The sequence below is a fragment of the Mobula hypostoma genome, chromosome 5, assembly GCF_963921235.1.
Source record: "Mobula hypostoma chromosome 5, sMobHyp1.1, whole genome shotgun sequence".
NCBI lineage: Eukaryota > Metazoa > Chordata > Chondrichthyes > Myliobatiformes > Myliobatidae > Mobula > Mobula hypostoma.
The window spans coordinates 141,962,699-142,034,787 of NC_086101.1; the positions used below are offsets into that span (position 1 = coordinate 141,962,699).

Sequence of the window (72,089 nt, forward strand, 5' to 3'; positions counted from 1 at the left end):
CCCGACCACAGTCCGACTCTGAGTCTGTTTGAAAACTTCGAGCCTCCGACCAGTCCTCCGACACCGAGCACCATCTCTGCCTAGCGTTTCCACCCTAGCCCCAGCAACAGGCAATAGGCAAAGCTGAGGATTTGGGGCCTTCCCCTCTGGAGATTCTCTATCGCACAGTAGCAGTGGCAGCGAAGCAGGCATTTCAGAAGTTTCTCCAGATGCTCTTCCATGCTTCTTCACGTCTGTCTCCATCAAATCAGGATTGTGCACAGCCCCTATTTGACAAATACGATATCATTCGGAGCGGCTGTGTGCGCTGCGTCGCGCCGCCATCTTCTCCTCCCCTTCTCCTAATAAAGATTCATTATACATTTGCTAATGAATCTTGAGGGAACCCAGCAATCTGATCCTAGAGTCACAAATCTGGCTACGTAAATTGCAAACGTTTCCATGAACAAGCGCTGTCTATTGGCTAAGGTTCCTATCCCTTTCTTTTTCTGCATTCTCTATTTTGATCTTTGAGGGAAGACATTTTCTTTGAGGCAGTGTATCTCTCGATGGATGCCAAGATCAAATGGTGACCAGCTCTCGTCGGCTTGTGAGGTCTTTGTCAGTTTTCTTGAGATACGCCTTCAGTTTGTCTTTTTACAATTTCCTTTGACAACCAGGGGATCTCTGGCAGGAGCTGAACTGGGAATATAACTTATACTTTGAGAGTTAAGAGTCAAGTATCCCTACATAGCTTACAGCCTAGCATTGAAGTTTAAGATTTATTGTCTTCAAGAATTTACCAGAAGGAGATAGTTGAGCATTTCTTTACCTATGTAGTAACCTTTTTTTCTAACAGTGTACAGGATCCATTGTTTTCTTTGGAGAACTGCATTGTCACATTCTCATGAACTCAGAGTGATCTCAGACCCTAGGGACATACACACCTGTGTTCAGCTGTGCTTTTTATTTTTTAAATTCACTTTGAGAATGTGGATCTGGCAATAGTTATTTCCTATCAACATTTTTGCTTGTAAAGTTGCTTGTGAGCTACCTTCTTAAACAACTGCAGTTCTTCTGGTGAAGGTACTCCTACAGGGCCTTCAGGTGTGGAGTTCCAGGGTTTAAATCCAGTGTTGATGAAAGACTCATAAGATTCAAGATTGTACGAGCCTTGGAGAGAAATCTGTGGGTGGCAGAATTCTCACGCATCCGCAGTTGCCCTTGCCCTTCTTGGAGGTAGAGCTTGTTGGATTGGAAGATGCTGTTGAAATAACTTGAATGAGTGACTGAAATGTGTGCTTAGATAGAACAGATCAATGCAGGCATTGTGCACCAGTGGTGGGGGAATAAATGTTTAAAGTTGATTGATGAAGTACTAATGAATTGAATTGCATTGTATTGACTATATTACTGACATCCTTCATATACATGAGGAATCAAAATCTTTACGTTACATCTCCGTCTAAATGTGGCAATGTGCAATTTATAGTAATTTATAATAAATAATATGTACAATGGGATAGACAATATAACATAGAAATACAGTTGTGTCAGCGTGAGTTAGGCAGTCTGATGGCCTGGTGGAAGAAGTTGTCCCGGAGCCTGTTGGTCCTGGCTTTTATGCTGCGGTACTGTTTCCTGGAGAGTAAAGGAGGGTTCTTAGTACACAGCCCTGAGGGGCAACTGTGTTGAGGGTCAGAGAGGCAGAGGTGAGGGATCCCACTCTTACCACCTGGCGTTGATCTGACAGGAAGTCCAGGATCCAGCTACATGAGGCAGGGTGAAGGCCAAGGTCTCTGAGCTTCTTGTCGAGCCTGGAGGGAATTGTGGTGTTGAATGCTGAACTGAAGTCCAAGAACAGCACTCTCACATAAGCATCCCTCTTCTCCAGATCTGTAAAGGTGGTGTGAAGAGCTGTGGCTATTGCATCATCTGTTGATCGGTTGTGTCAGTAGGCAAATTGTAGGGGGATGATTGGGATGTTTAAGCAGTGATAGTGCAGAGTATTGCTTCATACCTTTGCTTTGTGCCTCAGAGATGGTGGAAAGTTCTTGGGTATTAGGGGATGAATCATTTGCTGCAGAATACCCAACTTTGATTGTATTAACATTTTTATTCCCGTGAAGGTCAACGTCAGGGTTATTACTTGTTGATTATGGGTAGGCATGAGCTGGTTGTATTCTGTAACTGTGTTGGCCACTTTACTCTGTGATGGATTGACGGATAAATTGATGCAATGGATAGGGCAGGTTATTGTATTCTGTGTAATGGGTGGGATAGGCTACTATAATACCCACCTTTGCTTTCTTAGTTAGCAAAGTTTTGTGCAACCATCAATTAGAATATTCCTTCCTTATTAGAATACATTTTTTGCTGAATGTCATTAATTACCCCACCGAATCTATCTGCTTCATACATTTTAGCCAACTCTGCCCCCATTCTATGGTAATTCTCTTTAAGTTAAACCAAGTTGTCTTCAACCCAAGTTTCTTCCTCTCAATTCAATACAAAATTGTCATACTATGAACAATAGTTCCTTGAAGATCTTTTACTCTGAGGTAATTTAGTAAATCTACTTCATTAGCCATTACCAGTCCCAAGGTAGGCTCTTTTCCAACTGGTTCCATAAAGTATTGCTCCCAAATGCACTCTGAATTCATTCTCAGAGCTACCTTTTCAAACCTGAGTAACCCAATCTTCATGAAGATTGAAGCTTCCCACAATTATTGCTCACAGGAGATTCTGCAGATGCTGAAAATCTTGAGCAACGCACACAAGATGCTGGAGGTACTCAGCAAGTCAAGTAGCATTGATGGACGGGAATAAACAATCAACATTCGGGCCAAGACTCCATCAGGACTGAAAAGGAAGAGGCAGAATCTCTGGAAACTTGTAGGTGGAGTTAGAGAAGAACATGACCTTCCAGTCATGAATGTACAAGCTGGAGGGTAGCGGCTATGGACACAACCTGGTGGAGCACCATTGTTTGGAATAATTGCGGCAGAGGTTTTACTATCCATCCTTACTGATTACAGTCTATTTGTCAGGAGGCCAAGGATCCACATGCAGAGGGAGACATTGACTCTCCCAGGGTCTAGAGTTTTGAATTAAATTATAGTATTGAAGGCAGAGCTGTAGTCAATGAACAATAGACTGATGTAGGTGATGTTACTGTCCGGATGATCCAGAGATGAGTGTAGGACCAGGGAGATGGTGTTCACCATAGTTGTGTTTCGGCAGAAGTGGATTTGCAGTGAGCCAAGGTTGCTTGGGAGGCTGGAGTTAAATCAAGCTATGACGAGCCTCTTGAAGCTATTCATGACGGTAGGTGTCAGAGCCACTGGGCGGTAGCTGTTAAGGCATTTCTTTATTTTTCTTTGGATGATAGTGTTTTTTACTTTATCTCTGGGCTCCTTAAATTAAAGCGCAGGATTATATCACCATTTTTTACCTATATTGTCAACACTAATGTGTAACATCACTCTGACTGTTCATTCTCGACTTTAGGCAAGCCCTACAGCCACTCTATGACATTTATGACTTCAGCACCGAGGGAGCAACATACCATCCTGGCTGTTGCACCTATGATCACAAAAACACTTCTTGGCTCCTGTTGCAATGGAACCTCTTTTCATTACTCTCCATTACTCTTATCCTTTCTCCTTTGGCTGCTGCCATAAACTTGCCTCTTGCTGCACTCCCCTACGAGGTCATCTCCCCAAAGACAGTATCCAAAACAGTAGTATAGCTGTGTAGGAGCAGGTTGTATTCTGTGTGATCAAGGGATGAGTTTTGTTACATTCTGTGGGGCATGGATCTCGTTGCACTGTATTGGATAGTGTGGATAGTTGTGTTACGAGAATAGTGGATCAAGTTGATGCACTGTATTTTGTAGCTGGGCAATACTAATCGAACCATCTTCTCCACGTCTACTCTATTAAGGCCTTTCAGTAACTTGTAGTTTCATAGAACATAGAACAGTCCAGTACCATATAAGCCTTTTGGCCCATTATGTTGTGGCAACTTTTAACATACTCCAGGATCAATCCAACCCCTCCCTCTCACATAGCCCTTGATTTTTCTTTCATCCATGTGCCTATCTAGGAGTCTGTAATGTATCTCCCTCTATCACTACCATGGGCAAGTCGTTTCATACACCTACCCCTCTCTGTGTAAAATATTTACCTCTGACATCCCCCCCTAGAGTTTTGTCCAATCACTTTAACATTATGCCCCTCATATTACCCATTTCTACCCAGGGTAATAGTTTCTGGCTGCCTGCTCTATCTATACCTCTTATCATCTTATACCCTTCTGTCAAGCTACTCCGAAGAGAAAAGCCCTGGCTCACTCAACCTATCCTCATGAAAGATGCTCTCTAACCCAGGCAGCATCTTGGTAAATCTCCTTTGAATCCTCCTTAAAGCTTTAATGTCTTTTGTCACATACTCAGAAGAATTCAATCTGGCTAATGAGGCATGACCTGCTCCTCCAAAGCCACACTGACTATTCCTAATCAGACCATGCTTCTCTAAATGCTTGTACATACTTTTTTCTGAGAATCTTCTCTAATAGTTTGTTCACCACTGACCTAAAACTCACTTGCCTATAATTTGCAGGATTATCCCTATTACCTTTCTTAAACAAAGGAATAACATTTGCGACCCTCCAATCTTCTGGAACTACTCCTGTGGCCAGTGAGGACACAAAGATCATCATCCAATTTGCAGCAAACTCTTCTCTCACTTCCTGTGGTAACTCAGTTTGACCTTGGGGGACGTGTTTTTCAGAATGCCTTTCAGTAGTTCCAGCACATCTTCTTTCCTAACACTGACATGTTCCAGTATATCAGCCTGTTTATGCTGTCCTGATATTCAAGAGGATCCCTCTCACTGATGAATATTGAAGCAAAGTATTCATTAAGGACCTCTCCTACCTCCTCTGACTCTAGGCATATGTTTCCTTTTTAATCCCTGATCAGTCCTCCCCTCACTCTCATCATCCTCTTGTCCTTCATATACATGTAGAATGACTTGGGGTTTTCTTTAATTCTACTTGTCAAGGGGTGTATGGGGTGTCAGGGAGGGGTAGCACCTCTGGTGGGGGAACATGCCGTGTCCTTTTCAGGGCGGTTAGTCCACCTTTGGTCCCCACCTGGCACTCAGCTCTCACCTGTGGCTCCCCGTAGCTGTTTGCATGTGACAGCGGCCACACCCCGGGCAACGGCTTCGACAAGCCAGCTAAACCAGGTGAGGGTAGCCGATGGGTCTCAAACCCTTGGTGAGATAGGGAGTTGTCTATCCCAGCATGTGAAGACAGACTCCGGCAGATTGAGCGGACGAGACCAATGGAAGGTCCAATGGTCAAGAAGGCTGTCTCTGCAAGCGTCGTGGAACGTGTAGAGCAGGACAAGACACAGAAGACGTCCTGGTCATCCACTGTGCCTAGTCCCATCTCCAGCCGTCTAGACTCTGTCTTGCCACTGGATCCAGATGGGAATTGGGAAGAGAGAGTGAGGCTGACGTTGCGCAACTCTCCCTCACTTAAATCCAAATCACGCGCTAGTCTCAACACCATCATAATGGTGTCGAGGTCCTCATCGACATCAACAATGGACGAATGACTTGTCAAGGCATTCTCATCTTCCCTTCTTAATCTTCTTCCTGCATATCTTATGATTCGCTAGAGTCCTGTCTGATCCTCACTTCCTAAACCTTGAGTATGCTTCTTTCTTCCTTTTGACTAGATGTTCCACATCTTGTCAACCATGGTTCCTTCATCCTACCATCCTTTTCCTGCCTGAATGGGAGGAACCTATCCAGAACACCATGTAAATGCTCCACAATTAACCGCCACATTTCTGTTCTGCATTTCCCTGAGTACATCTGCTCCCAATTTACACTCGCAAATACCTGCCTTGTAGCATCATAATTTTCCCTCCCCCGATTAAATAGTTCTCCATACTGTCTGCTTCTATCCTATCCAAGGTCAGCGAGTTGTGGTTACCGTCTCCAAACTGCTCACCCACTGGGAAATCTGTCACCTACCAAGGTGTATTGCCTAAAACTACATGCAATATGGCCTCTCCTCTAGTTGGCCTGTCCACAAATGGTGTCAGGAATCCTTTCTGGACATGCCTAACAAATTCCGCCCCATCTAAAAATTTTGCATTAAGGAGGTGCCACTCAATATTAGGTCACCCATGGTTGAAGTCACCCATAACAACAACCTTGTTGTTTCTTCCTCCCAATCTGCTCCTCAGTGTCTCTGTTCCAGTTGGGCACGTGGGGGGTGGGGGGGCAGGGGATTTCTATAGAATACTTCGATGAGATTTGCCCCTGATCTTTCTGAACTCCATCAAAGAGAAATAAAATGCTCCTCATACATTAAGCCTTTTATTCCTGGGAACATTCTTGTGAACCTCCTCTGGACTCTCTCCAGGGCCAGCACATCTTTCCAGAGATATGGAGCCCAAAATTACTCACAATATGCCACATGTGATCTGACCAACACAAATAAGGTCTCGGTACTTTAATGTCTGTAACCTTCTACTGTATGCCTTGTCTATTCAATTGCTCGTGTAAATACCTCCTAAACACCATAGCTAATTCCATCACCTTCTCTGACTGCACATTTCAGATATTAACCACACTCATGTAAAGAGCTTTCCCCTTAGATCCCCTTTAAAACTCCTCCCTTTCATCTTAAATCCACGCCCTCTATTTGACATCCCTACCATCCCTATCATTCTGACTATCCTTTCTATGGCACTCATGATTTTATAAATCTTTGTCAGGTCATCTCTCAGCATCATTAGGGAAAAGAAGGCCAGCCTATCCAAGCTCTCTTTATGACTCATGTCCTCCACTCTAAAAAAACATTCATGTGAATCTCTTTTGCATTCTCTTCAGTGCTATTGCAGCCTTCCTGTTGTGTGGAAACTAGAATTGTACGCAATGCTCCGAGTGTGACCTAAGCAGAGTTCTGTAAAGTTACAAGCTGGCCAACTGGATGAAAAACTGGCTTGGTAATACGAGGATGGTGGTAGTGGTGGAAGGATGTTTTTCTAATTAGAAACCTGTGACTAGTAGTATACCACATGGATCAGTGTTTTTGCTTTTGTGAAATATGTTGGCAACTTGGATGCGAATGTAGGAGGCATGATCAGTGAGTCAGTAAAGAATTTAATCCCGTCAAACAGGGGTAGGACATATATAGAAAATGGTAGGGCACTAAGCCAATGTAGAGAGAAACCCAGGGATACAAGTCCATAGTTCCCTGAAAGAGGATAGTGCGGTGAAGAAGGCATAAGACATGTTTTTTCATGTGTCAGGCATAGAGTATAAGAGGTACAACAAAAAGCTAGGCTCGATTCCCTGGGCAAAGGAGGCTGAGGAATAACATGACAGAAATACATAAGACTGAGATCCATAGATAATCAAAATTGTTTTTCCATAGTAGTGGTCAAAAACAAGAAGACATGGGTTTAAGGTAAGAAGTTGGAGTATTACAGGGGATCTGACGGATGAGTTCTTTTAAAAAGAGGGTGGTTGATATCTGGAATATGCTGCCAGTAAAAGTGATGGAATCAATTACAATTACTACATTGAAGAGGAATTTAGATAGACACTTAAATAGGCCAGGCATGAAAGGATACCATGCTGATGTGGGCAGATGGGATGGGTAATGGAATTGGCATGGAACACAGTACACTGAAGGGCCCATTTCCGCATTGTACATGTTTATGACCATATCCATGACATTCCAACTCTTATATTCTTCGCTCTGACCTATGAAAGCAAGAATGACATATGTCTTATTTATCAAACTATCAACTTGTGTGGCCATATTTAGTCTTCAACTTCAAGGTCTGTTCATTCATTAAGATTCTTTCGCCCTGGTTCTTGCTGTACATACCCCACCCCTATCTGATATTCCAAAATGTATCACCTTGCATATTGTAATTAAACTGCAAACGCTAAACCTCCATCCAGTTTTCCATTTGCTGTATGCATTATTATAGCCTTAGATTCAAACTTTCAAAGTGTATTTATTATCGAAAAACGTATAAATTATGCAACCTTGAGGTTTATTTGCTTATAGGCAGTCGCAAAGCAAGGAACCTGAAAGAACACAATTAAAAAAAGACCAACCCCCAGTGCCCACAGAGAAAGAGAAAACAAAACAAATCATACAAACAATAGAAGCAAGCAACAATAGCAGCATTCTGAACCAAATTGAGTCCTTAGATCCAAATCCCTGGAGCAGCCCAGAGTATGCCTAATGTCTAGGTATTCAGTTCACCATATTAACAGAGCAAATTGCTGCCAAGTTCACAGCACGAAGCACAGCAGCTGGGGGCAGTCTCACAGCCTTAGTGTCATGAGAGAGGAGCCCCCAGTCAATCTAGGCTGGTGTTTTAATTGTCAGAAACTCGAAATTGGACCAGACCTAGATTTCACTGCCAGAGAAGCTGTTCTTGACCTCTCCAAATCAGCTTGCCATCCAGAGCAATCCAACCTTCCCTGACATCCTGCCTTCCAGTCTATCTGGGCCAGTGTTTAGATTGTCCAAACAGCGTATTGTACCTCACATTAGGACTCAAGCCTCGCTGCATCAAATTTCTCCGGGTCTAGAACACACTGTCCAGCGATTCGCTCCGGGCCTAGATTTTGCTGCTGGAGGAGCCATTCTCGACCTCTCCAAATCAGCTCAGCACATTGGGCAATCTACCCTTGCACCCAGGCTGGCTGGATGGGCATCGGAGCTCCTCTGTCTTGTATCCTCTCTGAATTGCCCATTCCAATCAGCCAGTGGCGGTGCCAGAGATTTTTTCTTGCTGGTGCTACAGTGGGGCTGAATTATTCACTGATGGTGCTGAGGGATGTGCTGTATGATAATATGTATTCGCAAGGCCAGACGCATGGCGTTCAAAAGTCAGTTTCAAGCGTATGTGCCTACTATAAATGCCTCTGTTGATTCACAAGCAACAGCAATTGATAGATATAATATAGAAGTGAACTGTGACAGTTTCAACAGCATCGGAGACAACCCAGGCTACACAGAGCATAAACAAACAAACCAACAGAGCATCCGACCCCCAGCGCACAACGTGAATTGCGCACCAATCCCGCAATCAGCGTCAAATGCGTATTTTTCAACTGAAAACCACAACACTAACCCACAATGTCCACTGCTATTCGCATTACATAGACAGACAATGCCAAAAGAAACACCGTTATTCAAGTTAAATAAGGCAAACAACAGACGCACGGTTTTACCAGGACTTTACAAATCGTACTCTCACCATGCAATACCTCAATTAATTCGGCTACTGAATTTAAAACAAAAATCAACAAAATCGCCGCTTGGAAGTCTAAGCAAAACCAGTAGGCTTAATAGCAGTAAATGTAATAGTTTAGGATTTGCAGGAAACATAAGGACTATGGGGTATCCACCATAAAATAATAATAATAATCAGCATTAGTCTTGGCCCAATTTTTTAAAAAATCAACTGCACTCACCATTGATGTTTTCAGAGAAGCACAACCCGTCTGTTGTTGTGATTAGTGGTGAAAGCATCAATGATTTTCTGGATGTCAAGTGCTTTGGTCCTCCGGCTGTTTATGGCCAACAGGGCCAAGTTGCCGTTATGAGCATCGCTGCTGCTATTCCTTAGGTAGTTTTTGAGGTGTCTGAGGTAAGAGAAACAGTGTTTGCATGAGGCAGTTGTCACAGGTAGAGTCAGTGATATGCAGATTGGATTGTATAAATCTATAAGGACATTGTGGTAGGGTCTCATTAGAACTAAAAATTCCACTGTGTCATTCACTGTCTGTCATTGCTTTTGTTTTGTTTCCAGCAGACGCCGAACCTGATGTAGCTTTGCAGTCAGGTTCACTTCAGTCACTCCATAGTATTGGGCCATTGGCCAAAGACAATTCTTGTCCAGGAAGAGCATGTGTTTGGGACTCAATGCTGAGACTCCAGTCAGAACACCTCCAGTCTCAAATGAGAACCATCTTTTCATTTCAGTCAGAAGTCTGTCTATAACTGGATAGCAACAGTGCTTGTGAAGGTCATCAGAGGATGTGTCAGGTGTGCGTTGTTTGGGCCTCAACAACAAAATCATGTAGGCGGCGGGGTGGCTGGGCCTGTCTCCTTTCATGTGGTCTGCCCTGTATACCGGCCTTGACGCACAGCTCCCTAGCTCTTGCCTGAATTTCACTCCATGATTCCTCTCCCTGTTTTGCTGAGAGTGCATCGATAACAGACTGGCCAAGTCCACAGCGGATGAAAGCTCCAAACTGGGAGATTGTAGCTGGTCTGACATGAACTTGGTGACTTGGAATAAATCCTCAAACAGAGTGAGAAGTAAAGCAAACTGCTCGTCAATCAGTCCATTTACAGCTCTGGCCTCCGTTTTCCTCCGTGCATTTGGTTGACCCATAATATCCTGTAGTGTAGCTAGAATGGCAAGGAGTGATTTCCTTATAGCCCACAAAGCTGTATACTGCCATGCCCAGCATGTATCTGACAATTTCTTCAACTCCACGGGCTGCGCAGTTGATTCCAGTTCTCTCTGTTTCTTCATGAAAAGATCGTGGGCAACAGAGTTGGAAAAGAAGTTGTAAAGCAGCTGCACAATTTCAAAAAACTCACCCGCTTGTGGTACATTGCTCACAACATCCACTAAAACAAGGTTAAGTCTGTGAGCATGGCAGTGTATATATAATGCCTGCAGGATCTCTTTCCTGAACCTCTCTTGTACCCTGTTATTGCACCCAGACATCACTGCCGCCCCATCATAACACACGCGTTCTTATCAATAACACACTGGGCGAGTGTCTGTTCAACGCTTTTAAGAAGCGACTCTGCGTCCAACCCTTATGCTGAAGTGAAGTGCAAGAATTCTTCAAGCACTGTTTCGTTATTCAAATACCGCACCACCACTGATATTTGCTCCTTTTTACTCAAGTCTTTACTTTCATCCACCATGATGGCAAAATATCCAGCCTCCTTGATTTCTGTACTTATTTGACGTCTGACCATATCTGCCATAATATCCATAACTTCATTTTGGATATCGTGATGGGTGTTTTTTGCATTTCCAGGATTGTCCTCTATTTTTTAACTACAGTCTTATCAAACTTCCCAATTACACTGAGCAACTCAACAAAGTTTCCCCATTGCCAGATCCATCATTCTCCCGGTGTCTCCGCTGGGCAATGCTTTGGCACGCATAATAGTGTAGAGACTCAGCTACTGCTCTCATACACTCACGATTTTCGTGGACAATCTTTGCATGTCCTTTGTCAAGCATATTTCCCAATCTAGGTACCGTCTTGTTTTCTCAAACTGAATTTGGCCCATGCTTCCATTGCAAACTTATGAGCTGCACTTACATGGTGGGTTTTGAAAGCTGTTGTAGCTTTCTGCCAGTTGCGGTAACCGGTGTCAGTGAAGGTAGATGCAGAATGGAACCCACACAGGAAATGCCTGCATGTGAAGCAGAATGTAGCATCTTTTGTGATTGAATATTCCAGCCAGGACTACAGGTCAGGCCAGCCACGAATAAAACTCCTTGGCTGATTGCCAAACTGTTTCGAAGGGTACTTTTTCAATGCTGGCCGATGGGGTCCTTCCTCAGGCTGCTGGCTAACATCGCTGACAGTATTCCCACTCGCACTGAGAGCGGCTTCATCCACATTCTCTTCCGAATCCCGCTCCATTTCTTGTTCCTCTACTTCGCCCTCACACTCCTTCGATGAACTGCTGTCGTCCTCATCCCCACTTACTTCTTTCTGCATGTCACTTTCAATTAAGACAGGCTCAGACTGAGACACAACTGATTCCTCTGGATGAGGTCGTTCTCTGACTAAAAATCAAACCATTTTTCACGCCCGCCAAAATAATGCACGTGCCAGACCCACGCTCGCTTGTAAAAGCACAATGTGCGCGTGTGACTTCCGTTAGTCTCGCGAGACCACGTATCTGTGCCTGGATGTATACTATCAATCTCTCACGTGAGTGAGCGTGAGTGACATCACGACCTTAAGTGATCTTAGATCAGCTTAACTGATCTGAGGACAGCAACGGCAAGACTTTGACAACGAACGAATAAGCAGAAGTGTAGAGTGGATCTGACAGAGTTTATAACTTTATTGCTGTGTGGGTGTTATGGTAATTGAGGGCACTGTTTCACTAGATCAACTAGAGAAACAAGCTGTATTCAAAACTACAGAGAAAGCAAAGCAGCTGCAGTTAATTTCCTGGCGGTGCTATGGTGGGGCTATTGCAATTTCTGCTGGGGCTATAGCCCCAGCTAGCACCACCTTAGTGCCGCCCCTGCAGTCAGCACGGTTCCAAGTCCAAGTGTGTCGATTTTGCAGTGCACCAGCAGAGCACATCTCTCCAATTTGCTTTGCCCTCACTCACCTTTTCATTGTTTGCGGTGATAGTTTACCACAATTTACCTAAAGAAATGTGTTATTAATAATATTTTAATCAAATTCCTTTGCTTTCAAACTACCAGTAAATTGTTGCAACACACTGGAGGAACTCAGCAGGTTGGGCAGCATCCGTGGAAAAGATCAGTCGACATTTCGGGCCAGAACCCTTCGTCAGGACTGAAGAAGGAAAGGGCAGAGGCCCTATAAAGAAGGTGGGGGGAGGGTGGGAAGGAGAAGGCTGATAGGTTCCTTCGATAGCATGTCTTCGGTAGCACCGTCTTAAACCGGAACTTAGATAAGTTCCTTGCTGTCCATGACACATCCCCTATGTTCGCGTCACCGGCAAACTCAATACATCCACAACTAAGTCATTAATATATATAATCAAGAATCCTTGTGGTACAGCAGTAGTCACATTCTATCAGGGGCTAAAAAATCAAAGTCAGCATCATTGCCAACAACAGTGCATCCCTTCCTGATGAGCTTAACTCATTCTGAGCACATTTTGAACAGAAGGGGAATGGAATGTCACCATCTGCCCCAGCAAACTCTACTGTAGCTGAACCCACAGTTACTATCGTAGATGTCATATCAGTCTTTCGGATAGCGAGCCCATGTAAAGCTTTTGGCCAGGATGGAGTCCCAGGCCATATCCTGCGCAGATCAGTTGGTGGGGGACACTTGCAGACAGTTTTAGCCTAACTGCTTTCAGTGTGAGGTTCCCACCTGCTTCTAGAAGATCACTATCATCCTGGAACTTTAGAAAAATAAGGTAACATGCCTTGAACGCTACTGCCTGTTGGTTCTGACATCTACCTCTTGGCACCCATCAATTCCAGCCTCCCAGAAAGCCGTGACCCACTGCAAAATCCCTACTGTTGAAACAGGTCCACAATGGATAGCATAGTGATAGACAGCCCGGTGACATGCTGTCATGACAACATCCTTTCCTTCAATGTCAGCAAAACAGAAGTGCTGGTCATTGATTTCAGTCTTGGTGGTGGGTGGGTGTGGTGGGGGTTGAATACAGTTTATGAGCTCCTGTTTAAGACAAGGTTCTGAGGTCAAGATGGTTGATAGCTTTATGTTCGTAGTAGTGAACAACACTAATAGCCTGTCCTGGTCTAACCATGTACAGTAGATACCAGGGCTAAGAAGCTGCACCAGCTCCCCATCTTCCTCAGGACCCTCTCTAATTTTTAGTGATATATGATAGAAAGCATCCTAGCTGGATACATCACATCTTGGTGTCAGCTGCTCTGCATCTAACTGCAATAAACTACAGAGAGTTGTGGACACAGCTCAGCACATCACAGACCCCAGCCTCCTCTCCATAGACTCTGTATCCAGTTCTCATTGTAAAGTAGCCAACATAATCAAAGACCCCATCCACCCTGACCTTCCCTCGTCTACTCCCTCCCATCAGTCAGAAGATGCAAAAGCCCAAAACCATATACCATCAGGGTCAAGGCCAGCTTACAACACTATCGAAGTTCCCTTTGTATAAAAGCTGAGCTCTTAACCTCCCAATCTACCTTGTTATTGTGTTGTACCTTATTGTCTGTCTGCATTGCATCTTTCCTGTAACTGACACACTTTAATCTGTATTCTATTATTGTTTTACCTTGTACTACATCAGTACATTTTTGTAATGACAGTGTCCAAGACAAAGTTTTCCACTGTACCTTAATACCTGTGATAATAATAAATCAATTTACCAATTTAACTGATTTTGGACCCATTTAGTCAGCTCACCTTAGATCTCATGTGGGTTAACTTTCTGGACCAGCCAACCATGCAGGATCTTGCCAAAAAACAGATTTCCAATCTCCCTCTCATATGTCAATTTGTCACAGTCTTTGATTTGGTCAGCAACCAAGGTGTTGTTAGCAAATTTAAATATGGCATTGGAGCTGTACATAGCTTCACAGCCATAAGTATAACGTGAGTAGAGTAGGGGCTAAGCACGCAGCCTTGTGGTGCACCTGAGCTGATGGAGATTGTGGAGGAACTGTTGTTGCCAATTCAAAGTGACTGGGGTCTACAAGTGAGGAAATGGAGGATTCAGTTGTATGAGATATCGAGGCCAAGGTCTTGAAGCTTATTGAATGGGTTTGAGGGGATTATAGTGCTGAATGTGGAGCTGTAGTCAATGGAGAGCATCCCAATATATACATCTCACTGTTCAGATGTCCCAGAGCTGAGTGAAGAGCCAATGAAATGGCATCTGCTGTCGACGACTTGTGGTGGTAGGCAAATTGGAGTGGATCCAAGTCATTCCTCAGGCAGGAGTTGCTTGTTACCAACCTCTCAAAGCATTTTATCATCACTGGATGATAATCATTGAGGCAGGTTGCCATATTCTTCTTTGGCCCCGGTATGACTGAAGCCTGCTTGAAAGAGGTGGGTACATCAGACTGCCGAATTGAGAGGTTATTGTGATATTTAAGCAAGCTGTAGTTTGGTGTTGGGCCAAGTTGTTGCATGCCTGATGATGTAGGCAAACAGTTGTGATATTCAGGTGTTGGGCCAAATTGTTCTTGTTTTCTGTGATGTTGGATCATATTTATCTTGGTGCTGGTGTCAAATTCTTGCATTTCTGGTGATGGTTCAAACAGTGGCACGGTAGCGTAGTAGTTAGCACAATGCTCTATAGTACCAAAGATGTGGATTCAATTCCTGCCGCTGCCTGTAAGAAGTTGGTATGTTCTCCCTGTGACCTTTTGGTTTTCCTCTGGATGCTCCAGTTTCCCTCCACAGTCCAAAGACATGCCAATTGGTGGGTAATTGTCATTGTAAATTGTCCTGTGATTAGGTTAAAATTAAACTGGGAGAAGGTCCTACTTGTACTGTATCTTAATAAATGATAAAAAAAAGTTGTGATATTCAAGTGACAGATCAAGTTGTTCCTACTCTGATGTTGGATCACGTTGTGGTTGCTGTAGGGTTTTTGCGTTTCTGATGGGAGCAATCTGCTGCAATATTCAAGAATTGTATGCACTTATGCCTGTATTTTCTGATGTTTGAGCAAGCTGTAATTTGGTTTTGGTGTCAAGTTGTTTTATTTCTCATGGTGGGGACAGATTGTTGTGATAAGTAGGGGACGGGTGAAGTTGTATGCTCGTTCTTGCATTCACTGCTGTTGGATCAAGTTCGATCCGAGTGTTGCTTTCACCGATGGTGGGCACAAACACTTGCCATATAAGGCTGGAGTTGTCGGCAGAATCTCAGAGCTCGGGTCAAGTTACTGCAGTTCCCAGAGACGGGTGCGGGCGGCTGGCACGCATGCGCGCATCCTGCCTTCCGGCTTTTCCGTTTCGGGTTCGGGGTGCGCGCGTCGCTGCTCGCGCGTCGCCCCCTTTTTCAAAGCGGCGACTTTTTACCTCAGCTCATCCCGCTTGCTGGATCGCGGCCGCTCACCTCCCAGCCTCAGCCGACATCCCCCCTTGTGTCAAGTCAGGGATTATCGCCCGTAACCCGACACCCGGAGGCCGCCTCGCTTGCTTTATTCAACAGCCCATCCGCAAACGGCTGCCAGAGAATCTTCACTCGTCGGGAGTCAACGGCCGAAATGGACATCGTTTCATCGTTGGGGCTGAGCAATTTCGTTCTGCAGTTCTCACGGATTTCCATGTACCCGTTTTTCGACATTGCACATTACACGCTCTCAATCATGAACCTGAAGGAGCAGCCAGGTAAGTGCTGCCGCTACAGGAGTGGAGGAGGGTGGTGGAGCAGCTTGATGGGTCTCCTGTTGATGGGGGAGGAGGAGGGAGAGGAGTGGTGGGACCGTGGCCTGCGGGGCAGGAGCCGTGGTGTGCTGACGTGGTCGGGGGAGGGGGGCGGTCATGGCCAGCAGGGCAGGAACTGGTTGGTCAGTGGGCCAGGGGTGGTGAGGGTGGTGGTGGTGGGAGTATGGTCAGTGGGAGAACAGTTAGGGAGACAGGAGTGGGGGAGGGAGGGATAGTGGGGAAACAGCCAGGGGGCCCGTAGTGGGGATAGTAGGGAACAGCCAGGGTGACAGGTGTAGGGGTGGGGTAATGTCCAGGGGGTCAGGCATCGTGTGGGGATCGGAGTGGGAGAGGGTGCTGGGAGTATGGCCAGTATGACTGGAGTGATTGTGGGGTTGGGGATGCTCCCATGTGACAAATGTGGACTTGTTTGACAGCTATTGGTCCTAATCAATGGCCTTTGGATCCTGTGTTATCCTGTCATAATTTGCCCCCTACAAGTCTCATACTCTCCTGCAAGATCCAAGTTTATCCTTTACCTTTGGCAGTTTTAAAGTAGAGTGAGTTGTGGTCAGTATTCTCAGAATATTTGTCCACTATCAGGACCGTCACCTGGTGTGCTCATTTCACAAAACTAGTTCCAGTATTTTCCCTCCTTTAGTGGGACGTCAAATATTGTTTTAAGAACCCATCTTGGATGCACTGAAGAAATCCTGCCTGAACTAAAATTGTATTCAGGAAGTTCCAATCAATACTGGGGAAGTTAAAGACCTCCACTACAATAACCCTATTGTTTCTGCACCTTTCCATAACCTGTTCACATACCTGTTCTTTACCTCACAGTCACTATTTGGAGGTCAGTAGTATAATCCCATCAGTGTAATTGCACCTACCTATTTCTGAGTTCCACCCAAATCTAGTATGTCCTCTTTGAGCACTGCTGCAACATTTTCCTTACCAGTAGTGCAACCCCTCCACCTCTTTTATTCCCCCTTTATCATGTCTAAATCAACAAAACCCAGGAACATTGAACAGCCAGTCTTGTCCCTTATGCATCCAGGTCTTTGTAGTGGCAATAACATTGTAATTTCATGTACTGATGCAGTTAGTAAATTCATCCTCCGTACCCAGAATATTCCTACCTTTGCAATAAACCCATTGTACCTCATCAGTCCCACTATGCCTGTCCCTTAATGTCCTAACTTTCACTCTTGTCGTATCATCTTACTTGCCGTCAAACCCACCACATATTGCCCTGCTGCTGTAGTTCCCATACCTCTGACATTCTAGTTTAAATCTTCCTGAGTAGCACCAGCAAACCTCCCAGCATGGATGTTGGTTGTCCACCAGTTGAGATACAAACTGCCTTAGAAACAGGAGATTCTGCAGATGCTGGAGGAACTGAGCAGGTTGGGCAGCATCTATGGAGGGGAATAAAGAGTTGACTTTTCGGACTGAGATCAGTCCCTAAGAAGGGTTTTGGCTTGAAAACGTCAACTGTTTCTTCCCCTCCACAGATGCTGCCTGACCTGCTGATTTCCAGCATTTTGTGTGTTTTATACAAACTATTTTGTTTGTACATGTTAAACTTGCCCAGAAAGAGAGCTCAATGATTGATAAATCTGAAGCCCTCCTTCTTGTATCAGCTTCTTACCACATATTGATCTACATTTCTTACCTTACTAGCATATGGTGTATGTAATCCTGAGATTCCAATTCTGAAGTCCTGCTTTTTAACTTTCTACCTAACATCCTAAATTCATTTTGTAGTACCACGTTTCTGCTCCTGCCTATCATTGGTACCTTTATGGACCACGATCCCTGGTTGTTCACTCTCCACTCTAAGAATGTCTTGTATTCACTGTGAGAGATCATTTATCCTGGCATGAGGGAAGCAACGAACCATCTTGGAGACTTGATTATGGCCACAGAAATGCTTCTTACTATGTTCCTTACAATTGAGTCCCCTATTGCTATTTTAGGGGCCTTGGGGACCTGTTGCTATTTCTTACGTTCTTTTATTCTTACTTATGTCCAAATTTCTTCCCCAATGAATGCTATCGAAGCAGTTCGTCTGGATACTATTAAATTAATGTTTGTGGAGCTTGATGTGGTTGGGAAGACAGATGGCATCTTGGCCTTTCATGCAAAGAGGGTTTAAGTTTAGAATGATAAAATATTGTTCCAGTTCGGTATTGGGTATTGTGTACAAATTTCATCCCCTTATTAAATAAAGGATATACTAGCAATGAAGACAGATTAGAATAGATTAACTAGTCTCATTTCTGGGATGAGAGGATTTTCCCCCGACCTAAACATCATTGAAAATTTGTGGATAGACCTGAAAAGAGCAATGCATGCAAGACAACCCAAGAACCCCACAAAACTAGAAGCCTTTTGCAAGGAAGAATGGGCGAAAATCCCCCAAACAAGAATTGAAAGATCCTTAGCTGGCTGCAAAAAGCGTTTACAAGCTGTGATACTTGCCAAAGGTGGTGTTACTAAGTACTGACCACGCAGGGTGCCCAAACTTTTGCTTTGGGCCCTTTTCCTTTTTTGTTATTTTGAAACTAAAATAGTGGTTGCCAACCGGTCAATCTTTGAGACTTTCCCAGTAGATCCTGAAAAAAATGAAAAATAAATAAATACACAAATACTGCTGGAATGTGAGCATTATAAAAATAAGTAATAGTAATTAGGATAATGGTAATATAGCAATACTCCAGCTACTGAAAGCTGTTTGTGAAGAGAGATTGTTTCTGGATTGCGGGGTTTTAGTTCCGTTCTTTCTGCCCAGTGCGCATGTGTGTATAGCTCCCCCGCCATGCACCGCGGTAGAAAAGACCAGAAGTAAAATCCTGCAACCTGGAAGCAACCTCGCTGTACAAACAGCTTTCCGTAGCCGCATAGCGGGAGTACTGCTATGTTACCATCATCCTAATCTGTATTAATTTATCTTTATAATGTTCACATTACAACACTTCTCCCCCTTTAAATTCCAAAATTCCCCAAATGTGAATAACTGGGAAACAAAAAAACAGTGGTGTCATTACCTTGCGTACCTCTGAAACTTATACTAGTGTCTCAGTAACAGCTTACCAATACAAAACACCTGAAAAACGTGGCAGATTCAACATTCAGTCTAACAAAGGAAACTGTCCATTCAAATATTCAGTCTGTCAGGAGGTTTGTGAGGGCGCTGTCTTGCAACAGATGAAAATTATGAAATCTAAGTACAGGAGCTGTCTTACTCTCAGACACTTCAGACTGTCTCAAACTGGCTGTCTGTAGTTATGAGCCAAATTTCAGGGAACTAGCAGAAAGTATTCAGCCCCAGTCATCACACTGAGTGCAACAGTCAATTTTTATTCATTTATTAATTCATGTTGAAATAAAATTAAATAATGAAACATAGAATTAAAGGTATAATGTGAGCATTATAAAAATTAAGTAATATTAATTAAGATAATGGTAATATGGCAATACTCTGGCTACGGAAAGCTGTTTGTAAAGAGAGGTTGTTTCCGGGTTGTGGGGTTTTACTTCTGGTCTTTTCTGCCTGGTGCGCATGCATGTGACTAACCGATTTAGTGGGTTGATCTTGCCTTTCAGTAAGGCCGAGGTAGGGGATCTTGGGCTTAAAAAGGTTGGCATCCACTACTGTAAAAGATGGAAATAAAAAAGTAAACTTGCTTAAAATATTAAAGAAATGCGTCATCTTTAACTTTATGCCTTTTGGAAATCAGGTCATCTTTTACTCGCTTAGTTATTCACAGTAACAGAAATTATGACTGGAGTGCCCAAACTTTTGCATGCTACTGTATAGGCTATATAGGACCCTGGTCAGGCCCCACTTCGAGTACTGTGCTCAATTCTGGTTGCCTCACTACAGGAAGGACATGGAGACCATAGGAAGGGTGCAGAGGAGATTTACTGGATTGGGGAGCATGCCTTGTGAGGATAGGTTGAGTGAACTCGGCCTTTTCTCCTTGGAGCGATGGAGGATGAGAGGTGACCTGATAGAGGTGTACAAGATAAGAAGAGGCATTGATCGTGTGGATAGTCAGAGGCTTTTTCCCAGGGCTGAAATGGCTAGTATGAAAGGGTATAGTTCTAAGGTGCTTGGAAGTAGGTACAGAGGAGATGTCAGGAGTAGATTTTTTACACAGGGAGTGGTGAATGTGTGGAATGGGCTGCCAGCGGCGGTGGTGGAGGCAGATACAATAGGGTCTTTTAAGGGACTCCTGGATGGATACATGGAGCTTAGATAAATAGAGGGCTATGGGTAAGCCTTGGTAGTTCTAAGCTAAGGACATGTTCGGCACAGCTTTGTGGGCTGAAGGGCCTGTATTGTGCTGTAGGTTTTCTATGTTTCTTCGACCTTGTGTTCAAAATCCTCGTCAGGATTGTTTGTCCCATGAGGCTCCTCAGGATAGTTCAGTCATTCCACACAGACATGAAGGGTGTCGTTCAGTTTGACGGCTCTTCTGTGGATGCCTTCAACATCTGCAGCAGTGTGAAGCAGGGCTGTGTGCTTGCCCCCACCCTGTTTGGCATCATCTTCGCAGTCATGCTGAAGCACACCTTTGGAACATCAACTGATGGTGTCTGCCTCCACACCAGATCGGACGGAAGGCTGTTCAGTTTGTCCCGGCTGAGGGTGAAAACCAAGGTTCGTGAAGTACTCAACAGGGACATGTTGTTTGCAGACGATGCGGCACTGGCAATACACTCCGAAGAGCAACTGCAATGCCTCATGGACAGCTTCTCTAGAGCCTGCCAGGACCAGCTTGACCATCAGCCTGAAGAAGACCAACGTGTTGGGCCAAAGCGTTGAGCACCCCACTGCCATTACCATCAACAACTATGAAACTATGAGGTAGAGGTAGTTCACGAGTTTACATACCTTGGCTCCACCATCATGGACAGTCCCTCCCTAGACCCTAAGATCAACAGACAGATTGGACGAGCAGCCAGGCTGGACAGGGAGTCTGGGAGAACTGAAAGCTGACAACGCACACCAAGGTTGCAGTCTACAGGACCTGCGACCTCAGCACTGCTTTATGGCAGCGAGACCTGGAGCCTCTACTACAGACAAGAGCGGTGTCTCAATGCCTTCCACCTTTGCAGCCTGAGACGCATCCTGGACATCAAGAGGACTGACCGAGTAGCCAACAATGAGGTCCTGGCCTGCGCCCAGATACCCAGCCTCTTCACCCTGCTCCAACAACGCTGTCTCAGCTGGCTGGGCCACATACACCGCATGTCAGATGGGAGGATCCCAAAAGACCTGCTGTACGTGGAACTGGCATCCGGCAAGAGAGCACAAAGGCGGCCCCATCTTCATTTCAAAGATGTCTGCAAGAGAGACATAAAGGCACTGAGCATGAATGTCGAGACATGAGAGGACATTGCAAGCGATCACCCTCACTGGAGGCCGGAACTATGCAGAGGTCTAAAAAGAGGAGAAGAGAAGCTGAGGCTTGCTGCTGAAGAAAAGTGCACTTGCCGAAAAAACGCCACCAAGGCAACACTGGAGGACAGCACCTTCAAGTGCAGTCACTGCAGTCGAGACTGCCACTCTCGAGTGGGCCTCTACAGCCACAGCAGACGCTGCTCTACCAACGCAGACTGAAGCAGGACTTTCCAGGCGCAGATTCATGGTCTCGCGAGACTAACGGATGCCACCAATGTTTCTAGATCTTCTGTAAACTTTATGCCTCGCACCTTAAATGCATGTACTCAGGAGCTCTAGTCCTGGTAAATCTTTTCTGCATTTTGTCCAGTTTAAACATACTTTTCCTATAATAGGGTGACCAAAACTCCACAAAGAGTGGCCTCGCAAACAACATTTACGTATGCAGCATGTAGTCCCAATTACTGTATTTGGTGCCCTGTCTGGTGAAGGCCAGTGTGCTGAGTGCCATTTTCACCAAGTTAGCTATCTGCAACAATGTTTTCAATTGCTCCCATGTGTCAGATGTGGTTTTGTCTGATGGCAGCTTCTTATCAAAAAAACACCTCCTACCTCCTACATAATAATATAGTTCAAATTCAAGTTTAATTATTATTCAACCAAATGAAACAGCATTACTCCAGGACCAAGGTGCAAAACACAGTACCAACATGTATAGCATATATAAGATAACAATAAAATACAGTCACACGAAAAAAAATTCAAAATCTCTTGAGTCCATGAATGTTGCAGCAGTCTGCATTTGAACACAGTACAGATTGTCTTCTGCCAAGTGAACACTGGTGGGCAGCACCAACTCCAGATTGGAAACGGTGCCACACTGTCTCTGGCGCTCTGATGGAGCTTACTGACTTCGATATCTCTCTCCTGGGCAGCTGTCAACAGGCAACACTGTGGCTTGAGGCTAGTCCTTGTTATGACTGAGGCCATGCTGTGCTCCTGCCATCCACCAATAAACCAGTGAATTAGACTTGCAGTATTCCACATTAACAATGTACAACAGGGTCTTGCGATCACAAGAAAAACGACTAAGACGATTACTTGCTTTTAGACTGTAAGGCATTCACTTGTGGTTAGACAGAAGTAATAATTACTTGTAGGTACTGTAATTTTCCTTTCCAAATTTAGTATTTTCCCACAAGGTACAGACATATCCCTACTCGTAACTATCTTAAAACTCAAGGAGTTGTCATCACTATTCCCAAAATGTGTTGTTACTTAAAGACCTGGCCTGGCACAATCCCAAAATAAGGTCCAATATGGTCTCTTGTCTTGGACTATCTACAGATTGTTTCAAGAAACCCTCCTGACTGCACTGAAATGATTCTGCCTCATCTAAGCCTCTTGCACTGAGGAAATTGCTGTCAATATCAGAATCAGAGTCAGGTTTATTAGCACCGGCATGTGACGTGATATTTGTTAACTTCGCAGCAGCAGTTCAATGCAATACATAATCTAGCAGAGAGAGAAAAAATAATAATAAATAAAATGAAACATAATCATAAATAAACAAGTAAATCAATTACGTATATTGAATAGACTTAAAAGAATGTGCAAAAACAGAAATACTGTATATTTTTAAAAAGTGAGGTAGTGTCCAAAGCTTCAATATCCATTTAGGAATCGGGTGGCAGAGGGGAAGAAGCTGTTGCTGAATTGCTGAGTGTATGCCTTCAGGCTTCTGTATCTCCTACCTGATGGTAACAGTGAAAAAAGGGCATGCTCTGGGTGCTGGAGGTCCTTAATAATGGAGGCTGCCTTTCTCAGACACCACTCCCTAAAGATGTTCTAGGTACTTTGTAGGCTAGTACCCAAGATGGAGCTGACTAGATTTACAACCTTCTGCAGCTTCTTTCGGTAATGTGCAGTAGCCCGTCCATACCAGACAGTGATGCAGCCTATCAGGATGCTCTCCATGGTACAACTGTAGAAGTTTTTGAGCGTAATTGTTAACATGCCATATCTCTTCAAATTTCTAATAAAGTATAGCCACTGTCTTGCCTTCTTTATAACTACATCGATATGTTGTGACCAGGTCAGATCCTCAGAGATCTTGACACTGAGGAACTTGAAGCTGCTCACTCTCTCCACTTCTGATCCATCTATGAGGATTGGTATGTGCTCCTTTGTCTTACCCTTCCTGAAGTTCACAATCAGCTCTTTTGTCTTATTGATGTTGAGTGTCAGGTTGTTGCTGCAGCATCATTCCACTAGTTGGCAATATTGGGGAAGTTAAAATTACCCACTATAACAATTCTGTTACTTTTACAGTATTCCATATTGTGGATATGTATATGTCCCTCTATGTTCTGTTAGTTATTGGGAGGCCAGTAGTATAAATATCTTGTAGTGACTGACAGACTCGCTTCCTGAAACCCAGAAGCTTTACTACTATCTACAAAGGGGAAGTCAGAAATGTAATGGAATATTTTCAATTTGTAAGGGTGAAAGCAACTCCAATAAGGCTCAAGAGACTTGATACCTTTTAAGGACAGACCAGCATGGCATTTTAAATATTACATCCGTAATATTTTGAGAGTAAGCTAAGGGTCCTGGTTCTCATGTTCCCTTTTCACTTGCTAGCACTGTTTTCGGTGCATCTTTTTACTCACCAGTTTCAGTGAAAAATATGTTATCCTACTGTAAAAACCTTAAAAATAAAATTGAAGATATCTGATAGTGGAAAATCTGCTAGTTGAGCACCTTCAAAGTACTATGTTTGTTGGAATAAGAATTTTATGATAGATCATTTTTCTTTCATTCACTTCACAATTTGGCAAGGCTAGCATTCATTGCCCATTCCTAATTTTCTTTGAAATGATGATGTTGATCCATCTTGAATTGCTGAAATCCTTTTGGATATTGGTTAGGAAGTTCCAAGATTTAGATTCAGAGATGAAGGAGGAATGGCAGTACTAATTTCAAAGCAAGATAGTACACGGGGGTTTGGGAGATTCTGTTGAAATGCATATTGTAGGCTCACTGTTGTAATGACGTGGCTGTGGTCATAGGAATGAATATTTTAAAGTGGTCGATGGATATTATTAAGGTGATCGGTTGTTCTGGATGATGTTGAGTTTCTTGAGTAGTTGAAACTGCGCTCAATTAGGTGAATGAAAATTCCATCTTCCTAAATGTTCTTTCTACCATTAGCATTCAGTGACTGAAACATACAACATTAATAAAATACATTTAAGTTGCTCACTTCTGCTTTGAAAGTTTCACCCAATCACACAGAACCTCTGCACCAAGGATAAGATTCAGGTGAAAGGCGCAAGCCACCTGCGTATTGTCTCTCCTTGTTGCACATCATCCTGACTTGAAATAATACTGCCATTCTTCCGTCACTGTTGAATTTTGAACCTGATGCTGAATAAAAAAATGTGATTTTAGGAGTAGAAAGAGGCTACTTTGCTCCTCAAGCTTGCACCACCATTAACTTCACATCTTACGACTCTGTATCCTCAGGAAATGTAACAAGTATTCATTCAATGCCTTTTATATAAATTACAAATGGTAAGACACCGATCACTGTGCTAAAGTACCTGTTTCTTCAAAGTTCAAAGTAAATTTTATCATCAAAGTACACGTACGTCACCATATACAACCTAGAGATTCATTTTCTTGTGGGCACACTCAATAAATCTATAGAGTAATAACTGTAACAGAATCAGTGAAAGACTATCCAGCTAGGGTGTTCAAGCAGAGTGCAGAAGGCAACAAACCGTGCAAATACAAAAAGAAGAAATAATAATAATAAATAAGCAATAAATATTGAGAGCATGAGATGAAGTGTCCTTGAATGCAAGTCCATTGGTTATGGGAACATTTCAATTATGGGCAACTGAAGTAATCCCATTTGGTTCAAATGGTTGAGGGTAGTAAGTGTTACAGCACCAGGTTCAGGGAGTCCCAAGGCTCTTGTACGTTCTTCCTGATGGCAGCAGCAAGAAGCGCGTATGTCATGGATGGTAAGGGGGTGACCCCGATGATGGATGCTGCTTTTTTTGCGACAGCATTTTATGTAGATATGCTCAGTGGTTGGGAGGGCTTTACCTATGATTGGCTGGACCATATCCATTGCTTTTGTAGGATTTTTCTAGAATTAGGGGACATAGCCTCAAGATTTGAGAGAGTAAATTTAGGATGGAGAGGAGGAGGAATTGCTTTTCCCAAAGAGTGGTGAATCTGTGGAATTCTCTACCTGATGAAGCAGTGGAGGCTACCTCAGTAAATATATTTAAGACAAAGTTGGATAGATTTTTGCATAGTAGGGGAACTAAGGGTTATGGGGAAAAGGCAGGTAGGTGGAGATGGTCAGATCAGCCATGATCTTGTTGAATGGCAGAGCAGGCTCGATGGACCAGATAGCCTACTCTTGCTCCGATATCTTATGTTCTTGTGTTCCATTAAAGGGCTTTGGTGTTTGCATACCAGGGTGTGATGCAGCCAGTCAATATACTCTTCATCACACAGCTATAGAAGTTTGTCAAAGCTTTAGATGTCATACCGAATCTTCCAGACTTCAAAGGAAGTACAAGTGCTGCTGTGCTTTCTTTGTAATTGCGCTTATGTGCTGGGCCCAGGACAGGTTCACTGAAATAGTAACACCTAGTAATTTAAACTTGCCAACCCTCTCCACCCCTAATCCTTTGATGGGAACTGGCTCATTGACCTCTGGTTTCCTTTTCCTGTAATCTATAATTGGCTGTTGTTGTTATGACACCACTGAGCCAGATTTTCAATTTCCCTCTTACATGTTGATTCATTATCACCTTTGATTTGGCTTATGACAGCAGTGTCATCAGCAAACTTGAATATGGCATTGGAGTTGTGCTTATCCATACAGTCATAAATGTAAGGTAAGCAGGCCAGGGGGCGAAGACACAGTCTTGTGGTGCACCTGTGCTGTTGGAGATTGTGGAGGAGATGTTGCCAATCTGAACTAACTGGGGTCTGCAAATGAGGAAGTCCAGGATCCAATGGCAGACTGGGAGACCGCTTTGCTGAACACCTACGCTCTGTCCGCCAGAGAAAGCAGGATCTCCCAGTGGCCACACATTTTAATTCCACATCCCATTCCCATTCTGACCTGTCTATCCACAGCCTCCTCTACTGTAAAGATGAAGCCACACTCAGGTTGGAGGAACAACACCTTATATTCCTTCTGGGTAGCCTCCAACCTGATGGCATGAACATTGACTTCTTTAACTTCCGCTAATGCCCCACCTCCCCCTCGTACCCCATCCGTTATTTATTTTTATACACACATTCTTTCTCTCACTCTCCTTTTTCTCCCTCTGTCCCTCTGACTATACCCCTTGCCCATCCTCTGGGTTCCCCCCCCCCTTGTCTTTCTCCCTGGGCCTCCTGTCCCATGATCCTCTCATATCCCTTTTGCCAATCACCTGTCCAGCTTTTGGCTCCATCCCTCCCCCTCCTGTCTTCTCCTATCATTTTGGATCTCCCCCTCCCACTTTCAAATCTCTTACTAACTTTTCCTTCAGTTAGTCCTGACGAAGGGTCTCAGCCTGAAACGTCGACTGTACCTCTTCCTAGAGATGCTGCCTGGCCTGCTGCGTTCACCAGCAACTTTGATGTGTGTTGCTTGAATTTCCAGCATCTGCAGAATTCCTGTTGTTTCCAATGGCAGGTATTGAGGCCAAGGTCTTTGAGCTTATTGATTAATTTTGAGGGGATGATGGTATTGAATGTTGAGCTGTAGTTGTTTATCCATAGCATATCTTTTTTCAAAGATTTCAAAATTTTCAGTCAAATATGATTTCTTTGACAAAACCACATTGACTTTGGCTGATATCTTGATATTTTTTTTCCATCAGCTAGCCCTATTAAGCTAGCTAACCTGTGGCTTTCTGTGTCCTGTTTTGAATAAAGGTGTTACGATTGCTAATTTCCAATCTAGTAGAACCTCTATGAATCGGAGGAGTTTTGGAAAATTAAAATTTATCGGTTTCTCACTAGCCAATAACCACCAAATGAAATGTATCATAACCTGGAGAGTTGTTGACTGGTGGTTGCAATAATTTGCTTAAACGTTTCCATCTTAAGCCCACCATCTGTTCTGGGGCTTCGGCTGCCAATGTCCTCTTTCTTAGGCCAGTCTTTCAGGTGTCTGTCCCCAGTTGTAGCCAGTCTTCTTGGTAGCCTTCCTCTCCCAGGGATGAGGACTTGGGAGCTTCTGTAGCTCTGGGTTTTTATGGGATGGGGTTACTAGCCCCATATCTAACCCTGTTCTTTTTGTAGCTGAGCTTGGGACTATCCATTGCAAAGTTTTAAATGTTTCCTGGTGGTTGTAATTTTCCTGAGTTTTTCCCATTTGATGTAATTTTTATCCACTATAGTGAAAATACCTGTTTAATTCATTTCCCTTCTCCTTGTTCTCATTATTAACTCCTCAGACTCACTAATAGGACCAGCACTTTTATCAGTTTCAAAACTCTTTAGAATCTCTTACTATTGTTTTTATACAATTAAGTTGGCCATAAATATAGTCTAATTTGTTTTTTAATTCCTTGCCCAATTGTTATTGTCTCTTATGTTCTTTTCAACCTTTGACCTGCCACCACTTCTGTGCAATTATAAACTTTTTCTTAAATGTCATGTTTAATGTTTTCCTTTAACCATGAATGGTGATACTAAGATTCTCAAAAATGATTAAAGACTAAATTTCTCATTTTCCAATTATTAAATTGGACTTTTTATTTGGATTACTATCTTCACAGTACAGTGGAAAGTGTCTATGCCAATTAGCAGCAATGAGTGATGCTTAACATGTCTAACCAAGCTCAACAGTGGCACCAGCAGGATTGTCATAATGTAGCAACTTGTGAACGGTATTTAAATACTCCGAATGGAGGCCCAAAAACAAGGATACAGCAGTAGCCACATCACTACATCATTTTATTTTTAGTTTTGCCCAGAATTAGCTTTGCTGTTGACTACTGTAGAGGAGCCCGCTTCACAGAGCACTTACAGACTATAGGTCTTCTAAATCCATGATAAAAATGATTTTTATTTTATGAGAGGTATTGTTCATGAGAAGCTGGTGGTGCCTTAAATTGCTGCAATCCATTCTCATGGTGTTGCTAGGTAGGAAGTTTCACGTTCTTGACACCGGGGTAATTAACAACAGTGCAGAGATTTCAAAGCCTACTAGCAGTGTACCTATAATTGCCAGAGTTTATGAAGTTATTCTGTCTGGGTTGTACAGCTGATCTTCACAATCTTTAGTCATCAATCTCGGAATCCCTGGCTGTGATATTCAACTCTGTACGACTGATCACAATGCAAAGTACTGCCCTTGGTATAGTCCATGCTATTATCAATCTCGTCCTTCCAGTCTTTCAGAACATCTAAGTGATTGTATCGAAACATTGGACATTCAAGCAGAATAAGAATATTAAAGATCAAAGCACTTTGTTATCAAAGTACTTATGTATACATTATACAACCTTGAGATTCGTTTCCTTTCAGGCAGTCACAAAACAAAAACCCAAAAGGACCCATTTTTTTAAAAAAAGAGCAACAAACACCCAGTTGGCAGAGAAAAAAAAGCAAATTGTGCAAACAGTTAGTGTAAGCAAATAGCATTTATAATGAAAGTGAGTCCTTGGGTATGAAGCCCAGAGCAGGCCACCACCTCAGCCTCAGTTCAGCACATTGTGCAGTAAATGTCGCGGAGCCCACAGACATGAAACCTGGAGCAGCTAGAGCAGGCCTACAGCCTCTGCCTCAGTGCAGCAAAGAGCAGAGTCAATATTGCAGAGTAGCGAGCTGAACTGGCCTGACCCTCACCTCTGATCCTGACCTCTGCATTTTCAATCCATCTGGCTCAGCATTTAGATTGTCCAAACAGCAGCCACTTATGATATGTGCATGTGCATGCACAACAAGGAGCAGGACTAGATGTTGATGCCATCAACTTCTATCTTTTAATGACTGGTATCAAATGAAGTTTCCACTTAAATGAGGCATCAGGGTTTACATCACTAGCAGCTTGTTAATTGTTAGTTTATTCCATTCCTTTAAATAGAAATCAGAAATTCACCCTTTGGGTAAGCGTGGAACCAGAAAAGGCTTTGTAGTTGGCAGGAATGGCACTTATTGAGAATCAAAAATAGATAAATCGGCCATGTTTTTAAAGTTCCTGCATTTTTGGTGTTTATTTTTAATATTACCTCAGTGAACATTTCCCTCAGTCTTTTAGCACAGATTACATTTTAAGACTTTATTAACAATCCATTACAGTAGCCCTTCTGCCTTTTCTCAAAATGATAAATGATGCTGACCATTTCTTATCTTTTGGGGATGGAGCTCTGTCTGTCATGGCCATTTGGGGCCAGAAATGGCCACTTATGGCAATTCTTGTACTGTACTATGTTTTGCTAATCTTTGGAGGATTGAGCCCACAAGTGCATGTTCAGAATCAGAATCAAAGGTAGGTCCCAAGGGTAGGTCAGCAGAAACCTGATATTTCCAAATCAAAATTGCTTGACTTGAAGGGAAGCGAGGTGATCCTTCTAGGTCAGGGGTGTCAAAGTACTGGCCCGTGGAATGATTTGGGGGAAAAAAAGTATATTCATGACTATTTATTATGTATCTGTACAGCAGCCACTCTCTCTCCCTTGCTGCTCTCTCTCCCACCACTGTCCGTGCCACCTGCTGCGCCCGCAGCTTGTTGTGTACTTAGAAATCAATAGGTGGCAGTTAACCACCTGCTGTGCATGAGCACCTACCACCCTGCACTGAAGACTACTAAGGCCCCAGCTATGTTGTCAGACACAGTATAAACACACAGAGTACTCAGGTAAGTAACACATGTAGCAAGGCTGAGACTGTTTGCTGCTGTGGTTCAAAATGCTTTCCAAGAAAAGAAAAGTTGACATCGAAGGTCGGATATTCAACGATAACTGGAAAGATCTTTTTTTCTTCTGTGAGGTCAATGGCAAACCTGTGTGTCTGATATGCTTGCAGCAAGTGGCTGTGGCAAAAGAGTACAATATCAAACGACACTATGAGACATCACACGGAGAAAAATATGACAAGTATGCAGGACGACTCGGAACGCGAAAGGTGAATGAGCTTGAAGCAGCTCTGAAAAAACAGCAATCAGTGTTCACCAAAAGTCGAGAGACTCATGATGGAGCTGTCAAGGCCAGCTATGTTATTACCAACAAAATAGCTGCTGCGTCGAAGCCATACTCAGAGGGAGAATTCATCAAAGCATGCATGCTGATGGCGGCTGAGCTGGTAAGCCCTAAGAAGAGACAAGCTTTTGATAATATCAGCTTGTCAAGAAATGCTGTGGCAGAGAGAATTGGGGACCTTGCAGGAGATTTGAACAGTCAACTAAAAGACAAAGTGAAGTCATTTATTGCCTTCTCTATTGCAATTGATGAGAGCACCGACGTGACTGATTTATTCGTGGTGTTGATGCATCTTTGACCGTCACAGAGGACTTTGTGGAGATGGTGCCCATGACAAACACCACAACGGCGAGCGACGTTTTCTCCAGTCTCGTCAAGGCCTTGGACAGGCTGCGGGTTGACTGGAGTCACGCTGTCAGCGTGGCAACAGATGGCGCACCGTCCATGGTCGGGAAAAAGCAGGTGTTGTTGTGAAACTCAGAGAGAAAGTTCACACAGAGAATCCAGAGCAGGAATTCTGTAATTTTCATTGTATTATACACCAAGAGGCGTTATGTAGCAGGAGCCTGAAGATGGACAATGTCATGGATGTAGTAATCAAAATGGTTAATTTTATTGGAGCCAAGGGACTCAACCATCGGCAATTTGACACTCTTTTGTCCGAAAGTAATATTGGACACGGCCTACCCTACCACACTGAAGTCCGCTGGTTGAGCAGAGGGGTTGTGCCCAAACATTTTTTTCAATTACGTGCGGAAATTGGACTATTCATGAACGAGAAAGGAAAGCCAGTGGCAGAGTTGGATGACCCAGACTGGCTTCATGATCTTGCATTTTTGTTGGATATAACAGAGCAGTTAAATGTACTTAATGTTAACATACAAGGCCGCAACAAACTTGTTACCGAATACTATGACAGCATTCATGCCTTTCAAATTAAAGTAGGCCTGTGGGAGATGCAACTATCCCGGAGCAACCCAGCTCACTTCCCCTCTTTGCAGTCTGTGTGTGTCGCTCATGGGAATAATGACAACATGGACAGGTACAAGGACAAAATATCACGGCTGAAAAGTGAGTTTCAGAATCGTTTCCAAGTCTTCACACAGCCCAAGAAGGAATCCTCACTATTTTGCTCGCCGTTTGCCGTCAGTGCAGCATCAGATGTGCCGGAGGAACTCCAAATGGAACTAATTGAAATTCAGTGTAACTCGCTTTGAAATATAAATTTGAGACTGTGGGTCTGGACTCATTCTATCAATACCTGGGACTGATGTACCCCAAGATGACAGACTTTGCCTCAAAGATCCTTTGCATGTTCGGGACAACATATCTCTGTGAGCAGGCGTTCTCCATAATGAACATTAACAAATCCAAACTGTGCTCGCAGCTGACACACAGACATCTAAGTGACATTATGAAAATCACAACTGCCCAGAAACTGGTCCCTGATGTTGACAGGCTGGTTAAAGCCAAGAGGTGTCAGGTGTCTGGAAGCAGCAAGTGAAAAATGAGTGACACTGTTCGATGCACTGCTACATGTAAGCAAAATGCATTATGAAATATTGAGTGTCATAATATTGTGATTCATTCATTTTCTGACTATTCTATTGTAAATGTGATCACCTAAATAAAAATTAGAGGCTAACTGTGTTCATTGTCTGAGTTTGATTGCTGGAAGCAGGCTGGTAAAAATTAGGTGCAGTTCTGTAGCCTGCATTTACAATTTGTTTTGTTAGGTCTACATTTGTATCTGCTAATGTTTTATTTCAGATGGTTTACTAATGGAAAGGGCGTGGATCCCAAAACAATCTTAGCCAAAATAGCATCGTTTTTTCTTTCTCTCATCACAACTTTCTTGTAGTCTACGACTGTAAGTTAATACCAATCATAAAAAATAATGCTTGCTAGGCAATCTTAATAAGAAATGAAATTCGTAAAGTGAAACATTTTGTAGTTATAGCAGAGACTGAGACACATGAGAGCAGGTTGAAAAAACGAAGGCAACGAAAGCTGTGGGAGTACGAGTGCACAACTGATCCAGCCCACATGAAGTCACATTTTGCCCAATCCGGCACGTGACCTAAAATGAGTTTGACACCCCTGTTCTAGGTGATAAAGAGGATTAATAAAGAAGATGATCAACAATGGGAAGGTGCAAATTTCATTCAGTCGTCTTGTTTTTTCTTTGAATTATCTCATTTTGTTTGGTTTCATTTTGAGAGTTCTATTGCTTGTAAAGTTGTGAAGTGAAATACAGGTGTCCCCTGCTTTTCAAACGTTCGCTTTACGAAACCTCACTGTTACGAAAGACCTACGTTAGTACCCTGTTTTCACTTTCAGAAGGTGTTTTCACTGTTACGAAAAAAATTCAGCGCGCGATAAAAGGCAGCGTGTGCCCCGAGCAGCTGCTCTCCCCCGGATTCCCGCCGGCATTGCTTAAGCACATGCCTGTGAGCAGCTGTTTGCAGGATGAGTTCTATGGTGTCGGAAAAGCCTGAAAGAGCTCGTAAGGGTGTTACACTTAGCGTAAAACTAGACATAATTAAGCGTTTCGATCGTGGTGAACGAAGCAAGGACAGCGTGAGTTTGGCTTGTGGAAGTTGATGAAGATGATGTTGAAGAGGTTTTGGCATCCCATGACCAAGAACTGATAGATGAAGAGCTGATGCAATTGGAAGAGGAAAGGATAACAATCGAAACCGAATAAGTAATGATAAAGTACGACTTTAATTTTGAGGGGGTACGTAGGTTTAGGGGATATTTGCAAGATGTTTTGAGTCCTTACAAAGAACTGTGTGATAGAAAAGTGTGCGAGGCTCAGCAGTCAAGCAAGCCTTCCACATCAACCATAGCAGACGACAAACCTCGAACTTTGACATTGAGGGGGGCAGTCATAGGAGAAGATGAGCTGCCTGCTCTAATGGAAACAGATGACAAGATTACACCCCAGTGTTCCACCACCCCAACACCCAGGTCGCGGACAGATACTGTACCAATTCGCGGAGAACGCAGCAGTAGCCGGGAGGCACACAGCACACCTTTAAGAAAAATGCGGAAATAAACATGCTAATTAATTAGGTGCCACCCCACACGTAAATGTCGGCCCAGATCAGAGATGACGCAATCGGCACTGATCTGGAGCGACAATTACGTGTCAGGCAGCACCTAATTAATTAGCATGTTTATTTCGGCTTTTTTCTTAAAGATGTGCTGTGTGCCTCCCGACTACCACTGCACCCCTGCGTGCTTCGCGGCAATGTATCGGTTGGTGGCCCGGAGGGTGGGGGCCACTGCACCACCCAACCTGCAACGACTCAGTCTAACACACCATCATCAGTGTGCTCGGCGCTGTCTTCCCGATTCCCGTAAGTGATACACTGTACATACATTATTTCTACTTTATATAGGCTGTGTATTTTTATGTGTTACTTGGTATGATTTGGCAGCTTCATAGCTTAAAGGTTACTGAAGAGTGCTTGCGCCATGTTTTTGCCAACAGCGCTTGCGTGAGATTTTCTGCCGATGGCGCTTGCGCGAGATTTTTGCTATGGAGAACAGTTCAGCAATGATTGTGGAAAAGTATTTCTACTTTACATAGGCTGTGTATTTTTATGTGTTATTTGGTATGATTTGGCAGCTTTATAGCTTAAAGGTTACTGGAGAGCGCTTGTGCCGTGGTTTTGCCAACAGCACTTGTGTGAGATTTTCGCCACGATTGTGGAAAAGTATTTCTACTTTATATAAGCTGTGTATTTATCATATCATTCCTGCTTTTACTATATGTTACTGTTATTTTAGGTTTTATGTGTTATTTGGCATGATTTGGTAGGTTATTTTTGGGTCTGCGAACGCTCACAAAATTTTCCCATATAAATAAATGGTAATTGTATCTTCGCTTTACGACATTTCGGCTTACGAACCGTTTCATAGGAATGCTCTATCTTCGGATGGCAGGGGAAACCTGTAATCTTTGGTGTAGTTATTACACAGATTTCCCCAAAATATTCTTACCTAATCAGGCATGTTAGCTGTTGGGAAATGTAAAACTTGTTTGTGCTTTCTAGTGCAAAGCTTGAGTGTTAACTGAGGGACGGTAAAGAGAGAAGATCTTGAAGCTTGGTGACAGAAGTGAAAATAATTTTATTCATTCACTCAGACAAATTGCAACTTCCTTTGTAATTCCTAATACCTACATTAGTATAATTGTCTAATTTTCACATTTTTGTTAATGTTAGTGAATAAAGTTAATATAATTAGTTTGTGGTCTGTAATCATTAGCGATACACTGGCTTGAATGAAATGTGTTTGCTTTGTTTTCCTAAAACCGATGTTTTAATCTTCCATGCTACAGGTGTAATACAAGTTGCACATCGCAGTCCATTTGCATGTTGGTTCAGCGGTATGCTTTCCTGTTTTGGTGGAGCAATTCTGGCATCTTTGCTTCTAGGTGAACCTCCCATTGAGCCATTTACAAACAACAGAAATATGATACTAGCTTCTGTAATTTGGTAAGTGTGAAGGATAAATATTTTAGTGACTTTGGGCAACATCCAGTCTCTTTTAAAGGGCTGTTTGCCCCTCTTAAGTGTTTCACTATTGCTATTTAACTCCTATTGCCAGCTCTTCTGATATGAAAAGTAGATTAATTTCAAAACTCTGGGTTGTGCTTCCATAAGTCTTTCCAGTGGTGTAGTTCATGTTAGCAGTGGATTAGCGTGTTTTTAAGATTGATGATAACTTTTCATTCCTTTTGTTAGTAAACTTGTACTGTTGAGATATCCTCACAAACATGTTAAAATAAGTTCTGATGTAGTAAGTATGCCAAAAATGTTTGTAATTTAGGATACCCAATATCAGATTTCCCTTGTTCTTTTTCATTCCCTTATCACTTTTGGTAAAACTTTTTCTCGCCATCTTTATGGCCTTGGTTTTCTTTCTGTGCTTGTGCTAGAGTAATTCTATACCTCTTAGCCAGGATCTATACAAGATTATTGTTATACTTAGCTTTGAATTCTGTTGACATACAAGAAAATGAATTTCTTTTTACAGCTTTATTATCGTTGTCCCTTTTTGTACCCTGTGGTGCATTGGGTGGATTTTTTTTTTGCTGTTTCTGTAGCATTTGACTTTTTTACCAGACTGATTGCTCGCTCAACGCTCAACCCAACACATGGTAAGTGTGCAAGGAGCTGGCCAGATTTGAATTCGGGACCATTCATCTTGAAGTCTGGTGCTGATGCCACTGCAGCAGCCGGCTTTTATTGTTGTTTAAGATGAAAGATTCAATTATAGAATTCAATTCTTTTACACTTTTGTTACATTGTACAATTTTAGGATGTACTGGCTGATCATTATATACAAATGGTATAAGAGTATTATTTTGATGTACTCTTACCAAGTGATCATTAATCCTGTTCCTCAGAATTTTCTGCATAGCTTCCCTACGATTGATGTTGGGCTCATAGCTTTTCAATGCTGCCTTTATTGAAATGGGATATCAGTTTAGAACCTCTTCAGTAGATAATTACCCCTAACTTGTCCAATTCTTCCTGCTAACTATCTAACATCTCTTATTCATCTGTTTGCTTCAATATTGTGCTCTTTTAAAATCCAGCCTAACTACTGTTCGCTCTGAGCTGCGCAGTGACTGAAATGTTCCTACGCACACAGCCTTTGTTGCCACTGGAATTTTCTCTTATATAATGTTTTATTAAAGTGCTGCAGTTTTAGACTGTAAAATAGACATACAGACCAATCAATAAATCAAATAAAATTAATTAATTCCTGCTCAGAGCAATGAATGGTTGGTTGTGCAGCTGTAAAAATAAATTAGAGTGAACATTGAGCCTAGGCATGTTTATGCTCATGTCCTGACTTTCAGATCATTTAGACCATAAGACAAAGGAGCAGAATTAGGCCATCTGGCCCATCAAGTCTGCTCCGCCATTCAGTCATGGCTGATTCTTTTTTTTCCTATCTCCTCCTCAACCCCAATTCCCAGCCTTTGCCCCATAATCTTTGATGCCATGTCCAATCAAGAACCTATCAATTTCTGCCTTAAATACACCCAGTGACCTGGCCTCCACAGCTGCATGTGGCAACAAATTCCACAAGTTCACCACCCTTTGGCTAAAGAAATTTCTCCGCATCTCTGTTTTGAAAGGGCGTCTCTTTCTCCTGACGCTGTGCCCTCTTGTCCTGGACTCTCCCACCATGGGAAACATCCTGTCCACATCTACTCGGTCTAGCCCTTTCAACATTCAAAACGTTTCAAGGAGGTCCCCCCTCATCCTTCTGAATTCCAGCGAGTACAGACTCAGAGCCATCAAATGTTCCTCATATGATAACCCTTTAATTCCTGGAATCATCCTTGTGAACCTTCTCTGGACCCTCTCCAATGCCAGCACATCCTTTCTAAGATGAGAGGCCCAAAACTGTTCACAAGGTGAGGCCTTAGCAGTGCCTTATAAAGCCACAGCATCACATCCTTGCTCTTGTATTCTAGACCTCTTGAAATGAATGCTAACGTAGCATTTGCCTTCCTCACCGCTGACTCAACCTGCAAATTAACCTTCAGGGTGTTCTGCACAAGGACTCTCAAGTCCCTCTGCATCTCAGATTCCTGGATTTTTCTCCCCGTTTAGAAAATAGTCCACACATTTATTTCTTGTACCAAAGTGCATGACCATGCATTTTCCAACATTGTATTTCATTTGCCACTTTCTTGCACATTCTCTTAATCTGTCTGCATCCTACCTGTTTCCTCAACACTACTTGCTCCTCCACCAATCTCTGTATCATCTGCAAATTTGGGAACAAAGCTATCTATTCCATCATCTAAATCATTTATATACAGCATAAAAAGAAGTGGTCCTAAAACTGACCCCTATGGAACACCACTAGTCACTGGTAGCCAACCAGAAAAGGATCCTCTTATTCCCACTCACTGTCTCCTACCAATCAGCCAATGCTCTAACCATGTTAGTAATTTTCCTGTAATACCATGGGCTCTTAACTTGGTAAGCAGCCTCTTGTCTAGCACCTTGTCAAAGGCCTTCTGAAAGTCCAAATATACACCATCCACTGCATCCCTTCTATCTATCCCGCTTATAATCTCCTCAAAGAATTCCAACAGGTTCATCAGGCAGGATTTTCCCTGCAGGAAACCATGCTGACTTTGTACTATCTTGTCCTGTGTCACTAAGTACTCCATCACCTCATCCTTAACAATTGACTCTTAACATTTTCCTGACCACTGAGATCAGATTAATTGGTCTATTACTTCCTTTCTGCTGCCTTCCTCCTTTCTTAAAGAGTGGAGTAACGTTTGCAATTTTCCAGACCTCTGGCACCATGACAGAGTCCAATGATTTTTGAAAGATCATTTCTAATGCCACCACAATCTCTAATGCTACCTCTTTCAGAACCCTAGGGTGCAGTTCCTATGGTCCGGATGACTTGTGTACCTTGAGGTCTTTCAGCTTTTTGAGCACCTTCTGTCTTGTAGCAGTAACTGCACCCACCTCTCTTCCTTCACACACTACAACATCAGGCTTATTTATTACATCAGGCTTGTTTATTTATTATTATTATTTTTATTTTATTTACTTTTTTTCTCTTCTATATTATATGTTGCATTGAACTGCTGCTGTCAAGTTAACAAATTTCACATCACATGATAAATCTGATTCTGGTCAGGCTAGTGACTTCTACAGTGAAGAATGAGGTAAAATACTGATTTAATTCATCAGCCATCTCCTTGTCCCCCATTATTATTTCTCCTGCCTCATTTTCTAGTGGTCCTATATCCACTCTCACCTCTTTTTTAAGCATATTCGAAAAAACTTAGACTATCCACTTTGATATTTACTAGCTTGCTTTCATATTTCATCTTTTCCCTTCTAATGATTTTTTTAGTTGCTCACTGTAGGTTTTTAAAAACTTCCTAATCCTCTACCTTCCCACTAATTTTTGCTTTGTTGTATGTCTTTTCTTTTGCTTTTACAATAGCTTTGACATCCTTTGTCAGCTGTGATTGTACTATTTTACCAATTTGAGTATTCTTCATTTTTGGAATACACATGTCCTGTACCATCCTCATTTTCCCCAGAAACACATACCATTGCTGCTCTGCTGACATCCCTGCCAACAGCTTCTTCCAGTTTGCTTTGGCCACCTCCTCTCTCATTCCATTGTAAATTCCCTTACTCCACTGAAATACTGCTACATCAGACTTTACTTTCTCCCTATCAAATTTCAAGTTGAACGCAGTCATATTGTGATCACTGGTTCCTAAAGGTTCTTTTACCTTAAGCCCCCTAATCACCTCTGGTTCATTAGATAACACCCAATCCAGTATAGCTGATCCCAATCTGAAAATCACAAAAATGCCCGACGCAGGCCCCTCATGGTCTGAGTTGACGTTCCCCTCGATGTTCCTCCCCCCAGTAGGCTCAGTGACAAACTGCTCTAAAAAGCTATCTCTTAGGCATTCAACGAACTCACTCTTTTGAGGTCCATTACCAACCTCCCTCCAAATCTCCCATAACTACCATAACATTGCCCTTTTGTCTTGCCTTTTCTATTTCCTGTTGTCCACCTTCCAGCCATTGTTGGGAGGCCTGTATATAACTGCCATCAATATCCTTTTACCCTCGCAGTTTCTTAACTCAACCCACAAGGATTCAACATCTTCCAATCCCATGTCACATCTTTCTACTGATTTGATGCCATTCTTTACCAGTAGAGCCTTCCTATCTCTCCGATATAATGTGTAACCTTGGACATTCAGCTCCCAACTACAACCATCATTCAGCCACGATTCAGTGATGGCCACAACATCATACCTGGCAATCTGTAATAATGCAACAAGATCATTCACCTTATTCCTTATACTACATGCATTTAGATACAATACTTTGATACAATATTTGCTATTCTTTCTGATTTTGCATCCCTAATGATCTGATACACAGCCTGTTGGCTGCAACTAAGTCCCATCACCTGCCTGCCCTTTTTGATAATCTGACTGCATGCTATCTTTACTTTTTAACCATCGTCCTTTCTTGAGTCTCTTCACTCTGGTTTCCCCCCCCCCCGCCCCGCCAAGTTAGTTTAAACCCTCCCCAACAGCTCTAATAAACCTGCCCAATAGAATATTGGTCCCCCTCAGGTTCAGGTGCAATCTGTCACTTTTGAACAGGCCATACCTCCCCAGAAGAGATCCCAATTATCTAAGAACCTGAAGCCCTGCCCCCTGCACCAGCTTCTCAACTACACATTTATGTGCCAAATCATCCTGTTTCTACCCTCACTGGCGCATGGCCATAGGCAGCAATCCAGAAATTACTACCCAGGAGGTCCTGCTTCTCTGCTTTCTACCTTGCTCTCTAAATTCTCTTTTCAGGACCTCATTGCTTTTCCTTCCGATGTCATTGGTAGCACCATGTATCAAGACATCTGGCTGCTCCCCCTCCCTCTACAAAATGTTGTGGACTCAATCTGAGACATCCCTGACCCTGGCACCTGGGAGGCAGCATACCATCCGGGTGTCCCGTTCATGTCCACAGAATCTCCTGTCTATACCCCTCACTATTGAGTCCCTTGTCACTACTGCTCCCTTCTCTCTCCCTTCTGCACCACGGACCCATGCTTAGTGCCTGTAACTGGGCTGCCGTGACTATCCCCCAGGAGGCCATCCCCCACAAAAGTATCCAAAGCGATATCCTTGTTTTTGAGGGGAATGGCCACAGGGGTGCTCTGCTCTATCTGCCTCTTTCCATTTCCCCTGATGGTCACCCAGCTACTCGCCTCCTACAACTTTGGGGTGACTACTTCCCTGTAACTTTGATCAATTATATCGTCACTCTCCCATAAAAGCCGAAGGTTATCCAGTTGCTGCTCCAGATCCCTAATACGGTCTTCAAGGAGCTGCAGCTGGATGCACTTCATGCAGATCTAGTTCCCTGGGAGACTCTGGGTCTCCCAGTCGGCATGAAGAGCACACCACAACCATTTAAATAGTACAGTAAGAGAGGGGGGAAAAAATACCCCAAAAAGGAAACGTTAACAGATGCTTTACACAGAGCCGACTCCTCTTCTGAGCCAAAGCCTGTCACTGAGATCAAATGGCTACAATACCATGAGCATGAGTGATTTATCAATTTATTGTGATGCCCTTTGATACATAATGAAATCAGATTAACTTCTCAGTGGCCTGTGATCCTAGTCCCCGGCCTTTTGTGCAAAAATAAATAAATAAATCACACATGTATTTGTAAACATGGGGGATTCTGCAGATGTTGGAAATCCAAAGCAACACACACAAAATGCTGTTGACCTCAGCAGGGCAGGCAGCATCTACGGAGGGGAATAAATGGTTGACATTTTGGACAGACACCATTAACCTTGGCCGAAAGCATCAATGGTTTAGTCCCTTCCTTTGATGCTGTCTGGCCTGCAGGATTTTTCCAGCATTTTTGCATGTTACTCAGATATTTGTAACTTTAAAAGTATTCCACTTAGTGAAAAGGAGATCAGGTTATCCTTAAGTTTGACAAAGCATTATCAGACAACTTACTTAGCCTATTTCCTTAAAGTTGATTTTTCATATTATCCTACTCAATAAGTTACTCGGTACCAGTATAAGTCTTAAGTGACTAAATTGGGTGGATTAACTTCGTTATTTGTGAATAAATGCATCACATTGGGAACTCTTCAGTCCTTTGGCACAACTTCTATATCAAAGGATGCTTCAAAAATTATAATAGCCTTGTTTCTTCCTCTGCTTGTTGTGTATTTGCTTAGGCTTTCTGTCAGATGCTTATGCTTTTTTCCTCAAATGATCTTGATGTTCCATCTGTGTTTGCTCTTTTTTTTTACATTATTTTAATATAGAAAGAAAAATCAGCAAATACCCAATTTAGTATTGTTGCTGTTCCTTCCTTTTCTAAGCTTGATTTCTACAATGTTTTGTTTTCCTATTGCATTTTAAATCAGTTCTCATGACTTACAATAGCTGCATTGGCCTTAGTGTTATTTATTATGTTTATTTGTATCAAAATCAAGCATTATGAATTCGTAGCCATTTTTGATTATGCATTTTTCTTCATAGCTTTTTAATTTCTGTTAATGGATCTAATTATGAAATTAATGGGAATAGTCCACAAATAGAACATAGAATAGTACAGCACAGTACAGGCCCTTTGGCCCACAATGTTGTGCCGACCCTTAAACCCTGCCTCCCATATAAACCCCCTCCCCACCTTAAATTCCTTCATATACCTGTCTAGTAGTCTCTTAAATTTCACTAGTGTGTCCGCCTCCACCACTGACTCAGGTAGTGCATTCCACGCACCAACCACTCTCTGAGTAAAAAAAAAATCTTCCTCTAATATCTCCCTTGAACTTCCCACCCCTTACCTTAAAGCCATGTATTGAGCAGTGGTGTTCTGGGGAAGAGGCATTGGCTGTCCGCTCTATCTATTCCTCTTAATATCTTGTATTACTCTATCACGTCTCCTCTCGTCCTCCTTCTCTCCAAAGAGTAAAGCCCCAGCTCCCTTAATCTCTGATCATAATGCATACTCTCTAAACCAGGCAGCATCCTGGTAAATCTCCTCTGCACCCTTTCCGATGCTTCCACATCCTTCCTATAGTGAGGCAACTAGAACTGGACACACTACTCCAAGTGTGGACTAACCAGAGTTTTATAGAGCTGTATCATTACCTCGCGACTCTTAAACTCTGTCCCTCAACTTATGAAAGCTAACACCCCATAAGCTTTCTTAATTACCCCATCTACCTGTGAGACAACTTTCAGGGATCTGTGGACATGTACACCCAGATCCCTCTGCTCCTCCACACTACCAAGTATCCTGCCATTTACTTTGTAGTCTGTCTTGGAGTTTGTCCTTCCAAAGAGTACCACCTCACACTTCTCCAGGTTGAACCCCAGCCCACTTCTGCATCCTATCAATGTCCCTCTGCAATCTTCGACAATCCTCTACACTATCCACAACACCACCAACCTTTGTGTCGTCTGTAAACTTGCCAACCCACCCTTCTACCCCCACCTCCAGGTCCTTAATAAAAATCACAAAAAGTAGAGGTCCCAGAACCGATCCTCGTGGGACGCCACTAGTCACAATCCTCCAATCCAAATGTGCTCCCTCCACCACAACCCTCTGCTTTCTGCAAGCAAGCCAATTCTGAATCCATCTGGCCAAACTTCCCTGGATCCCATGCCTTCTGACTTTCTGAATAAGCCTACCGTGCGGAACCTTCTCAAATGTCTCACTAAAATCCATGTAGATCACATCCACTGCACTACCCTCATCTATCTGCCTGGTCACCTCCTCAAAGAACTCTATCAGGCTTGTTAGACACGATCTGCCCTTCACAAAGCCATGCTGACTGTCCCTGATAGCATGGTAAATACAATGAAAGGCATTATCAAGATACTGCTCCAATAAAGAATTTGCTGTGCTCCCCCAAATAGAAATGAGTTTAAATGTTACAGGTGGAAACTTGACAGTTAATTTTTGCAGTACTGACGAATGATGTGCATTATTTGCCCAGTTACAAACATCTTTGATAACTATGTTTCAGAATGCTTCATTTTAATTGCAAGTGGCTTTGTATTGCTTTTGGTTCCATATTTCTGTCTTTCTTTCATGTTATTAAACCCCAGTTTTGGTGTCGCCTAATTTATACTAAACCAATTAATTCCCATTTTGTTAACCCCTCTTTACATTTTGTAGGAAATACATCGGACATTGTCTCCTCTTAAGTATAATGGTTTTTGTCGAATCTTCAATTGTTACTTTATAGCCTCTTTTTTTTTACACAAATTATAGGATTTTTCTTTAGCATCATTCTATGTTCTAAGGGCAAACTTTCATTTCATCATTCAAGACAGGACCTATAAAATACAAATTTAACCATTGTATTAAAAGCAAAGGCTTCAGTATTTTCTGGGAACACAGTTGCTTATATTTGAAGTTTGTCATTAATGCCTGTTGAGAATATGTTCCCTGCTATTGTTTGACAAAGAGGGAATATTAAACAAATAGTGATGTTTTGACTTGTTGAATAATCCAAATGAGTATTGATAGAGTATTTGCAAAATTAAAATTTGGAAGGATTTTCAAATATGGTTCTCTCTGATCTGAGATTCTGATTAAATATATTGGTAACCATTACTTGCAAGATCAATTTGTTTTCCAGCATGCTTTACTATTTTACTGATTATTTTTTTTTTTGAAAGTTTGCCTTGAGAATAAAGAACAATTTCTGTAGAAACTGGATATGTTGATGCCTTCATGGTATTATCTCTTTTCTCTGATGAGAGCTGACATTTCAAAGAGTCAGTGCCCAAACTTGTTGTTCAGGCCAAAAGTTTCTTATTTGCAAACTTTACTGATATTAGTGTGCAAAGTTGGTAAAGGGGTGTGGAGTGATGGTAGGAGGAGGCATAAAACACCTTTGCAGCAATTTTATTATAGCTTGTTCCATGGTGCCGTTTGTATGGAAGTACATATATTTCTTGAAGTGAAATAATCTAGACTGTTTCAATGTTCTCTGTCAATTGGCTTAGATAAAACATAGATTTTACCTCTTTGTGAATGAAATGGGAGGAAAACCCAGGAATATGTAATTATATTAACTTGGATTTTTGCAGTGAAGCAATTTTCCTTGTCAAGATACTTTAGATTCATATATAATACTGCTTTCTCTAAAGGTCAGCCCTCTTATTTTCTTGATATTTTTAGGTATTTAATATTCTACTGTCCATATGACAAGTTCTACAAATGTTGCAACTTTTTACCAACCAAATTATTTATAGCTGGTATGAAGGAGGTAACAAGAGCCCGCAAAATTGTTGCAGGAGTAGTGGATGCACACAACCGCTACAGAAATGGATGGCTTGCTGTAATTGCTGTTGGATGGGCTAAAGGTAAGAGGCTGTTTCATTCATATTGTACATGTACTTTTCTTTTCGCCTTTTCTTTTATTCTTGCCTCCTAGTTGTGAAAAATGCTAAAACGTGTTGTCATGCTATTCCATTCGTATTCTCCAACTTCTGCTACTGGGTAACAATTAGAAGAAGGAATTTGATTACCTCTTGTGTTTTTCCATCATCACATAATTGAATAATGTTGCATGGCAGAGAGGGGTATACAGTTTCTTCAAGACAAAATACAATTATGGAGTACAATTATTTATCTCTTCCTTTTCAAAGTTCACAGTACATTTATTATCAAAGTAGGTATGCCATGTACAACTTTGAGATTCGTCTTGCAAGCAGCCACAAAGCAAATAAACACAACAGAATCCACAAAAAAACCCACGCCACAAAGACTGTCAAATATTCAATGTGTGAAAAAAGAATAAATCATGCAAAAGATAAAAAAGTAAATAAATAATACACAGAACAGGAACTACATAGTTGCCAAAAGTGAGTCCACAGCCATGAAACCAGTTCATCGTTGAGGCGTGTAAACTCTTACGGATCAGTGAGCTGAACACCGGTTCATCCTTCACCCTGAGCTTAATGCTTTAATGTTTTTATTCTGGCTCGGTGCTTAATTCAGCTAACCATTGGTTTGTTTTTCGCTCTCGGGCCTGGGCCGCACTGCTTCAATTCAGTCTGAAGTCCGTTCCACCAATATCTGCTGCGGCATTACCTGCATTCTCAAGAGTCCATTTCATGGAATCCTTCAGGATACTGCAAAAACTCCAGGTCATTCAGATGGTTCAGAAGCACAACTGCCAAATGGAAATTACAGGTCGCAGATTGCAGTGATCGTAGTTTCTAAAATCTATTATTTAGTAGAATATTTAGTAGTTTTGTTAGCTGCGCGTAAAATGTTTTCGTGTCTCACCTATGCTGTCTTGGGAACTGTGATATTCAGTTATTACACTATTGTAAATATTAATTTTTTGCAGTGTCTATCCACAGGTGCTGGTTCTGGCTTGATATCCAATTTCGAACAACTCGTGCGTGGTGTCTGGATCCCTGAGAGAAATGAGTTGCTGAAAATGTCCTAGTATGTAATGGTTTCAACATTGTGTTGCATTTGTTTTAAATTGAAGTAACAATGAAAGTACTGAGCTATTTCCAATTTTTTGGCTGTCCTCTTTAGAAAAAAAAAATTGCTTTAAATCTTAATGCCCCATTTAATTTTCTTCCTTCAAGATAACAGGTAACATGATTATTTTCAGAAATGAAAATAAAGTGTAAATTGTGGCAGCAGAGTATATTGGAAATATCGTTGCTTACGGGATTTCACAATTATTAGAGTAAAGATTAATGTGCTTGTGAAAAAACTCTAAATTAATCAAAAAGCCAGATGATCAATGCCTATACTTGTAAGGAAAGATCTTTAATAACATTACAATTATTTCTTCTCCTGTCTGGGAAAGGAAAAGAATATATTCTTGTCTATTTTTCCTCGTCCTGGTGTAAGTAGAATATCTTGTCATCTTTATAGGGAGACAGAAGCTCAACATCATTTTTAAATTAATCACTGCTTTGGCCCTCATCCTTCCACCCCCCACCCCTTCCCTTTGAATATGAAGAAGTTATTTTCTGCCATAATGGCAGTAAATGAGCAAAACCTAGTCAGACTTTACTTTCCTTATTTTGAGTTTAAGAATATTTTGTACAGAACAATATACCTTGGATGTTGAAATTCTGGAATGTAAATAAAATAAGTGTTGAAATAGTCAGAAGGTCAAGCAGCATTGAGGGTGAGAAGCGTTTTGGATCAGTGCCTTTTCATTAGAATAGGGGATGTCTCTAAGGACATGAAAGGCAGGAAAGATTAAACTGTGAAAGAAGTAGTTCTGAATGTAACATGAGATCTGATAAATGCCATTGTAGCATGTTATTCCATATTACAAAGTTCCGAAGTGTTTTTGTTACTGCTGCTGTCATAAAATCTTCCTTCTATTGCTATTGTAGGTGAATAGACATTACCCCCTTTGCAATTGCCCATTGCTGAAATAGCAATTTCTAAATCTTCACTGTCCCTTTGATCCATTCACTTGAGGCAGTTTAATTCTTGCATCTATGCACATAAACCTGATGTAATTTAGTTGATAAAATTCTGATTATTTCTTCCATTGAAATCAATAGGCTGATCAATTGTGAAAATGTAAATTGTCATTTCCTTTGTGAACAAGACTTGGGTAAGATTACTACTGAGTAAGAACTTAAAATATTCTGCACTACTTAAACCATTCTGCAGTATTGCAAACCTGAGTTCACTTTACCAATTAGACCAATGCACAGATGATTCATCCTGGAGTAATACTTTACAATAACATATTAGAATACTGTATTCAAAGGTGCTCTCAAAATGTATTTCTTTTTTTTAATATAATTTTTATTGAGTTTTCAAAAAGAATACATGAAAAGATAAAATCTACCCCCCCCCCCCCATATATATAGTCCTACCTAAAAAGAAAGAAAGAGAGAAAAAAGAAAAGAGCCGCCTGGGTATTGGAAGGTTTCCACATGCTCCATGGGATTCAAAATAAATTTGGTATAATTATTCGTTACTTTCCCCAAGGGACCAAGGTCTTTATCGGAGCACTTAAATATGCCATCCTATCTTTTGTAAATAAGGGCGCCAAATATTCAAAAATGTTACATATTTATCTCTTAAATTATAAGTAATTTTTTCGAGTGGAATAGAACTAGCCATTTCATTATTCCAACGATCCATACTTAAATACGAATCAGATTTCCAAGTAACTGCTATAGTCTTAGCTCCTGCCAATACAATTTTTATAAGTTCTTTCTGATATTTATTCAATTTAAGTTTCGGTTTTATCCCTTCAATATCACCTAATAGAAATAATACAGGGTTATGTGGAAGTTAGTTCCAGTAATTTGTTCCAATAAGACTCTTAAATTTATCCAAAAGGGTTGAATTTTAAAACAAGACCAAGTAGAATGTAAAAAAAGTACCAATTTCTTGATTACACCGAAAGCATTTATCAGATAGATTTGAATTTAATCTATTTATTTTTTGTGGTGTAATATATAATTGGTGTAAAAAATTATATTGTACTAATCTAAGTCGAACATTTATTGTATTTGTCATACTGTCAAGACAGAGTCTTGACCAATTTGTTTCATCAATATTAATATTCAAATCTGTTTCCCATTTTTGCTTTGACTTATGGGTTCCTTGTTTAATTGTCTGTTCTTGAATCAAATTATACATACAAGAAATTTTTTTAATTTTCCCTTTTTGAATTAAAATTTCAATTTCATTAGGTTTTGGCAAAAACATTGTTTGACCCAGCTTACCTTTTAAGTAAGCCCTTAATTGAAAGTAACAAAAGAAAGTATTATTAGATATTTTATATTTATCCTTTAATTGTTCAAATGACATCAATATACCTCGTTCAAAACAATCTCCTATAAATTTAATCCCTTTTTGGTACCAATTATATAAAAGTTGATTGTCCATTGTAAAAGGAATAAGTCTGTTTTGAAACAAAGGTCTCCTTGCTAATAGAGATTTCTGTGTTAAAATGTATTTCTTTAGATTTTGTATATTTGCTACCTTTTTACAAAAAACATTCATTTATAGAGTCCCTGTCATCCATAGCTTTTTTGTGATTCTGGTCCTATGCATATATATTTTTCTAGGGTTAAGGGCATATTCCAGTATTATGTACAGTACAGTCAGAAAAATGTCTAGATACTTGCATGACATTTTTAAAAGAAACTTTGAACATTTACACTTCCTATTAAATCTCAAAGCTTAATCCAACAATAATGAAAGTCATGGGCAGTAGATAGCCTTAGGTTATACATGGATTTTTGAAAAATTAGCTGTGGCTTGCTACTGCTAGAGAAAAAAATGCTTATGGACTTTGGTGAAGAATAAGACCTAGTTCTACTATTTTTTTCAAAATATTGCTACTGCGTAACAAAATTAGTTGAGAATTTAACTTCTGAGTATTCTGAGTGTAGACTACATAATGGAAGAATAACTAAATGTTGTTAATTTGTATATTAATTATCCTGTTTCTATTTCAGTGCAACAAAAGTAACTCTGATAGGCGCTGTGCTCTTTACTTTGCAACAGATGAATTATCTGCCTATTACCAGACACAACCTGATCTTTTTGTACACTATGTTTGTAGTTTCAACAAAGGTATGTGAATGGTAGCAAATGTATTATTTTCCTTTTGCAGAATAAAGATATGGTAATGGAATTGTTGCTGATTCCTCATATTAACTTGTGTGAGACAATTTGTCATTTTTTTGTCTTCACTACTTTCATGTAAGTATATACAATGAACACAAGAATTATACATTTTCTATTCTTTTGAGACTGTGGGTCAGAAACAAACAATTTAAATGTGATGTCAGACTGGTGCTGAATGTTTTGAATTGCTCTATGCATAGTATTTGACAAATGTGGAAACTTCGGACTGAATTTTTTCTTTGCCTAGAACAATGAGAGAGATCTGGAACTTGAAGTTGGTATAAAAATATTATTTCATGAATATGATTTAGATGGAATAAATCAGTCATTTTCTCGTCTTGGAAAACCTTCAGCATAACAAAATATTTCTTTCCAAGGCACCTTTGGTTTGCTTTTAAGTTGGTTGTGATATAGAGTAAAATTCTTGATTGCTTGTTGCAATTGTAACTTTGGTGGTGCTGGACAAGCAGATTGCCCTCGCTGTGTATTTAATCCTATTTATACCCAACAATTTTTAATTTGCTCTGTTTTGTGTAGGGCAGTGGTTCCAAAACTTTTTTGGATTACCACCCCCTTGGCTCCCTGACCACATCCCCAATGCCCCCTCTCCCTTTCCAGTTATTACATGAAAGCTTTAAGGAATTCTGATTTGCGATCCACAGTGAAATACAATAGGAACTGCCAATTCAAAGTTGTGACAAATAATTGCAAAAGTTATTCAAATCTAAAATCAATTTAAAGCTAGAAATAAAATTATTTAATTCCAGCAAAACAGTTTTCATCAATTTTAGTGTGTATATCAGTAGTCCAACTATTCATACTTAATTGCTTTTTCACCTTTCAATATGATGGATGAGCTTGGTGCAGTGATATCAGCTTCTCAGCATTGTGATTAATGTCATGTAGAAGGAGTCTCAGATCCCCATGTTTGGTAATTTGCAGTCTGTTTCGTTACTTTGCAAACTATTGGAAAGGATCCTTAAGAATAGGATCAATGAGCACTTGGAGAAGTACAGTCTACTCAAGGATAGTCAACATGGCTTTGTGAAGGGAAGGTCGTATCTCACAAGCCTAATTGAGTTTTTTGAAGAGGTAACAAAAGAAGTTGCTGAGGCTGGGGTGGTAGATGTGGTCTACATGGATTTTAGCAAGGCATTTGACAAGGTCCCCCACGAGAGACTCATCCAGAAAGTCATGAGGCATGGGATCAGTGGAACCTTGGCTGTTCGGATAAAAAATTGGCTTAAAGGAAGAAAGAAGAGGGTAGTAGTGGAAGGAAAGTATTCTGCCTGGAAGTCAGTGACTAGTGGAGTGCCGCAAGGATCTGTCCTGGGACCCCTGCTCTTTGTGATTTTTATAAATGACCTGGATGAAGAGGCGGAAGGATGGGTGAGTAAGTTTGCAGACGACACGAAGATTGGAGGAGTTGTGGATGGAGCTTTAGGTTGTCGAAGGTTACAAGAGGATATAGACAGGATGCAGAGTGGGATAGAAAAGTGGCAGATGGAGTTCAATCCGAATAAGTGTGAGGTGATGCATTTTGGAAGGACAAACCAGAAGGCTGAGTACAGGGTTAATGGTTGGTTACTTAAGAGTGTGCATGAACAGAGGGACCTTGGGGTTCAAATCCATACATTCCTCAAGGTCGCTGCACAGGTTGATAGGATAGTTAAGAAGGCCTATGGGATGCTAGGCTTCATTAATAGGGGGACTGAGTTCAAGAGTAGAGAGGTCATGTTGCAACTCTACAAATCTCTGGTGAGACCACACTTAAGAATATTGTGTTCAGTTCTGGTCACCTCATTATAGGAAGGATATGGAAGCTATGGAGACGGTGCAGAGGAGATTTACTAGGATGTTGCCTGGATTGGAAAACAAGTCTAATAAGGCAAGGTTAGCAGAACTGGGGCATTTCTCTTTGGAGCATAGAAGGGTGAGAGGGGACTTGATAGAGGTTGACAAGATTATGAGAGCCATAGATAGTGTGGATAGCCATTACCTGTTTCCCAGGGCACGAATAGCAAACACCAGAGGGCATATGTACAAAGTTTAGGGGAGACGTCAGGGGTAAGTTTTTTACACAGAGGGTTGTGGGTGCCTGGAATGACTTGCCAGGGATGGTGGTGGAGGCTAAAACATTAGGGGTATTTAAGAGCCTCTTGGACAGGCATATGGATGAAAGGAAAATAGAGGGTTATGGGGTAGTGTGGGTTTAGTATGTTTTTTTTTAACTAAATATATGGGTTGGCACAACATCAAGGGCCTGTACTGTGCTGTAGTATTCTAGTGTCTAGTTTGAATGAAGTTGAACAACTGCACTGAAACCACACTCCACTAAATATCATGTTGTAAAGGCAATAAAGAATATCTTGATCTTTTCCCCCAGTTCAGGATAGCATTCAGAGATTTCTTTCTGCAACCATAAGTCTTGATATGATTTTTTTTGAACCTCTGCTTTGGCTCAGTTATTTTGTAGTGAGATCAGTTCTTTCTCTATGCTTCCTGTTGATTTCTCATTGTAAGTGTTCAGGAATGGATTTTATTTACCACTATACGGAAAGTATTTAATGATTTGTGCAGCTGATCACTTAAGTTGTTGCAACAAGATGTTGTCTGTGAATTGCATAGTGAATAGTAAATATGTTAGGTACAGCTTTTTCAAGGAAATAATAAGTTCAAGTGGTGTTCTGTCATTGATGGTGCTGCATCTGTTGCACAAGCAAGGATGCTGGTGACTGGACATCCTCCTCTTTAAAAATCCTGAAATTTTGACTTGCCCTTTACGTCTCTTTCTAGTTCCCTTACATATAACAACACTTCAACCATGCTTTCATCTTGAGGATGTGACTAAACACATTGATGAAGGAAGAGCAGTAGATGTAGTGTATAAGGATTTCAGCAAGGCATTTGAATAAGGTACCCCATGCAAGGCTTATTGAGAAAGTAAAGAGGCATGGTATCCAAGGGGACACTGCTTTGTGGATCCAGAACTGGCTTGCCCACAGAAGGCAAAGAGTGGTTATAGACAGGTCATATTCTGCATGGAGGTCGGTCACCAGTGGTGTGCCTCAGGGATCTGTTCTGGGACCCTTACTGTTTGTGATTTTTATAAATCGCCTGGATGAGGAAGTGGTGGGGTGGGTTAGTAAGTTTGCTGATGACACAAAGGTTGGAGGTATTGTGGATAGTGTGGAGGGCTGTCAGAGGTTACAGCGGGACGTTGATAGGACGCAAAACTGGGCTGAGGAGTGGCAGATGGCGTTCAACCTAGATAAGTGTGAATTGGTTCATTTTGGTAGGTCAAATATGATGGCAGAATATAGTATTAATGGTAAGACTCTTGGCAGTGTGGAGGATCAGAGGGATCTTGAGGTTTGAGTCCATAGGACGCTCAAAGCAGCTGCGCAAGTTGACTCTGTGGTTAAGAAGGCATACGGTGTATTGGCCTTCATCAGTCATGGAATCGAATTTAGGATCTGAGAGGTAATGCTGCAGCTATATAGGACCCTGGTCGGACCCCACTTGGAGTACTGTGCTAGGTTCTGGTCGCCTCACTACAGGAAGGATGTGGAAGCCATAGAAAGGGTGCAGAGGAGATTTACAAGGATGTTGCCTGGATTGGGGAGCATGCCTTATGAGAGTTGGTTGAGTGAACTTGGCCTTTTCTCCTTGGAGTGACGGAGGATGAGAGGTGACCTGATAGAGGTGTATAAGATGATGAGAGGCATTGATCGTGTGGATAGTCAGAGGCTTTTTCCCAGGGTTCAGATGGTTGCCACAAGAGGACACAGGTTTAAGGTGCTGGGGAGTAGGTACAGAGGAGATGTCAGGGTTAAGTTTTTTACTCGGAGAGTGGTGAGTGCGTGGAATGGGCTGCCGGCAACAGTGGTGGAGGCGGATACGATAGGGTCCTTTAAGAGACATTTAGATATGTACATGGAGCTTAGTAAAATAGAGGGCTATTGAAGTTAATAACTCATCTCCTTCTACCTTAGGCCACAAACTTATCAATCAGCCCTGATGAGTTACTAACTTCAAACTTTCTGCATAATCAAAGCGTTGAACTGCATGTGCATGTAACGAGAGCTGCATAACTCATCTCTTTCTACCTTAGGCTACAAACTTATCAATCACCCCTGCTGTGGACACTATCTGGAGGTCCAAGATCTGTATGCTCCACGAACGCTGGACTAAGTGTGTACATGTAGGAGGGGACTATGTTGAAAAATAAATGTGCTAGGTTTTCTAAAATTGACTCCTTTTCCCTTAGTCCACAAACTTATCAATCACCCCTGGTAATGCTATTTCTGTGGTGATGTGTAAAGTTTGGCCACTGTATTAGCCTTGGCACATATTTAGGATTTTTTTTTTGCAGTCTGTTTTCCTAACTTCAATTACATGGTTCAAAAGCAATAAATGCTGGGATCCTGTTTATTAGTAACCTCTGAAGGACAAGAAATAAAATGTGTGGGGAGAAAAAAGATTCCAAAATTCTAAGTAGTACTTTGATCTTTTATGATCAAGAAAATTCTGTTTTGAAGTTCAAATTAATCTTGAATTTGCTTGACTTACGATTTTTAAAAGAGGAAGCATAGCCTATTTTAGATCCATGAGTTTTTCACTCTGGCTCAGAACGTTACACTGAAGTGCCGAATGGATAACTGGGTCAACCTACTTCAGCTCTGCTACTGCGATTTTGTTGCTATCAGCTGTTCCATTATTTTTATGCTGTGGTGTCATTGTGTTTATTTCCCTGTAAATACAGTGGTGCTTCAAAAGGACAAAATGTGAATACAAAAAGAACATTTGAACCCTCTCATATTTAGCTGATTACATTGGCTTTCAAGAATTTAATTCAAATGTTATTGGGTTAAGACTATAAATGAATTTTTTATCAAAATTGATTGTGTGTTTAAGATGGTTGGAAGGAAGTCAAATTTACTTCCTTAACAAAGACTTCTCTTGATAATGTGAGTACAGTAAAAATAGGATATAAGTTATGAGTTTAAGTAACCAATCAAACAAATTTTTTTAGGAAGTAGTAACTCAAACTGCCTTGGCACAGCTTGGGTATGGGGCATTCTATTTGGACTGTTAGCTTTTTGTACATTCCAGAAACATTTTTTCAAGCTGATTTGAATGCAGGGTTTTCAGGAATGATCCAAGCAACTGAGGTGAAAACTAAGTATGATTGTGTCAATTTACAGATTTGACCAATGCCCAATCACCTAGACATTTACATGTTTTGGTGTGTTGTAATTTTGTATGGTGTTAGAAATAAAACTTTGCAGTGATTACACCATGATTCCAGGCACAATAAATAATGTTTCTACAAGATGAGTAGCAAATTAAAATTTAACTAACACTACTTAATTTTGTTTACCCTCATGTATAATGTGGTCTTTTGTGAGCAACACACAAAATGCTGGAAGAACTCAGCAGGCCAGGCTATGAAAAAGAGTACAGTCGACATTTCGGGCCAAGACCCTTTATCAGGACTGGAGGGAAAAAAAGGATGAGTCAGTAAGAAGGTGGGGGGAGGGAAAGAAGAAGCACAAGGTGATAGGTTAAGCCCCAGGTGGGAGGGGTTGAAGTAAAGAGCTGGAAAGTTGATTGACAAAAGAGACACAGGACTGGAGAAGAGGGAATCTGATAGGAGAAGACAGAAGGCCATGGATGAAAGAAAAAGGGGAGGAGCAGCAGAGAGGTGATGGGCGGGGGGGAAGCGCAGGTAAGGAGATGAGGTGAAAGATGGGAATGGGGATTGGTGAAGGAGGTGGGGGGGGCTTTACTGGAAATTGGAGATATTGATGTTCATGCAACGAAGTTGGAGGCTATCCAGAGTGTTACTTCATTGAGGCAGTAGAGGAGGCCATGGACTGACATGTTGGAATGGGAATAGAAAGTGGAATTTAAAATGGGTGGCCAATGGAAGATCCCGCTTTTTTTGGTGGATGGAATGTAAGTGCTTGGCGAACGTGCCCTATTTACATTGGAGACCCTCTCCTATCAGATTCCGCTTTCTCCTGCGTAATATCTCTTTCATCAAATAACTTGCCAGCTCTTTACTTCACCCCTTCCCCACCCTCCTGGTTTCACCTATCACCTTGCGTTTCTTCCTCCCACCCCAGCCACCACCTTACTGTTACTCCTTCCCCCCCCCCCACCCCCTATCCTTATGAAGGGTTTCAGCCCAAGTACGGAATATCAGTTGTACTCTTTTTCATAAATGCTGCCTGGCCTACTGAGTTCCTCCGGCATTGTGTGTGTGTGTGTGTGTGTTGCTTAGGTTTCCAGCAGCTGCAGATTTTCTCTTGTTTGTGGACAGTCTTTTGTGATGGGGGATTGTGATTGGAAGACTGAATATCTGACAAATCGTAAATACAAGGGATTCTGCAGGTGCTGGCAATCCAGAGTAATAAAATGCTGGAGGAACTCAGGGCAAGCAGCATCTATGGAGAGGAATAAAGAGATGATTTTTAGGCTGGTACCCCTCATCAGTACCTGATGAGGCCTGATGAAGGGTGTTGACCTGATTCCTCTCCATAGATGCTGCTTGGCCAACTGACTTCCTCCAACATTGTGTGTGTGGTGTGTATTATTCTTAAGTACCCATCTATATGATTTAAGCATTTTAAATCTTGAAAATTTTTGACATGATGTGTAAATGTTGAAAGTATTATACAACAAATAATGAGTGCATTTTCCCTAACTGCAACAAATACATGCAGAATAAGAAAATAAGAATTTTTAGTGCATTACATTTTTATTTCCTTAAACTGTATTACCTGCTATTTTTATATGTGCAATTGCATAGCCTATTATTGTCTGTTTTTGTTTCAGATTTATGGCAAGAATTTTTTTCAGTTGAATTCTTTTGTTAATTAAGATGTGAAGGTTTTGCTGTTGCATTGGTGGCAGTACACATTGCTGCTGAAGGGATGAAAAGAAGTTTTGAGACACTGAACTAGATAGAAATCTAGGATTTTCTTTTCCAATATAGATGAGTGAATTTATTTTCTCAGAACAATGTTACATTAAGTAAAACTAGCCTGTAAAAAGCATGGTGTCATCAGGACAGTGTGACCAAATTTTGTTTGTTAGTGGGGCCTTTGATGATGAAAACAAAGTTACTTTTATGAGCCCTTGGCAATGTTTCACGGAGTTTTTTTTAAATTCTACTGGCCTTTAATGCTATGCAATAAGTATAAATTGTATGTCTTTGCATTTTTTTCTGGATAATTTTGGTAAGGAAATGTGGCTTATATTTGCCTTCTCATGCTTGATTGTTAAATTGGATAGTAATCCCAGAAAGTTAACTGAAGTTGTTCTCAACCAATCCCAGCTCTTTGAGGGCTGTACTGTTCATTACCCAGGTAATGAGCAGGATTCTTCAATTAATCTGGTGTTGGTCAGCATATTAATCGCTGATAAGTAAAAATCAAATTCTTAATGTTGATTGCTTGGGGAAGAGTTTAAAAGCAATGTCTGTAAACTATGGCACTAATTTTGTCTGAACCTTTTGTTTATTTACATCATAATTGCCTTTTGAATGGTCTTTCACTGAAGAACAAGTTATTGCCAGTAAATAGAATACTGTTATAGCTGCTAGACAGCACTAATATTATATTGCATCCTTTTGCAGCTTGTCATATTTTTAATATTGGAGTTATCTTGGCTTTTCATAGGCCTGTACAATTTGGCCAATATATCACTTTGTATTTCAGGTTGCAATGGTGCTCTTTAATATTCATCTTTCACCTTTTGCACCAATGGAAGTTGCTTTGTACCGTATGGCTTTTAGTTGGCAATCCATTTCCTCTGAAAACAATTTTAAGACAGAAGCTTCAAACAAGGAAGAATTGCAGCGGAAAAGCTGCCCTGCTCCCCCAGGTTTTCCTTCTGAGGAAGCTGAAAATATCAAAAGAAGGAAGACGAAGAAGTCTGAATGAGAAACTCTTCAAGTTGAAAACTCAGGATTTTTTTTGTTGGACTTTTGTTCTGTTGAAAGCTTTTTCTGTGATGTCGTAAAATTAAGAAAGTCTTCGATAGCGGAAGTAATATGGGGAGTAATAATAGTCATCTGCAAAGTAAAATGGTCTTGGATATGAGTGAGAGGTACCATAAAATTCAGGTAGAAAACTATTGAAAGTAAATAGACTAAAGTTTATTTTAATAAAGTTGACTCTTGTTTTACTATGGGTTTAAGTAGGAAGTATATTTGATACCTGTGAACAATTTTGAAGTGCCCTTTGTGCAAATAAAATATTGCTGCAATTTTGTATTGATGCCAAGATTAAAATATTGTTTAAAGTTTATTGAATTCATGGAAGCCTTGTGCAGGGAATTCTGTTTATAAATTCTACAAGTGATAGCAAATACTGAAATTGTACATTCTACAAAAGGCAATACTTTAAGACAATTTGCTAAAACAAAGTTTTTAAACACCTGGAAATTAAAATTGCCTACTCTTAACCTAGTCACCTTTATCTGAAAACTGGCTCCATTGTTGTATTTTGACAGACCCAACCGGATTTCTATGAATGTAAAAGTATATGTTAGGTCTGTACTTCTGTATTGCTTGAGAATATTTTTCAACATGCTGTCCAATGATTTTTGACAGAGAAACTGTTGCTGGGTAATGTAGGAGGAAATGGATAAGAACAAATACAGGTGTTATTTCAGTTTGTATATTTGGATTTAAATAATATATTTAATGTGTTTTTTCTTCTAGTTTGTTCATTGTATTCAAAAGGAACTGTCAACATTTGTATTCCAGTTTTTGGCTTATCGTCCCATCAGTAATTTAATAGTAAACAAAATTTGTTCAGTAATAAGGTATAAGGCATAGCCAAAATGTTGAAATTTACACTTTGAATTCTTTAGTTATAGACGATAACTTTCAATGTTGTCATTTAATTAACTGTGAACTTGGGATTTGTTTATATGAGAAATGTATGTTCCCTGCACTATGAAATCATTTTATTTTGTTCATATGCAAAGTGAATTTATCCTCTTTGGCCATTGTTAGTTAACCATTTTTGTACCAATGATACAAAGCACATATTTTTGTGGTGCAGTTCTTGTTTGCTGTTTTTTTAAAATATACCAGTTTACAAAACATTTTGTAAGCCAGTAGGTATGACAGCAATATGAGGTAGAAAAATTGCTTTATAGTGTATTTTCGTACAATATAGTATGGAATTTGTCCAGAAACCTCTGACACGAGATTGACTCAATATTTTAAAGTGCAAAAAAAATCTGCAGATGCTGGAAATCTGAGATAAAAACAAAGTTCTGGAAATACTCAGCAGGATAGGTAGCGAGAATGATGTAGCATTTCAAGTTGATATCCTTACACTAAAACTCTTGAAAGATCTTTGATTTGAAAAAATTTGGGTTTTTTTTCTTCACAAAATGTTGCCTGGCATGCTGAGCATTTCCACATTCTGTTTTTATGTCTAGATTTATTCTCAAAATTTGATTATCTGTTCTAGTGTGAAGCATACCAAGTTGTTGTTCAAGATTAGGTTTAAATGCACAATGAAAATGTTTTCAGGAACCATCTTGCCTTATTAAACAAGATAATGAGTGATGAATTTGAGCAAGTATTGGCACTCATTTGTAAAGGAACATACTATCAGCATTCTACAGACTGATAACTTTTGTAATTTCTGGGTTAATAGTGATTTGAAATGTAACAACTTGAAGTGCAGATTCGCTGATGAATATGCAAATAAAATTCAAATTTCCTTTCTCTAGCTATGTATTTAATGGTGTTTTTTTAAAGAGATTTTCCCTTTCCTTTATGTTCTCTTTTTACTCTTGACATTCTTGTCTTTCCTACTTTCACTGGACTGCTTATCAGTCTGTCTTGTAGGGAGCAGAGATAAATTTAAAAAACACAATTTGTTCTATTAATTGTGTTGAAGAATCGTTATCATTCTGGCCTAAGATACACTGCTGCCTGTTGAAGAAGTGCTCTATGTTTCTAATGTTTCTGAACTTAGTGGTAATGTAAAGTAGGACAAACTTGGTAACAGTACTGATCTGTAAAACATGAGCTCTTACTTGACAGGATCTGTTTATTCTGAAAGGTGAGCCTAATAGGACCATTAGCCACCAACATATCACTAATGAATAAAATAACTTTTTTTAAAATTTGGGTTTCTGCTTCAGTTAGAACTTTGCTTTCATCCTTGTCTACTTTCATTATCTCCAGAGTGCACTAATGGTCAAGGAACAGCTTTGAAAAGATAACTGAATTTCCTTTTGGAGCTCTAGGTCATGTATTTTCTTCAATAATGAAGTTTTAGGTGATTTATTGATTCATGTTGCCCTTATTGGAAGGGTTAACAGTGAACTTTTGTGCCTGGAGTTTGCATTTCTTTGTTGCCTCTGTTTCAAAATGCAAGAACCTTGAACTCTACGTAAAGAATAATTTCAGCATGTGTTGGGCCACTTTATGAAGGCCCAAAGCTGCCACCTAGGGGTTAATGAAGGATGGCCTAACTGTAACATTGATGTCCACATCCTATGAATACATTTTACAAAATGTTGCAGCAAGGACATATGAAATAGAAAAAGAAGTGAGTTGTGCAATTCTGATCTGCTTTTTAATAAGCATGTGGCCAACTTTGTATAAAGTTCATTTTGTTTCTTGATTCTATTTATTCTTTGCGTTTCTTATTCTTTAAAACTGATTACAGTTTTGAGTATATTCAATGACTGAGCATGTACAGAGAAAGGCTAAGATGTAAGGTTATTCCACTTCATCTAGACCTAAGTGGCCAGTTCTTATCCAGAAATAAAATACCTTGGTTCCACATTCTCAGAATCTCCTTAGGAAACAACCTCTCTGCTTGAAAATACACTCCTTTAATAATCTTGCATGTCTTAGCGATGTTAAGTCAATCTAATTTAATCAATCCATGAGACAAAACACTAACTTTAATCCTACCCTTAAGTAACACCCTGACTAACCATAGGCCACATCCCTTAACTAAGCAACACCTCCATTGGCCCTAAGAACTCCTACTAAACACCCCTTGGTTCCCAACCTCTTTCACTTTAATCCCACATATAATCCTAAACAAGACCCCTACCCCACTCACTCACTCACTATTAATAAGGTGGATGATAAATAGACATAGATCCCAATAAGGGCAAGTGAAATTGGACCTGGTTAATGAAGGCAGAGGCCAGTAGCAGGTCCAGTGACACTGAATCTCTAGCAACAAGATCAATAAACACAAGAAAGATAATGTAATCACTACTTGCAAACTAATACCCTACCCTGAACGCAATCCATCCTTGATAAATATGAAGATTGAAACTCCATATAATACTTTGGTCTTGGTAAAACCTGTAGAATCAGGGCAAGACTTGTAGTTCAACCATTTTGCTGTTTACTTTCTGCTTTTCATGAAATAGCAACCAAAATCCTCCTGGTACAGTAACCTTTATTGGTTACTGAACATTAAAAAATAATGTTTTTTTTTCTATTTTTATCAAGTTGAATAGGCTTGCATATGCTTAACTGCCGCCTTTGTGCCCATCTGTTTAACCTGTCAGTGTGCTTTGGTAGTTGTTTATCCAACTCTTTTCTACCTTCCAGGGGTTCCCTACCTTATTCCATGAACCAATACCATGAAGCATGAGGCCCATGGACCCAGTTTGGAATCCCTAGTTGTCAGCGATTTTGGACGATCCATGATCGGTCCTTTTGTCAATTATAGATTGCAAAAAGCTAAGGGTCTTACGTGGAGAGGATATTGATGGACTCACAGAGTGCATCACTGATTATATCAACTTCTGTGTGGACTGCAAAGGACATTAAGGACATCCTGAATGCTAAAAGGAGGGTGTTTAAAGATGGAAATAGGGAGGAGCTGAGGGCAATACAGAGGGACCTGAAAGCCAGGATCAGGGAGGCTAAAGACAGGTACAGGTGGAAGCTTGAGTGGAAACTCCAGCAGACCAACATGAGAGAGGTCTGGAGTGGGATGAGGACCATCACTGGGTTGCGGCAAACTAGCAACAGAGGAGCTGAAGGCAGTGTGGACAGGGCCAATGAACTTAACCTGTTCTTTAACAGATTTGACATTGTGGGCCCTGCCCATCCCCCACATGAGTCATCTGTTGTCGGCCCCCAACCAACACATATTCCACTCTCCCCTCCTGCCCCTCCTCACAGTCCCCCGCCCTGCTCTCATCACTATACCCCTTCCCCACATGAAACCACCACAGTGGGCTTCACAGCTGAACAGGCTGCAGGACCGGATGGTGTCAGTACCAGGGTGCTCAAAGCCTGTACCCCTCAGCTATGTGGAGTACTTCACCATGTCTTCAACCTGAGCCTGAGGCTCCAGAGGGTTTCTGTGCTGTGGAAGACGTCCTGCCTCGTCCCTGTGCCGAAGACGCTGCGCCCCAGTGGCCTCAATGACTACAGACCGGTGGCATTGACCTCCCACATCATGAAGACCCTGGAGATACTTGTTCTGGAGCTGCTCCGGCCTATGGTCAGGCCACACTGAGATCCCCTCCAGTTTGCCTACCAGCCCCGACTAGGAGTTGAGGATGCCATTGTCTACCTGCTGAATCATGTCTACGCCCACCTGGACAAGCCAGCGAGCACTGTGAGGGTCATGTTTTTTGACTTCTCCAGTGCGTTCAACACCATCCGCCCTGCTCTGCTAGGGGAGAAGCTGACAGCGATGCAGGTGGATGCTTTCCTGGTGTCATGGATTCTTGATTACCTGACTGGCAGACCACAGTACGTATGCTTGCAACACTGTGTCCGACAGAGTGATGAGCAGCACTGGGGCTCCACAAAGGACTGTCTTGTCTCCCTTTCTCTTCACCATTTACACCTCGGACTTCAACTACTGCACAGAGTCTTGTCATCTTCAGAAGTTTTCTGATGACTCTGCCAAAGTTGGATGCATCAGCAAGTACAGGCTGAGTACAGGGCTACGGTAGGAAACTTTGTCACATGGTGTGAGCAGAATTATCTGCAGTTTAATGTGAAAAAGACTAAGGAGCTGGTGGTAGACCTGAGGAGAGCTAAGGTACTGGTGACCCCTGTTTCCATCCAGGGGGTCAGTGTGGACATGGTGGAGGATTACAAATACCTGGGGATACGAGTTGACAATAAACTGGACTGGTCAAAGAACACTGAGGCTGTCTACAAGAAGGGTCAGAGCCGTCTCTATTTCCTGAGGAGACTGAGGTCCTTTAACATCTGCCGGACGATGCTGAGGATATTCTAAGAGTCTGTGGTGGCCAGTGCAATCATGTTTGCTGTTGTGTGCTGGGGCAGCAGGCTGAGGGTAGCAGACACCAACAGAATCAACAAACTCATTCGTAAGGCCATTGATGTTGTGGGGATGGAACTGGACTCTGACGGTGGTGTCTGAAAAGAGGATGCTGTCCAAGTTGCATGCCATCTTGGACAATGTCTCCCATCCACTACATAATGGACTGGTTGGGCACAGGAGTACATTCAGCCAGAGACTCATTCCACCGAGATGCAACACAGAACGTCATAGGAAGTCATTCCTGCCTGTGGCCATCAAACTTTACAACTCCTCCCTTGGAGGGTCAGACACCCTGAGCCAATAGGCTGGTCCTGGACTTATTTCCTGGCATAATTTACATATTACTATTTAATTATTTATGGTTTTATTACTATTTAATTATTTATGGTGCAACTGTAATGAAAACCAATTTCCCCCGGGATCAATAAAGTATGGCTATGACTATAAACCCTGTCAACCATGGTGGCTTTATGATTTTGTTTTTTTAAGTCCACTTGTAATCTTTCTTTCCCCTTCATTTATCCTGTTGTATCATCAAAGAAAATATTTGTCAAGTACTATTGTGTTATTATCAATTCTGCTTATTTATAATATGAATTTTGTAAGTGTCCATATTGCCATATCTCAACTCATGGATTATAAAATTTGCCTTTTAATGCCATTGGCTAACAGGTACACCTGTTTACCTCTGCTTCAATCTTTTCAGTAGTAGTGTTGTATTTGCTATTTTCCAATCTACTGGGTCATCCTGAAGATCATCTCATACATTATCTTCCTTAGCAACTTTGCACATCATGACAGTCAATTGATTTGTTGTGTTTTAATCCCTTGGTTCTCTGTATCCCTTTAATAACAGTAATTAGTACTGCTTAAATTTCCTCTGCATCATTACTGTTTTGTGTCCAGATTTATTCTGGACTCGGTAGTTTTAAAACAAAATCAATTTTCAGGCAATCCACATTAGCCAAATTGTACAAATTTACTTGCATCATTTGCTTAAATGGGAGTAGACACCCATTTTTTTTAAACCTTTTGCAACTTTGGTTATGGGTTTCCTGGCCCACTTTACAAATCACTGTTCTAAATAGCCTACAACTATTTTGCAGTTCCATACATTTGTTTGGGCTTGCTGAGTACTTCCAGCATACTCTGTTTTGTTTTTAAAAAGGTAATGTCGTTACATATCTTAAAAAAAACTTGAGAAACAATGTTTCTTGCTGGATTGCTCATATTTTTTTATTCTCCCATGCTGGTTCTGAAAGCTCATTCCTCAGGCTTGCCATTCTTCTCGATAGTATTAAAAGAGCTTTATTGCACTATCATTAATTCTAGTTAGCCATAAATGGATTAATTTTCCTGTGTGATTTTTCTTTCTCAATGGAATAAACATTCATTTGGAATTATAAAATGTGTCTTCAAATATGCGGTTATCTAATGTCAAACCATCTAATCTAATTTAGCCAGTTGGTCCTTGTAGATATGTAATTAATAATATTTATATTCATATTTTTTCCGCTGAATTATGTACTTTTCAAATTCAATAATTCATACAATTATATTTGTAAAAAGATCCTTTATTGTGAGATTAATTGTGAAATATCTATATACAGCATATAGGCAAAATACTATTGGGCCACATGTAGACTAACGAGTACAATTCTGATTATTCCATAACAGATGTATATGACGTGTTTGGAAAGGGTGTATAAGAGATTTACCAGGATGCTGCCTGGATTAGAGACCATGAGCTATAAGAAGAGCTTAGACAAAATTGTGTTGTTTTGTTGTAGTGTTGTAGGCTGAGGAAAGACTTGATGGAAGTCTACAAGACTTTGAGAAGCACAGAGTACAGTCAGAATGTTTTCCGAGGGTGGAAATATCAAATACTAGAGGGCATGTGTTTAAACTGAGGGGGTGAAAGATTAAGAGAAATGTGTGGGGCAGGTTTTTGTACAGAGCTGTAGGTGCCTGGAACAGGAAGCTAGGGGAGTGGTGGAAGCAGACGTGATAATGGCATTTAAAAGGCGGTCAGACACATGAATATGCAGGGTTTTGAGGGCTATGGATCATATACAGGCAAAAGCCAATTAATGCAACACACACAAAATACTGGCGGTACGCAGCAGGCCAGGCAGCACCTATAGGAAGAAGTACAGTCGACATTTTGAGCTGAGACCCTTCGTCAGGACTAACTGAAAGAAGAGCTCTCAGCCTGAAATGTCGACTGTACTTCTTCCTATAGATGCTGCTTGGCCTGCTGCGTTCCACCAGCATTTTGTGTGTGTTGCTTGAATTTCCAGCATCTGCAGATTTCCTCGTGAAAAGCTAATTAATGTAGTGTTTGATATTAGACTATAAGATATAGGAGTAGAATTAGGTCATTTGGCCCATTGTGTCTGCTCCACCATTTAATCATGACTGATCCTTTTTTTTCTCTCCCCGGCGTTCTCTCCATAACTTTTGATGCCATGTCCAATCAAGAACATATTAAACTCTGCCTTAAATACACCCAACGACCTGGCCTTCACGGCTGTCTGTGGTAACAAATTCGCACACATTCAACAGCCGCTGGCTAAAGAAATTTCTCCACACCCCTGTTTTAAATGGACGCTCCTCTATCCTGAGGCTGTGCCCTCTTGTCCTAGACTCCCCCACCATGGGAAATATCCTTTCCACATTTACTCAGTATAGGACTTTAAATACTTGAAAGATTTCAATAAGATCCCCCTCATCCTTCTAAATTCCAGTGAGTACAGACCCAGAGCTAGCAAATATTCCTCATATGATGGACCTTTAATTCCCAGAATCATCCTTGTGAACCTCCTCTGAGCCCTCTCCAATGCCAGCACAACTTTTCTTAGACAAGGACCCCAGAACTGTTCACACTGCTCAAGGTGAGGCCTCATCAGTGCGTTAAAAAGCCTCAGCATCACATCCCTGCTCTTGTATTCTAGACCTCTTGAAATGAATGCTAACATTGCATTTGCCTCTCTCACTACCAACTATACCTGCAAGTTAACCTTTAGGATGTTCTGCACAAGGATTTACAAGTCCCTTTGCATCTCAGATTCCTGGATTTTCTCCCCATTTAGAAAATAGTCTGCACATTTTTTTCTTGTACCAAAGTGCATGACCATGCATTTTCCAACATTGTATTTCATTTGCCACTTTCTTGCCCATTCTCCTAATCTGTCTGCATCCTACTTGTTTCCTCAATACTACCTGCCCCTCCACCAATCTTGGTATCATCTGCAAACTTGGCAACAAAGCTATGTATTCCATTATCTAAATCATTGACATAGAGCATAAAAAGAAACTGTCCCAACACCAATCCCTGTGGATCATCACTAGTCACTGGCAGCCAACCAGAAAAGGATCCCTTTATTCCCACTCGCTGCCTCCTAGCAATCAGCCAGTGCTCTAGCCATGCCAGTAACTTTCCTGTAATACCATAGTCTCATAACTTGGTAAGCAACCTTATGTGTGGCACCTTGTCAAAGGCCTTCTGAAAGACCAAATATACAACATCCATTGATTCTCTTTTAACTATCCTACTTGTAATCTCCTCAAAGAATTCCAACAGGTTTGTCAGGCAGGATTTTCTCTTAAGGAAACCATACTGACTTTGGCCTGTGTTGTCCTGTGTCACCAAGTACTCCATAACTTCATCCTTAACAATTGACTCTAACATCTTCCCAACCACTGAGGTCAGGGTAATTGGTCTATAATTTCCTCTCTGCTTCCTTCCTCCTTTCTTAAAGAGTGGAGTGATATTTGCAATTTTCCAGCCCTCTGGCACCATGCCAGAGTCCAGTGATTTTTGAAAGACATGACTATTGCCTCCACAATCTCTCATGCTACCTGTTTCAGAACCATAGGGTTCAGTTTCTCTGGTCCAGGTGACTTATGTACCCTTAGGTCTTTTAGCTTTTTGAGCACCCACTCCCTTGTAATAGTAACTGCACAGACTTCTCTTTCTTCACACACTACAACATCAGGCTTATTTATTACATCAGGCTTACTTCTGGCACACTGCTAGTGTGCTCCACAGTGAAGACTGATGATGCAAAATACTCATTTAGTACACCTGCCATCTCCTTGTCCCCGTTATTATTTCTCCAGCTTCATTTTCTAGCAGTTTTATATCCACTCTCATCTCTCTTATTTTTAATGTACTTGAAAAAGCTTTTACTACTCACGTTGGTATTGTTTGCTAGCTAGCTTGCTTTCATATTTCATCTTTTCCCTTTTAATGATTCTTTTAGTTGCTCACTGTAGGTTTTTAAAAGCTTCCCAATCCTCTGTCTTACCACTAATTTTTGTATTGTTGTATGCCCTTTCTTTTGCATTTATATTACCTTTGACTTCCATTTTCAGCCACGGTTGTACTATTTTGCTATTTGAGTATTTCTTTGTTTTTGGCATACATCTATCCTGCACCTTCCTCATTTTTCCCAGAAGCTCACGTCATTGCTGCTCTACGGTCATCTCTGCCATCAGCTCCTTCCGGTTTACTTTGGACAACTCCCCTCTCATACCATTGTAATTTCCTTTACTCCACTGTTACACTGCTATTCAGACTTTCTCCCTATCAAATTTCAAGTTGAACTCAATCATATTGTAATTATTACCTCCGAAGGGTTCTTTTACCTTAAGCTCCCTAATCACCTCTGGTTCATAACACAACACCCAAACTAGTATGGCTGATCTCCTACTAGGCTCAACAACAAGCTGTTCTATAAAGCCATATTATAGGCATTCAACAAACTCACTCCCTTAAGATCCATTACCAACCAGATTTTCCCAATTGACCTGCATGTTGAAATCTCCCATGACTATCATAACACTGCCCTTTTGATATGCCATTTCTATTTCCCATTGTAATCTGTGGTCCACACTCCAGCTACTGTTGGGAGGCCTGTATATAACAGCCATCAGGGTCCTTTTACCATTGCAGTTTCTTAATTCACCCCACAAGGATTCAACATCTTTCTATCCTATGTCACATCTTTCTGCTGATTTAATGCCATTCTTTACCACACTGTCCCCTCCGCCTACCTACTTATGCTTCTTATACAACATGTAACCTTGGACATTCAGCTCCCAATTACAACTATTCTTCAGCCATGATTCAGTGATGGCCACAATATCATACCTGACAATCTGTAATAGTGCAACAAGATCATCCACCTTATTTCTTATACTCTGTGCATTGAAATATAATACTTGTGGAGTACTGTATTTGCTACCACTTTTTATTCTGCATCCCTAATGCATTAATACTCACCCTGCTGGCTGTAATTTTGTCCTATCATCTGCCTTCCCTTCCTGACACTGACTACGCTATATCTGCTTTTTAACCATCTGTCCTATCCCGAGTCCTTCACTCCAGTTTCCACTCCCCTGCCTAATTTGTTTAAACCCTCCCCAACAGCTCTAACAAACCTGCCAAAAAGAATATTGGCCCCTCTCAGGTTCAGGTGCAACCCATCACTTTTGAACAGGTCATACCTCCGCCAGAAGAAATCCCAATGATTCAAGAAGCTGAAGTCCTGCACCCGCACCAGCTTCTCAGCCACGCTTCAAGTTCTTTCTCTATGACTTGAAGGCCTATGTTATTGCTACCTATTCCCTTATCTGATGAAGAGCTATTGATGTGAAACATTAACTCCATTTTCTCTCCTCAGATGCTGTCTGAATTGCAAGATCCAAAAAATTTGACACTAGTTAGTTTCTTGATTTATTGCTCCAGAAAACTGTTCCAATGCATATTATGAAACTCGTCCTTCTATTTTTGTCAAGTTCATTAGCATAGTTCAGAACTTTATTTGATCCGCAAATAAACAGACCTATCTCAGAAAGTATTGGCCGTCTTTCATTACTTGTCATGAAATGGAGATAATCAATGTTGATAATCTGTTTTAAGCTTCATCATTGCTTGGTATGGAAACTGCACTGTGGTGGATAGGAAGGCTCTACAAACAGGTAGTTGAAACTGCCCAACACATCATTGGCACCAGCCTACCCGCAATCAAGGATATATATACATACACTTTACTTTCTTTAAACAGTAAGGCTGCTCAACACCTCCACCCACTAACTCCACCACTACTGTATTATATCCCGTCAGTTACCTTATGAACAGCCTAGCATCACTTTATGGACATACAATCAATCTATGTACATAGGCTATCTTGTATATTTATATTTATATGTTTTTTGTTATTGTTTTATTTATCTTTTGTGGGCGTTTTTTTGTGCTGCATTGGATTCGGATTAACAACGATTTTGTTCTCCTTGCACTTACGTTGTTACAGCAAACAATCTTAAATCTTTATGGATGAAATCCATGCAAGAAAATGCTAACTGCAAACCGAAATTTGACCACTTCATGAGAATGTCCATACTTCTATGTGTTCATTTATTTTTATTGAAAGTAATATTGTAGTATTTCAGCAACAGACTTAAGTAAAATCAAATTTCATACTCTTAATTTATTTTTATTTGATTTTTAAAAAATATTTTATTATGACTAGCTTACGGTATAAATTCTGAATGTCATCAGTTAAGTGGTTCCAAGTTCCTGTCTGAGTAGATGGTTGTTTCCCTCTTCTAGGTGAAATGTTATTACTGCATAAAGTAATACCTCTTCATTTGTATTGTTGCTCTTTTTTTGGCTCTCAGGTGTTTTGGCAAATGTAATGCAATTCTATTATAAGGTTATCCAAATCAAATTTAGGCACAGGGTGTGATTTGACCTGAAGGCATAATCTCTCAACATGTTTTGACTTTGCACCAGCTGTACTACATCTGTAACCAGTGTGACATGAAAATTCCCAGCTGATCCCACTGAGCATGCGAGAATATTTTAAAATCTTGATTTTAAATCTTTGATACTTCAATAGAGAATCAACAGCCTTGATATTGTTCAAGCAAAACCTCCATGTTGAGAAGGGAGGATGAGTTTCCACTCTTGATTTCCCTTGGGAAGTTTTCTATTGAGTGAAATTGATGTCAACAGTTACAGGAAAAACACAAAGAACAAACCTGTATTTACATTCTGATTTCCATGACTCTTGACTATCCCAAAACAATTCTTGAAGCCAATTAAGCACAATTAAAAGGTACTATCGTTGTTTATATAATATAGGAACATGTAGCCGTTAATTTGTGCATCACAAGCTGCCACCTACATTGAAGACTTGATAAGTATTGTTCACACCACAGGTCCTATCTGTATCCTCAAGCAAGTACCAGTACCATGTGAGTGTGCAGTATCTTGAAGAGTTTGATATTTTATCCTACTTTTGAAAGAAATATATGTAATTGGCTGGATCTAAGCACAAAAGAAAGAAAAGTTGCACTTCTGTATACCCACAGCTAATTTGCACACAACAAACTTCCACAGATAGTAAGATGGTGCTAATTTAATGATTTTGGTTGGTGGAAAACCATAAGATATAGGAGCAGAAGTAAGCCATTTGACACATTGAATCTGCTTTGCCATTCAATCATGGGCTGATCCAATTCTTCCAGTCATCCTCACTCCCCTACGTACACCCCATACCCTTTGATGCCCTGGCTAATCAAGAACCTATCTATCTCTGCCTTAAATACACCCAATGACTTGGCCTCCACAGCCGCTTGTGGCAACAAATGCCACAGATTTACCACCCTCTGATTAAAGTAATTTTTCCACATCTCAGTTCTAAAAGGACGTCCTTCAATCCTGAATTTGTGCCCTCTTGTCCTAGAATCCCCGACCATGGGAAATAACTGGATGACCTGCGGATCATTCGGGAGAATGAGGAGATTATAGATAGTAGCTACAGGGAGGTAGTTACGCCAAAGGAGCATAGCACAGGAAATTGGGTCACTGTCAGGCGAGGGAAGAGGAAAGGGCAGGCAGAGCAGGGTTCCCCTGTGGCCATTCCCCTCAACAACAAGTATACCGCATTGGATACTGTTGGGGGGGATGACTTACCTGGGACAAGCTGCAGTGCAGTCTGGCTCTGCAGTGCAGAAGGGAGGGGGGAAAAAGAGGAGCGTGGTAGTGATAGGGGACTCGATAGCTAGAGGTGCAGATAGGAGGTTCTGTGGTTGTGACAGAGAATCCAGGATGGTTTGATGCCTCCCGGGTGCCAGGGTCAAGGATGTCTCTGATCGATTGCATGACATTCTGAAGTGGGAGGGTGATCAGCCAGATGTCGTGGTGCACATCGGTACCAATGACATAGCAAGGAAGAGTGAGGAGGTCCTGGAGAATGAGTATAGCGAGCTTGGTAGGAAGTTGAAAAGCAGGACCTTGAGGGTGGTAATCTCAGGATTGCTACCTGTGCTACATCCCAGTGAGGGTAGGAATAGGATGCTTTGGAGGATGAACAAGTGGCTGAGGAACTGATGTAGGGAGCAGGGTTTCAGATTTCAGGATAATTGGGACCTCTTCTGGGGCGGGTGGGACCTGTACAAGAGAGACGGGTTACACTTGAACTACAGGGGGACCAATATCCTTTCAGGGAGGTTTGTTAATGCTATTGGGGAGGCTTTAAACTAGATTTGCAGGGGGATGGGAACCAGAGTGCCAGAGCTGACAGTGTGGCTGGGGTGAAAATAAATGATGTTAAAAATTCAAGCAAATCCGCTAATAGAAAGGTTGTGAGTGGTGGTAAAAATCTTCTGAGGTGTATATATTTCAATGCTAGGAGTATTGCGGGGAAGGCGGATGAGTTGAGGGCGTGGATTGACACGTGGAATTATGACGTTATAGCAATTAGTGAAACTTGGCTACAGGAGGGGCAGGACTGGCAGCTTAATATTCCAGGGTTCCAATGTTTCAGATGTGATCGAGGCGGAGGAATGAAAGGTGGGGGAATAGCATTGCTTGTTAGGGAAAATATTACAGCAGTGCTCAGGCCAGACAGATTAGAGGGCTTGTCTACTGAGTCCTTATGGGTGGAGCTGAGAAACAGGAAAGGTATGGCCACATTAGTGGGATTGTATTACAGACCACCCAATAGTCAACGAGAATTGGAAGAGCAAATCTGCAGAGAGATAGCAGGCAACTGCAGGAAACATAAAGTTGTGGTGGTAGGGGATTTTAATTTTCCATATATTGATTGGGTCTCCCATACTGTTAGGGGTCTAGATGGTTTAGAGTTTGTAAAATATGTTCAGGAAAGTTTTCTAAATCAATATATAGAAGGACCAACTAGAAGGGATGCAATATTGGATCTCCTGTCAGGAAACGAGTTAGGACAAGTGACAGAAGTCTGTGTAGGGGAGCACTTTGGTTCCAGTGATCATAACACCATTAGTTTCAACTTGATCATGGACAAGGACAGATCTGGTCCTAGGGTTGAGGTTTTTAATTGGAAGAAGGCCAAATTTGAAGAAATGAGAAAGGATCTAAAAAGCATGGATTGGGACAGGTTGTTCTCTGGCAAGGATGTGATCGGTAGGTGGGAAGCCTTCAAAGGAGAAATTTTGAGAGTGCAGAATTTGTATGTTCCTGTCAGGATTAAAGGCAAAGTGAATAGGAATAAGGAACCTTGGTTCTCAAGGGATATTGCAACTCTGATAAAGAAAAAGAGGGAGTTGTATGACATGTATAAGAAGCAGGGAGTAAATAAGGTGCTTGAGGAGTATAAGAAGTGCAAGAAAATACTTAAGAAAGAAATCAGGAGGGCTAAAAGAAGACATAAGGTTGCCTTGGCAGTCAAAGTGAAGGAA

General features: G+C 41.3%; 1 protein-coding gene across 1 annotated transcript; it reads left to right on the forward strand.

The window, feature by feature from the left end:
• The first annotated feature begins 15,700 nt into the window (after nucleotides 1-15,700).
• Nucleotides 15,701-58,802, forward strand: LOC134347059 (trimeric intracellular cation channel type B-A-like). Its single transcript, XM_063049112.1, has 6 exons — nucleotides 15,701-16,129; nucleotides 35,160-35,316; nucleotides 44,581-44,765; nucleotides 45,771-45,858; nucleotides 48,870-48,987; nucleotides 56,769-58,802. The coding sequence occupies exons 1-6, from the start codon at nucleotides 16,006-16,008 to the stop codon at nucleotides 56,991-56,993; spliced, it is 897 nt and encodes a 298-aa protein (XP_062905182.1). The 5' UTR covers nucleotides 15,701-16,005; the 3' UTR covers nucleotides 56,994-58,802.
• The last annotated feature ends 13,287 nt before the right edge of the window (nucleotides 58,803-72,089 follow it).

What these genes read in the sequence shown, in the direction of transcription:
- LOC134347059 (XM_063049112.1), top strand. Translation starts at nt 16,006, where the DNA reads ATGGACATCGTTTCATCGTTGGGGCTGAGCAATTTCGTTCTGCAGTTC. An exon ending in GAACCTGAAGGAGCAGCCAG is followed by an intron (nt 16,130 to 35,159) that starts GTAAGTGCTGCC and finishes TCCATGCTACAG; the next exon opens with GTGTAATACAAGTTGCACAT. An exon ending in GAGTTGCTGAAAATGTCCTA is followed by an intron (nt 45,859 to 48,869) that starts GTATGTAATGGT and finishes TTTCTATTTCAG; the next exon opens with TGCAACAAAAGTAACTCTGA.